Source organism: Saccostrea cucullata, unplaced genomic scaffold (genome assembly GCF_032062105.1).
Source record: "Saccostrea cucullata isolate Sc308-1 unplaced genomic scaffold, CSIRO_AGI_Scuc_v1 ctg1506, whole genome shotgun sequence".
Lineage (NCBI taxonomy): Eukaryota > Metazoa > Mollusca > Bivalvia > Ostreida > Ostreidae > Saccostrea > Saccostrea cuccullata.
Window position 1 is genome coordinate 119158 of NW_026922712.1, and position 72089 is coordinate 191246.

Sequence of the window (72089 nt, forward strand, 5' to 3'; positions counted from 1 at the left end):
ATCTATTAACAGCTATTTTGCCCTACATAACATTGATTTTAAAAATGCCTATAGCTACCTTCTATCCTTTTTCTTCAAAGTTAGTAAATCTGTGAACCATTGCTCGTTCTAAATAAATGACAAAAAGTCTCATTTTTAGGGTCTGGTGAATTTTTACATCACATTTGCAATAACATACAACTCCTGCAAGTATACAAGTGCACTGTAAGGATGATATATTATTTGGGGGTCTAATTTTTGCCATAAATATATATTCATTTATTTTAGGAAAGTTCTTCAGCTAAAATATTTTTCTATCTAAACCGTTTTCATATCTTTAAAACATTAAATTCTATTCCAATTCAGTTCTGAAGGTTCTCATTTATTAAGTATTTCCAAAACCATGGCTAAACATCAAAGATAAAAATAAAAGGCATTTTAAAAATAGGCTTTAACAGATTGGGACCACTTATCCAAATGAGTTATAAATTTACAGTGCAAAAAATGAAAGATTTTATTTTGGCTATTAATATCACACATCCGCATCAAGACACTGATAAAGAAATAACTTTCGGTTGACAAGTTTTTTTCCGTATGCCCATTGTTATGGAGATTGATCCCGTCGAAGGTCCTTAACTTCTTGGGGATCAAACTTACAAACTGTAGGGTTGCAGAAAAAAATGCTTGCCAAAAGTTATTCATGTTCAATCTATTAAATATCTATTAAAGAATGGTATGGTGCAGGGAAAGTCAAATGGACCTAATAAAGGTGTTACTTTTAGAGGACAGCAATGTCTTTAAAAGTACATGTATTCTATTTCTCCTTACCATTCAATTTTGTCAAAAATGTAATTTTCGGAAAGTTTTATCATCATACTAATATCATACTAATAGTCTGTCTTTGCAAGAAGAATTCTGGAATAGCAAATTAGGCACTGTTCTTCATATGGTAGCAGACAATGTTGACACTGTGGAGAATCTTTATAACTATATAGTATTACTGGCATGGACACGTCTTTACAGGTGATGTGAATATGGTTGACAATATGGACCGTAAAATATCTATTTAGAAAGAGCCAGAGACTTAAGGAAAGAACTGCAAACGATAGTATTGTTCTCCCGCCTACCTTCAAGTCAATTTTCAAAAGTTAACATATTCGATGATTTTTTGATATTTTTTATAGATAATTATATGGATTTTCATCAAAAATTACTTATTAGGGAAAACGAAGAGAGATAACGCTAAAAGTTTGGTAAAATGTGTGTTTTTACAACAGAAATCAACGGAAAACGGAAAATATTTTTGACCCCCCCCCCCGACCCAAAAATTCCTTTTTACAGATAATATGGACTGTTATTTCACAAATTCATACCAAAGCTTTTTGTGTTTCATTGAGGGGCATATGTTTATTGACAAAAAACGACAAAATTGCTTATTTTCCACTAATTTCAAAGCGATTTAACAACTTAAACATTATACTGTATTTCATTAATATATTTCTGTTTCATTTATTTTCCTAAAAAATAAGAAAAGATATAAGGAACATTTAATCCAAGACTGTCTCAAAATATGGTGATGCTTGAAACTCCGATTTGAATGGAAAATATCGTCTACCCCCCTTTTTTCAAGAGCTTGAATTATGGATGATTTTCAATTTAGTGCTGGTATTAAGACAATTCATCAATTACCATTGAACTGTTCTTTGTATTAAACAAAGAATTTATGGCCAAATTGCCATTTATATTGAATTTTAAATGGTTGCAAAATGAAGGCGGAAATCGAGTGTTAGCGTGCGTAATTCCTTCTATCTTTCAACTGGCGATAAAAGCTCATAATAATAATAATGAATTCTTTTGAAGATTATTCCAAACAATGGGTCAAAAATGAGGGAGACTGACATTTTGTCAAAATGGATTACTCAAAATATACGATAGATGTTGAATTATCGTGTTAAACAATCGAGACCAAATATGCAAACAATCTATTCTTTGAGATATTCATTTACCCTTCTGATATAAAAAAAATGACAAGTAAATATCACAGACGTTGGGGCTAATTGAATGTGAGGGGGAGGGGGGGGGCTAAACCAACAAAAACAGTAAACCCCAATTTTCAATGCCTATGTAATGTATATATTTGCAAAAAAAGTGGGGGGGGGGGGGGGCTAAGTCCCCCTAGCCCCCCCCCCCCCCCCCCGGTTCCGACGCCTATGAATATTCAGTATACTAGATTACACAAACAAAATGAACTTGTAACAGCTGACAATACAGTTGACATCATAGTATTTGTTTACAAGATTCAATATTACGATAACATTTTATTAGACCTTGAATTTAATAACATTCAAAATCATCAATCCCGTTCGTAAAAGAATTCCTTCAGAAGCATATTAATTAAATATTCCACTATCATTTGCATGTGGGGTTTACATCTCTACGTCTCACAACGTCCTCGATACTCAATTTTTATATCGACAAGACTGACTACTGACAGGCAAAAGGGGAGCTTACTCCTCCTCGGCACCTGATCCAATCTCTGGAATTCCCGGGGTCGGTGCCTTGTTCACAGTTCAGTATTGATTGTAGATTTTTAATTACTACTCGTTATTTTACCATTTTTATGACTGTTTACAAGATAATATAATTCCAAACAACCAAACTGAAATTAAAAACCACACCGAGATCTATATGTACTGGATTCAAAAAAAAGATACGAATCGGGTTCTTGTATTTTAGATACCTAGTTTTCTACTAAACGTCTTTCTTTATTCCTAACAAATACATTAACAGCAGGGAAAGTGATGAAGAAACTTCTGGGGTTCTGTGCAACAATATATTCGAAAAATGGTGTTAATCAGTCATTAGCAGATGTATTTGATATTCATTCTTTAAAAAAAAACATTCTAATTCAAGTAGAATAAGATTGAGGTTTTCATTGACAATATCTATGTAGTTTTACAGATTTAAGAAACCAGTCTTTCAAAAATCTGTTGGAAATATATACACATGTACCATGTTTCAATGCACCTGTTGTTACATTGTAATTGTATTCATAAGAGGCAGAGTTTCTTCAATCTTATACGTAAAAAGAAGAAAACACTCGCTGTGGCCTTCAACTCGACATTTAGATACCTGGTATTTAAACGTGATATGATGATATTGTCATGCAATTAACAATCATATGGTTATTTCCAATCTAATGCCCATACGATATATCCTGGTGAGCTTGAAATCAAAGACAACGCAGAGTCTAGCACATCTGTTTCATAGATAAATATTTTTTACTTGAAAAAGACGTTAATGGTACATGTAATCTAACAATCAAGCTTTATGACAATTAAACGAGATAACTTTAACTTTTCAATCGTCAACTTCCCTTACTCATTGAGCAATATACATTCAAATTGAAATTAAAGACCTAGTACAATTTTTGACGAAAGATATCATATTGCAGAATTTTGTTTGTTTGGTTTTTTTTTTTTTTTTTTTTATGTTGTTGATTTTGGAAATACATGTAGATGTTGAAAATGATATAGTTAGACTACATGTGCGATGCAATTCAAAATTTCTAGTATATTTTTCTTACTTATATATTAAATGTATATCTCACTTATGTATTATGTTTACTTTGCAAAGATTTTCTAGTTCTCCTCTTCTTTTCGTTATGTTAATCTGTGTTGAAATCAATCTTTTATTCGTGACTTCAGTTGTTCAATTGTCAAGATATTTTTTTATCATTTGGTGTTAATATCACAGATTATACAGTAAAAATTAAACAACTGTGACTCGAAGGCGATATAGTGTTAATATATACATTCAAAGACAAATTCTGATATTTTTTTCTTCTGGATGTACTGATTTATATCATGGAGATAACGAGTAGTAATCAATATTAAAAGTAATGATAACAATATAAATCAAACGCAGACCCAACAAAGACCTCTAAGGTTTAAGGTCATACGCAACGTAGTTTGAATTTTAATGCGTTCTTCCCAGGAGTTGAAGAGTTCCACTAATAGAAGGACCTGTGTGCAATACTTTTGGATTTGTACACCTCTTCTAAAACAATTTTTGATGAAAAAAAATCGCTGATCTATGTTTTGTAATTTTTTCTTTGAATAATGCAAAAATTTTCATAATTTGGTATCTTTTCAAAACCCCTGGTAACACATGTTGATTTTTTGTAGAAGAACATGCAGTGGTATTGTAAGTTTAAATTTAGAATATATTGAAAAATTATCAGTAGATAAGGTACCTTGCGTATGTAGTCCACAAGCAGGAAGGGTAACTCATAATATTACTATTAAATTAAAAAATTCACAGCATGAGGCTTGATATTGATCACTTTTCATGCAACAATTTTCATTTTAATTTTTATGCATCTTATTATAAATCAAGGTTCTTTGACGTCTTAGAAAGGTGACATTTGTACCCTAAAAAGAGGAAAAAAATGAATACAGTTTAGAAAAGTGGGATTTTCTTGAATCAAACCTTAGATATCAAGCTTATTAGCATAATATGAAATTACTTAGTGTATAATAATTGAAGGAAATTGAAGACCAGGAATGCCAAAGAAGCTAAGTATTTTAAAAAAAATACAAATTCCTTTAATGCCTGGATACCTAATAGATAGTGTTATAACCTAAAGTATAATTGTTAGTCAATTTTCAATTAGAAAATAGTTGATGTTTCTATTCTCTTTCGTGAATATATATTGAAGATTTCATAATGTTCACAATATAATATGAATAACTATAATTAATAGTAACTTTGAAGAAATATTGTGGGTAAATATACATTACTTTGTGAATTCAGCGATATTTTTGTGAACATTTTCAATTACTTAACTGCTGATTTTATGATCCTAAGGATAGGACTACCTTAAAGCTTATGAATTACGTCTTGAGAAGTCCTACTTATGGAAACGTTACAGTTAATTCACCAGATATTGATACTGGTCAATCAACAGGGCCTGCTCACTCATACATGGCCCCTGATCCTACCTCTGAAGTTTTAGAGGTCTTGGTTGGTTCTGCTCAAGATTTATATTGTTTTTCTTCCTTCAGAAAAAAATCAAAATGTCATTGACTGTATAATACTATCGCCTTGAAGTCGCAATGGTTTAATTTTCTTCCTAATCTGTGAAATTAACACCAAATGAAAAAAAAATATCATGACAATTGAACAATTAAAGTCACGAATAAGAGATTTAAAAAAGTAAGACATATATGAAAATTCTATAAAGTAACAGGTATATTTATACACATCTTTTACAATGTGAAAGAAAATTACAGTTTAGATTTTAAAATCACACTTTCATATGAAAATTCCAATAATTTCGACGCAATGGTTTAAAACGTGCATTAGGCCATATCTTTTAGAGAATTAATGTGTAATGCCATTTCACGAATACATGTACATATATGAAACTAACGTCACTTTCGTTGTATGAAACATGTTTTCTATACAATTTTTCACACGCTTTATTCTGAGGTTCACGTGACATTCTGCTGCCATGAATGGCTCGAGTTTCCAACTAAATTGTATGATTTGCAATAATTTGTATGTTCATTCTCTAAACAGAAACGAGGGTTAAGATTATTTTCCATAACTTTGGTTAGGACACAATTTATACATATTTGCCTGTCAAACAGTTTTTTGCTTCTGAAATATACTTAAAGTGAACCATCGTTCTTTTCTTTCTGAATGTAAACCATAATCTCAATCCATGAGTCTACTCTGCTCTGTTTTTTTTTTTGTTTTGTTTTGTTTTGTTTTTTTTTTTTTGCCAAACATAACATGAATTTTGAATTTTTCAGCTGTTGTAAATGAGCATTTATTTTTATAATATTTCTACCATATTTCTGTTAGATTTCGAAACTTCATTTATTTAGAATCCTTACAAACAAAGATACATAGTGGGTTCAAGTAAATGTTCAACCAAGCCTCTTTCTTTACTCCTCACTAAGATATTAATATTAGTGAATGAGAAACTTCACTTTGCAGCAATATATTCAAGAAGTGGTGTAAATCAAATGTGGATACTAAAAATTCCAAGGAACTTTCGGCCATTTTGAAATCACAAGTTTTTACCAAAATCATCAGCTTAAAATTTACGACTTTTCAACTTAATACACAACCATTCCCCTCAATAAATTAAAGACGAGGTCTTCAAATAATCTATTGGAATCCCCATGGGTACCAATTGCGCCCCGTTATTAGCAGTCCTATTTTTGCATTCATATGAAGCAGAATTTTTGCAAAATATTATGCGTGAAAAGAAGAAAACACTTGCTGTGGCCTTCAACTCGATAATTTCCAATCATATGTCGATACGATATGTTCTGGTTAGCTTGAAATAAAAGATACCACAGAGTCTGACACATCTATTACATATTTGGATATTTTACTTGAAAAAGACGTTAATGGTAATATAAGAACCAAGCTCTATGATAAAAGTGATGCGCAAGAGCATGTTTTTCGTATGAACAATTTCTAAAACGAGTTAAATTATTGACAATCAAGTTGATGAAACAAGAATATCAGCAGTCTCGTTTAAGTCACCGTTTCTTAAGTTCTATGGTCGACACAATAACCTTGTCAGCAAATACAATTTATCATCGAGTCAAATGCTGACTGGCGTTTTTCTTACTAATTCTTAGTCCGTTATTTTATACACTGAATTGACGATGGATTTTTCCGTTATTTCACGACCATGACCGGTTGACAGGGGATTCTCACTCCTCCGTGGCACCTGATCCCACCTCTGATGTTTTGGAGGTCTGTGTTTGCTCTGCTCCTATTTTGTATTGTTTTATGGACTTTTGATACTGAACACTGTACACGTTATAGCCATATGTTTCACTGTTAATAGATACCTCCGATTGATAAATCATTTTAAATTGTCAAATTTTGTTTTAACAAAAATAACAATGCCTAAAATATTATTGCATCTCAATTTTGGTGCGATAACTTCCCATTTCATTGATTCAGTGTAAGACATGTACATGTATGTTTCATGGTTACCACTGGGTTGTGAGCATTGACATACAAAAGTTTGAATCCATTCTAATCAAGTATCTTTTTTAGAGTTTAAGCCTGGACACCATTACTTCAGTTGTACATATTCTAGGTAACATTTTTGTACCAAACTTACAGGCAATAATAACACCACGTAATTTCCTTTAATTTAATTGTAAAGTAGCATATTAAATAAAATGCAGCAAATTTACATATACAAATGCTTTTAGTAAAAGTAAAGTAGGACTTAGTACTATTCGTTAAATGAGTAAAATCTTATCCATAGTAAAACTGAATATTAAACAATATCAAACTGTTATATTGCACTTTGATACAGTAATTAAACTGTGGATTTTTCAGAATAAAAACTATTGAGGCTAAATCACTTTTAACATGAAAGTAAAACAAATAAATATTGGGCCCTTAACAATGCATAAAAATGAAATTATATCATTTCATAATCATAATTATTCTAAAGCAGTAAAAATTTTAACAAGTGCTGGGAACTAAAATCTTTATATAATGAACATCAGAAAATTTATACTACGTCTATTAAATATAAATTATATTGAATAAATTCATATGAGCCTTGTAAAAATGTGAATTTTCTTTTAATTTACATGTACATATGATAATAAACTTTGTAAAAACTGCAGCGTCCTGATAAAAAAAATCAGGGTCTGTTCTTCAGAGGACTATGAGAAAACTTCTAAAAATAGTCATATTGGTATTGCCATGAATTACATCATCAGTAATTTTTAATTAAATATTTGGGTCAACTTTGGAGGGTGGTGTTCCTCAATTCTTCTGAGTCCCAACTCGTCCATGATAGCTTCTCTGGCCTCCATTTTACGATAATGTTGGAGACGCCGCCGCCATTGTGTAGCGAGAATAACGGCACAGACCTCATCCTTTCCACCAGACTCTGGAGTAACTAGGCCCTACAAAAAATGTGTCAACTTTCAATGTCACAAAGACTTTTACAACTATAACATTGATTAACCCAATTTAGATAAATGGTTAGACACGATTTTTGCTTTTTTTTCTTCGTTTGCTAATGCTTTTGGTGAAAAGGGTAGAATAACAATGCGTGTAAAAACGTGAGTATTCTAAATAAATCTCGATCATGTCTGTGAAGTTGCATAAAATCTGTTTATATAAACACAAAAAACTGGTGATAAGACCATTTTGCTGCTACGCTAACATATCTCATAAATAACAGTACATGTACTGAAAAAAAAGCAACACACAACTTAATATACCCGGTAATGTACAATTGAATGAGCCCTTAAATCTTGCCAAACCCAGATGTTTAAACATCTACAATATACAAATATATCCTTACGTATTATTTCACTAAAACTTGTTATTAATCAGGGCATACTATCGAATTTGACGACAACTTAGCGCCGAAGTGTTTGACAAAGAAGAGTAGAAAAGGTCTGGGGTCCGTTTACAAAAAACTTGTGACTAATACCAGAAACTTAAGTTAATTGAAAATTTTTGTACATAAAACTGACAGCGAAAAATATCTTTCTACGTTACTTTTTAAAAAAATATTAAACATTTTTTTTTCAAATTAATCTAAACAAGAAAGTTATAAGCAGAATTAGATTGTTGATTTTTGTCATAAGTTCTTTTGTAATACGGGGTTCCTGAATTTTAAAAATCAAAATTTCAAAAGTCAATATTGCATGTGTTCTCTTCCGACATTTACAGTCGCTGATATCATTATGAGCATAAAATTGATCAGGGAAATAAGGACGCGAAATCTCGCGGATATACATGTATTTCGCACGCGAATAAAAGTTGGTTTTACAGTAGCTGATTCTTCGAATAGGGGTGAATAGTCATCCCTTCATAATGCTTTTCTCTGCTCACTGCTATCATTAAAAATCGAAAATGGAAATCAAATGCATTGATCCTTTTCTCCCGTAATTGTTCAGCTGGAGACAATAATTCAGGATTAAACCGTAACCCTCTCTGTTTCTCCTACAATAGTCAAGAAATTTGTGACAGAAAAGACCCTCCGATTTCTTACACTAAGTTATTTATTTTGTATACCATAGGAAACATCGGAAGAAAAACGCAAAACAAGTGTTTCATACAGAAATACCCAACTTACAATCCGAGGTGAGAAATGTTTGTTCAATGGAACAATTATTTTGAGGGTTTTCCCCTGATTTTTCCTATGTTGTAAATGATAAATATCCTTTGTACCCCGGGCTCGAATACTGGGGGTGGGGTGGGTGGGGGAGGCTTGTCTTCAAGTGTCCGTGTTATTGGGTACATGGAAATCTTTGCATACACTGGCTACAAGCGTTCTTTTTGTCTTTTCGTGTGGTTCATGGCCGTGCCCCCCCCCCCCAATAATTTTGCCGATTATGCCAGTAAAGAATACTATTGAAACTAAGCTACATGTATGTTGGTGCCCCCCCTCCCCCAATAAAAACGCCTGATGACCTTTTTTTTTGCTTGTCAAAGAATTTTTGGAAGTTGATAGTGCCCCAACTGAAAATGTTAGCCTTTAGGTCCCCCCCCCCAACTGAAATTCCTACGGAAAAGGAATGGTCTGCGTGCTTTAAGGCCTGCCCTATATATTGTGTACAGTTGTTGATCTCTCTGATACTGGCATTGCGGGAATGTTTAATATATATTAGCAGTTAACATTTGCAGTGTGAACCTGTTCTGTTAGAAGATTAAAAGGACTTCACTGTCTGAGTCTTCCTTCTGAGTAACCTCAATACACAGGATTGGAACTAATTAAGGAAATTGCTCAACAATTCCATTCTGATTGTGTATTTGCTTTAGTCATGCAATAACCTGTGAGCTCTTAGAAATTCAGTAAGGCGTGACATCCTTACGGTTAAGGTGGAATGCCACACCAATTTTTTATTTCATAGATCTTTGAGTCATCCTTTTTAAACAGTGGTTTCAGTATTGAAAGGCCGATATTAGCTCTTAATTATTTTATATGAATTTTTTTGTATTTTTTCAAAGAAAATGAAAAAAATTATTTACATCCAAATTAGATGCTTTCTTGTAAAAATTTGGCTGTACATGAATGCATCACTTGAATACCTAATAAAATATGCAAAGAAAGTCTGGTTAGACTTTTTAATTTTTTTTAATAAAAAATTATTTATGAAAATAAAACACATTATTTGTGAATATTTTTTAAACTTGTGGTTAAAAACACCATAAAACAAGTCACAACTAAGGACAACATGTTTGTCAATCATATTTTTAAAAGAAATTGAAACAAAATTTAGAAATTTTAGAGAAATTAATTTTTTTAATATTTGGACCTAACCCGATCAAAATTCAACCGATCCCGATCAAAATTTACACAAAATGAATAAAATGCTAATTTATTGCCTCTTCATATATTTACAATGAAGAAATCTATTTTATTGTCAGGTTCTATAATGTTTTAACCTTTATAACACCTAATCAGACTAGTATTTTTAGGAAAATTTTATTTATTTCCAATAATTGTACAATTATGGTCGGGATCGGTTTAATTTTGATCAGGATTGGCCAAAATTAAAAAAAATTAATTTCTCTAAAATTTGGATATTTCGTTTCAATTTCTTTTAAAAATATGATTAATGAACATGTTCTCCCCAGTTGTGACTGGTTTTAAGAAGATTTTAACCACAAGTTTAAAAAATATTCACAAATTATGTGTTTAATTTTCATAAATAATTTTTTATAAAAAAAAATTAAAAAGTCTAACCAGACTTTCTTTACATATTTTATTAGGTATTCATGTGATGCATTCATTTACAGCAAAAATTTTACAAGAAAGCATCTAATTTGGATTTAATTAATTGTTTTCGTTTTCTTTGATAAAATACAAAAAAATTCATATGAAATAATTAAGAGCTAGTGTCGGCCTTTCAATGCTGAAACCATTGTTTAAAAAGGTTGACTCAGAGATCTATAAAATAAAAAGTTGGTGTGGCATTCCTCCTTAAGGTCTCAAATTCTCATCGAATATTTTCAAAAATATCATGATCACTAATGATTGCAAAAATGATTTTAACTTAATATCGAATTTCAGGTGCATGGCTTTCAACACAAATTACCTGGTGCAAACTTCCAGCTATCAAAGATTTTCTTTTGCATATCCAGTATATCCACTGCTGGACATTATTTCAAAATCAGTCAGAATATACATTTTTTTTCTTTTCGGTTTATTTTTTTTTTCTACTTATCACTTTAGATTTTTTTACTACAAATCAGCATTTAAAAATCAGATCGTACGTGTAAATTAAAAACAAGAAAAAAATAATCGTATTTGACGTCTGACGTCTTTTTTTTTTTAAGGGAGCCAACTTGGGTTTTATTGTGTGAAAACTACAACAGGAAACTCTTTAAATTTTATACTTTATGCAACTTTGTACATGCTTTTTATAAGGGACCGTCTCAAAATACAGCTACATGTACATTTACTATTATATTGTTTTTCTAATAGGATTACATAGGAAAGTGCCAATTTTTCGCACTTTAAAACAAATTATACAAATACTACAATAGACCTTTTGCTCAATTCATAATAAATGATGAGAAATACTATACGGTACATTATATGTAAGAAACACAAAATTCTACTGTCTTGTTTCCGGAGGGGGTGCAGGGTTCTCCACATTTGAAAATTTAACCATGGAGGAAGCTGCGCGAAGGCGAAATGTGACCCAAAACACTAATGCATCTTAGACTTCCTAATCTTCATTAATCAATGATTGGTTTTACAATTTTTAAACTTACCCACTGCAACACAAAACAATGAAATAAATAACTTTGCAAAGTTAAAAAAAATAATAATTAATTTGAAAAGGATTTATCGTGTATCTTACTTCACAAATGTACCAAGATTTGACCAAAACTGTTGTAACTTTCTGAAGGAATTTAAAGAAAAAATATTGATACAGGTAGCCAGTAACCATGGCATAAAATTAATAATTAGAAGAATTGTAACCTGTTGTATGAAATGTTTTGTTTCAATATGACTAACACTGATGAATGGGTAGTTGTTTTTTTTTTAATATATTCGATCAGTGCATACTATTTATGCAAGATATATTACTGTATTCAGCGGCGGCTCACACAAATTGGTCCGACCAAAATAGTTCCATCATGATAAGTAGATAAAACATTATTGTTCATTATAAGGGTAAAGTTGTGTATGTCATACGTTGAAGAAATCAAAAATAACGCCAAATTATTATTAGAAAATCACTTTCCCCCCGAAATGCAAATAAAAAATATCAATATTCCTACGCTCGCTCCCTCCTCAGCCTTTTTTTTTTTTTACATGTTTGATAACAGAGAATATTTAGGTCATTCTTCGATTCATATCTTTTCACCGATGAATTGATAAAACTATATCAACAATTGTATTAAGTACATGTTTATAGTCCGTTAATTATCATACAAATTCTTCTTAAAGAAAAAATTAATCATTCTGTATGTGTGTTTTATTAAATGACAGAATTTTCAATCCCTGGCCGGATTCTGCTCGTGTGTACACCAGTCATTCCCATATAATTCATACATTTACCAAGTCCATAATATTGAAAAACGAATTTAAGAGCAATGATATAATTTTGTGTTTGATTGATAAAGTAAACATCCTTCATTAATAAAATGAAATTTTACACGTTAATCTTTCTTCGTTTAGTTTTTATGGCTATTCCAACTCACCACATGCAAGAACTCCGTAACGGAGGTTATAAGTCAGAAAAAGCAGCTGTAAAGTTTTTAAAGTCTTTGTTCATGTTTTAATTTTTATTGAATTTCGAAGCTTTATCAATATACTACTAAATTATGACAGAAGAAATTCTGGACTGCAAACATAAAAAATATTTACTAAATATGTGTAAATCCAGATAACGGAATTTTTGGACAATAAAATAAACACTATTTTCCAGTAGCACCGTATACAACCGGTAACGCGGGGGAGTCGCTAAAAAGTATGGGGGAGTCGTTTTCAACGTATGGGGGAGTAGATTTTCACCGCTTCGGAGTCGGAAGAGATGTGGGTCACGTCTTTTTTCGGTATTTATAAGATGTATTTACAAAAAACAAATATCCCACGGAAGATGGCAATAGTTAAGCTTTATTTTGGTCATTTGTCCGGCTGTCATATACGTCTAGTTTTCTCAAACACTTCGAAACTATTTGACAGTTTTCATATTTACGTTGATCGGATGGTAAAAACATGCATGATTTGTACAATCTACGGCTTGTGTAGGGATTTTCACAGTTAAAACAGCGAGAGAAAACGTTTATCTTTTAAATGCAACAACTTAAACTTGAGTAGACTTTATAAAAATTAATAATTAAGACATTTTCTCCTCAGACAGTGACGGTTACGTAGGGGGGAGTCGTGTATGGGAAAGCACAACGCAGGGGGAGTCGCAAAATAAAGTCAAATGCATACTCGTACTTGGTGTTGTTTTCATCTCTTTTATACTGACAATACCTTTTTATTTACTCGAAGATATCTATAAATCTATGTTTGATTATTTCCTTTATTTTTTGAAGTTACGAAGAGAGATTTTTTTCTGTGGCTTTATCAGTTCTAGAGAAAAATCAGCATTATTGATTACATGAACAATTGGATTACATATCATCGGAGCACATGTGCTTGGGGACAGGACCTTCCCCCTCAATATGTAATTTCCGTACATGAATATCACACAAAATTCAATCCACGAACTCAGGAACCCTAACTCTCCTAAAATAAAAGAACAACCAGATTTATAATTTTAAAATTTCTTGATATCAACCATTTTTTTAATTCGTGAAAGGCAGATCTTTGAAACGGTTGCACGCGCCCCTTGCCTTTTTCTTATGGAAGGGGGTTAAATTTAACTGGTATATTTTCTCGATTAGGTTCACAGATAACATTCATATATTTTTTTAAAATTATTTATCATATAAAATAACACATTTTGAGACACTAACGAATTAGTATGTCAAATTGAGAATATTTTGGATAATCTGAGGTTAATACACATAGGTAAATAAACTAAATATACAGGATGAATGCTGAAGAAGGGACTGAATTGCATATTACCTTAAACGCTGGAAATGTATGTCTATGATAAATAAAACGAGAAGTGTCAATGTAAAAATAATTAATCACAAACTTTGCAGTTGAAAAGAGAAAATACGAAAATATTTCTTTTCTGTATACACTTCATTATTATGATACCCTCTCTTTCCTTGCCCCAGCTATATACAGTTTCTCAGAATATGATACCCCCTTTACCCCTCCCCTATCGCAGTTTCGTGAACACATAGCATGGTGTATTGTTGTAACAGAATCAGTCTGAGGCAACCAGCATTATACATTCATAGACAGGTATCGAGGGCAACATGCATTTTGTCGGACCCAAGAAACAAACTGTTTGCAGGACACTGGTTAGGCCGAATGCAAATAGTTTTGTTCGAGGGGTCGACGAAACACATTTTGCCAGATCTAGAGAACAAATTCGATAAATGTTTTGTTATACAATTTACTGTTTATTATGATATAATCATATGCATGATGAAATTTTCGTTTCACACTTTGACATAAACGGTACTATATCTCATCGAATGGTCCAACATCTCGCTCTCCACGGTCAAACAGCTATTTATTTGAAGAAAACAGTAGAAAGGTTATTCTTTTTAGCATAAATTTATATAAAAATTTTTAAAAGTATAACAAACAAAAATTACATACAACTCACCTGAAAAATTTTGAATTTTGACAAGGAAAAAAAAGGTTGTTGAAAGGAGGTAACATACTTTGACAACCAAATTTTAGCAACACATTAGCAAATAACAGTTACTATCCTGCAACAATAATAATAAAAAAAAATAATTTTAAAGAATGTTTGATATTATTAAGAAATTTTCTAAATTAAAAATCGGGTTGTTCTTTTTTTATGGAGAGACTTTCATTGTCGGAAGTTAGGGTTCCTGAGTTCGTGGATTGAATTTTTGTGATATTCATGTACGGAAATTACATATTAAGGGGGAAGGTCCTGTCCCCAAGCACATGTGCTCCGATGATATGTAATCCAATTGTTCATGTAATCAATAATGCTGATTTTTCTCTAGAACTGATAAAGCCACAGAAAAAAATCTCTTTTCGTAACTTCAAAATATAAAGGAAATAATCAAACATAGATTTATAGATATCTTCGAGTAAACAAGAGGCCCACGGGCCTTATAGGTCACCTGAGCATTATGCAACAACTTTCCAGTTACAGTGTATTGAATTTGATTCATGTTTTAAGCCAGATGCTATATGGCATTCACAATTTTGAAAGGGCACCATTGATCATCATAACAATAAACTTAGCTGTTGCTTAGCTTGGTTACTGAATACCCATACGCAGGGTAGGGGAACAAAAATGCACTCCAACTAATCAGTAATATTCATCAATATTCAGTAGTGTCCCTAACACTCTGACATAAACCCCTGACCCTAGGTTGCACAAATTTTTAAAAGGCACCCTTAAAATTGCCTATCAAAAAGTAAATAAATGTTTTATAAATACAAAGGACCAGATTTCAAACAATTAATTCATTTTCAGTATATAAGTAAAGCCCCCCCCTCCCTGACCCTGGGGCCTTGAAATTCACAATTCTGCAAGATTAGGACCCTTGCTCATCATAAATATATAGGTAGTTCATCTGCTTCATACCCAGAGACAGAGAAATTTTCAAAGATTTAATGTGTTTTCACTATATAATCAATAGAGCCCCACCCTAACACCAGAACCCCGGAAAATGGGGCAATGAAATTCATAATTTTAGAAGAGGCATTCTTGCTCATCATAACTATGCACTTACTTAGTTTATTTAATACCTAGGAGCAGAGAAGAAGATTTTTGAAGAATTCATGTATTTTCACTTTATAATCAATAAAGCCCCCCCCCAGAACCATTGACGCTGGGGCCATAAAATTCACATTTTTTGTAGAGGCACTCTTGCTCATCATAACTATGCACTTAGTTTATTTAATACCTATGAGCAGAGAAGATTTTCAAAAATTCATGTATTTTCACCATATGATCAATAGAGCCCCCCCCCCCCCTCAACACCAGAACCCTTGACCCTGGGGCCATAAAATTCACAATTTTGGTTGAGGCCCCCTTGCTCATCATCACTATGCACTTAGTTAATTTATTTAATACCTAAGGGCAGAGAAGAAGATTTTCAAAGAATTCAGGTAATTTCACAATATATTCAATAGAGCCCCCCCCCCCAACACCAGAACCCTTGATGATAGGGCCATTAAATTCACAATTTTGGTTGAGGCACACTTGCTCATCATAAGTTCATAACTATGCACTTAATTAGTTTATATAATACCTAGGAGCAGAGAAGAAGACTTTCAAGGAATTCACATATTTTCACTATATAATCAATAGAGTCCCCCCCCCCCACACACACACACACCAGAACCCTTGACCCTGAGGCCATAAATTCACAATCTTGGTTGAGGAACACTTGCTTATCATAACTATGTACTTAGTTAGTTTATTTAATACCTAGGAGCAGAGAAGAAGATTTTCAAAGAATTCATGTATTTTCACTTTATAAACAATAAAGCCCCCCCCCCCCCACCAGAACCATTGATGCTGGGGCCATAAAATTCACAATTTTTGTAGAGGCACTCTTGCTCATCATAACTATGCACTTAGTTAGTTTATTTAATACCTAGGAGCAGAGAAGAAGATTTTCAAAGAATTCATGTAATTTCACTATATAATCAATAGAGCCCCCCCCCCACACCAGAACCCTTGACCCTGGGGCCATAAAATTCACAATTTTGGTAGAGGCACTCTTGCTCATCATAACTATTTACTTACTTGGTTTATTTAATACCCAGGGACAGAGAAGAAGATTTTCAAAGAAATCATGTATTTTTACTATATAATCAATAGAGCCCCACCCTAACACCAGAAACCCAGACCCTGGGGCCATAAAATTCACAAATTTGGTAGAGGCACTCTTGCTCATCATAACTATGTATTTAGTTGGTTTATTTAATACCCAGGAGTAGAGAAGAAGATTTTCAAAGAAATAATGCATTTTCACTATATACTTATTTAGCCCCGCCCTAGCACCAGAACCCCTGACCCTGGGGCCATGAATTTCACAATTTTTGTAGAGGACTCAATGCTGATTACAATCATGCAAATAGTTTGACTGCTTGATGTCCAGGAGTAAAGAAGAAGATTTTTAAAGATTGCATTACTTTTAGTGGTTTTTGCCCCACCCCTCAGGCCCCAGGGGGGCAGGGATCATGAAATTCACAATTTTTGTTCCCCTTCACCCATAGATGCTTTGTGGCAAATTTGGTTGAAATTGGTTCAGTGGTTGCAGAGAAGAAGCTGAAAATGTTCAAATGTTAACACACGACACACGACACACGACGGACGAAAACGGATAGCAATAGGTCACCTGAGTTTACTCAGGTGACCTAATAAAAAGGTATTGGCAGTATAAAAGAGATGAAAACAACACCAAGTACGAGTATGCATTTGACTTTATTTTGCGACTCCCCCCTCGATGTGCTTTCCCATACACGACTCCCCCCTACGTAACCGTTACTGTCTGAGGAGAAAATGTCTTAATTATGAATTTTTATAAAGTCTAGTCAAGTTTAAGTTGTTGCATTTAAAAGATAAACGATTTCTTTTGCTGTTTTAACAGTGAGAATCCCTACGCAAGCCGCAGATAGTCCAAATCATGCATGTTTTTACCATCCGATCAACGTAAATATGAAAACTGTCAAATAGTTTCGAAGTGTTTGAGAAAACTAGACGTATATGACAGCCGGACAAATGATCAAAATAAAGCTTAACTATTGCCATCTTCCGTGGGATATTTGTTTTTTGTAAATACATCTTATAAATACCGAAAAAAGACGTGACCCACATCTGTTCCGACTCCGAAGCGGTGAAAATCTACTCCCCCATACGTTGAAAACGACTCCCCCATACTTTTTAGCGACTCCCCCGCGTTACCGGTTGTATACGGTGAGTAGGAATATTGCCAAGCAAACAGATTATTACATTACTTGCACCACTTGATTTGAAAAATAAAAGGATATATCTTGAAAATTAAAGGACTTATCTGATTATAAATTGACCACTTTTTAAAGAAAAGTTGATATACAAATTGCTCAAAAATTGTAACGGAGGTTACACAAACTCGTTTTGAAGATTAAGAGATAAAAATACTTTGTAAAACGTGTCAAACACACTTTAAAAAGAATGTTTTTACACAATTAAGAGAAGAATTAAACAGTTTTCCCCTCTTTTTTAGAGCAATTTACCAAAAAGTGTCTTTCGTTACGGAGGTTATTCTGAATATTTACAAAAAGAGTAAACCGAATTATAGACTTCCTTTTGGCTTTACAAACTAATGTCGCTCAGCATTACTAAGGGTCAATCAACTTAATCAAATATTTATTAATATATTATTGTCTTTTTAACTGCAAATGTGAAAGTAAAGATTTAAACTTCTATAACCTCAGTTACAAAATATACAACCTTCGTTTCGAACAATCGGTGTGAATGCGTTTAACTAATTGTGAATTTAAATAAAAAACAGATAGAAAACAATATTTATTTGTAACAAAAAGGATAAAAAATATTTGTATTAACGTTTTTTAGGCAAATACATTTAAATTTAAAAAAAAACAAAACAAATAATTGTAACCTCCGTTACGAAATACCTTACTGAAACTTGTAATAGTGAAGTGATTTATTGAATCATTGTGGAGTGACTGTCACACATCAACATAACATAATTTTTCATGAAAACTTATTCAATATATCATAATATATGAAAAATTCACTTAAAAACACAAAAATCAATTTTTTGCAGAAAAACCCAACCTCCGTAACATCGTTGGTTTTACGTATAAACGAGTATAATTTTCCTGTACACCGCTGATAGTTCACATAAGGGTAATTTTTTTGTGCCCATACACATTACGGAATATTAGACATTTTCAAAACGAAAAAAAAAACACTATCATTTTTATTTGTAATTTGTAATATAATTTATTTGTAATATGCAAAAAACATCTGAATTAAGGCCATTTTTACCATAATATTTTCAAAAATACCTTTATTTTATGCATTAAACGTGGTATGATTTTTATATTCCAATTTGTTGTCAACTTAAAGAGTAAACTTCCAGCATTATCTGGTAGATTTAATCACCTGAAATGATGCACACGTCAGATTTTGTTGATTTTCCGTTATGTAGGTTAGAGGTTACGGAGGTTAGAACCATTAATAATTTCTTTATTTCTGAATTGTTGTTTAACTTTCCTTACATTTGTTTTTTGTTTACTAGACATACCCATTGGTGTCAATCAACAGCATTGAAATAGTACTTCACATAGCCTCTGTTTCTTCACAATCACCGTCACGTAGGTTAGGTTCTTATATGCGACATTATAAAAAATCCATATTTTTAAAAATTTTGAACACGGTTTTATTGATTTGCCTAAAAAAAGATTCTGTGCTAAAGTTTTAATATATATTAGACACAAAAACACAGTTTTAGCTGTACCAACGATATATTGTATTATCTTAAAAAATATTCAAACACTGTTACGGTAGGTTAGGTGAAATTTGGCGACAGCGATGATCAAAGGTTTGTTTAAAAATCGTTATTCGTTTATCAATGAAAGTTTCGTTTATTTGATTTTGACATATTTCTTCATTAATTAAAACAATTTTTGTTTGTTTAGAACAAAATGCGACCAGGTAATGCACATTCAAACTGCAAGGTATACTATGGCGACATCGCCTTTTACACAATTCCGGGCTTCCTTTTGTGTAAATACTCGGAGAAAAAATATCAAAACAAGAGGCCCATGGGCCACATTGCTCACCTGAGCACTGTGGCTAGGAAAAAGTAGAAATTGGTTTATTATTTAATAATTTAAATCCAAAAGTAGTCCCAATACCAATCCTGGCTTTGCTATTCTTGATAAGATGATTTTTAAAGAATTTTCCTATATATGTCTATGAAAAACTTTGGTCGGCCATTGTGGCCCCGCCCTACCCCCGGGGGTCATGATTTGAAGAAACTTGAATCTACACTACCTGAGGATGCTTTCATATAAATATGACCAATTATGGCTTTGTTATTCTTGAGAAGAAGATTTTTAAAGAAATTTCCTATATATTTCTATGTAAAACTTTGGTCGGCCATTGTGGCCCCGCCCTACCCCCGGGGGTCATGATTTGAACAAACTTGAATCTACACTACCTGAGGATGCTTTCATATAAATATGACCAATTATGGCTTTGTTATTCTTGAGAAGAAGATTTTTAAAGAAATTTCCTATATATTTCTATGTAAAACTTTGGTCGGCCATTGTGGCCCCGCCCTACCCCCGGGGGTCATGATTTGAACAAACTTGAATCTACACTACCTGAGGATGCTTTCATATAAATATGACCAATTATGGCTTTGTTATTCTTGAGAAGAAGATTTTTAAAGAAATTTCCTATATATTTCTATGTAAAACTTTGGTAAGCCATTGTGGCCCCGCCCTACCCCCGGGGGTCATGATTTGAACAAACTTGAATCTACACTATCTGAGGATGCTTGCATATAAATATGATCAATAATGGCTGTGTGATTCTTGAGAAGAAGATTTTTAAAGAATTTTCCTATATATTTCTATGTAAAACTTTGGTCGGCCATTGTGGCCCCGCCCTACCCCCGGGGGTCATGATTTGAACAAACTTGAATCTACACTACCTGAGGATGTTTCCCCATAAGTTTCATCTTTCCTGGCTCAGTGGTTCTTGAGAAGAAGATTTTTAAAACATACCATCAAATTTTCATTAATTCCCAATTATCTCCCCTTGAATGAGGGCCTGGCCCCTCATTTGAACAAACTTGAATCCCCTTCACCCAAGGATGCTTTGTGGCAAGTTTGGTTGAAATCGGCCCAGCGGTTCTTGAGAAGAAGTCGAAAATGTGAAAAGTTTACAACGACGACGACGACAACGACAACAACGACGACGACGACAGACAACGGACAAATTGTGATCAGAAAAGCTCACTTGAGCCTTTGGCTCAGGTGAGCTAAAAATATACCAGCTAATGTTTTTTTGTGTGACAAAATATGTAAACATAAAGGGTCAAGGAATAATTTGAATATCAGTAACCATAGCTTTGAAATGTATTGGCGACATAGCGTTTTTTCATTTGTATGAATTATACGGGAATGACTGACACTTGGTAAACTGTAGGGTATATAAAATGTGTAGCAAAACGAGAACTGGGTCGGAGATTCGGGTTCGTGTTGAAGTCAGCATACCATTTTATAAAGAACTTGAATTATGTAAGTAATTTCTGCGACGATTACATTAGTAATTTCAGTAATTTTCAAAACAAAAACGTTTTCATTTTAGAATTTTCCGACCCGGTCCTGATTTTCCTAACCCGGCCATTTTAAACACAAGTTGTTGCAGATGCAAATGATAGAACAAACTATAGTTCAACAGGGATTGTATAATTTTTATTAATCAGAATTCGTATTCATATGATCTAATTAAGAAAAGTTTTGTCTGCCATCGTAACTTCTCGGCAAAACAAAACGTGTTTCTCCGAGCTCGCCGGATGCGTTTGACTGCTCCATCGCACGTGTGTAGACCAAGGCTAATGTTGGTCTTGCGGACACAGGTATGTGTACTGTTTGTTAGGAGACTGGGTGACCGTAATGCTACGGACTCACGAAATTTACACCAGTTCCATAATTAGACATTGCAGTTTTTTTTTTTATTAAAGTCATTATAAACACTGTTAAACATATTAAATCTAAAAGTCGAATATCTTTGGATATGGGGTAACCCATATCTATTCTTGTTTAAGTTAGCACTCAAAAGAACATTTGGACCAGAGTTTTGTTTACTTCTCCACGTGCCCAGAGCTAAAAATAGCGCCACGCGACGTATCATAACAACGGGAAGTAACTCTAAAACTAAGACGGCGATTGAGACGCGGGCCCTATGCACATTTTATCAAAAAGATAATAAAGTTCAAGCTTAAAAAACAGAGCATGGGAAATTGATTAAATACAGAGGAATATGAAATTTTTTTAGTGTATTTTTTTCTGGCACAGGAACTTGAATCGCAAGCATGACGATTATTGTGCTCGTAATACCGCGTAATACCGTACCGGTATTATAATCTTTTATAAACCGGTTATACATCTAATCATGTAGTGAACATGTTGAAGTTCCCCAAAATTATTTACATGTGTACAGGATAATTAACTCTCAATATATTGATCATCTGATTGACTCTCCATTGATTGTCACACTTCACAGCAAAGTCGCTGATAAGCCGTTGTTAACATAATAACAACGTGTTTGTTTAGCGCAGTCCGCTTTCCTTCGAGGCATGCGAGGTGCACGACAGTCAGAGTATAAACACAATTAACTACTCAAGTCATTAAAAAATTAGGTGTCAGGACTGAAATGCAATAAAATTTAACCATGGAGGCTGCCGATTTTAACCATGGCGCAGCTCGTTTAACCATGGCGCACATAAATTTAACCATGGCGGACCGCCATGGTAAATCCCCTTGTGGAGAACCCTGCGGTGTCTCAAAATGTCAAAATTAATTAAATTTCCCAGTTGTTATGGAGTACTACAAAATACGACAGATACAAATGATTTATACAAAAAAATATAAGAATGATTGATACATGTAGTATCTCAAATTTCTATGTTTTAAATTTCAAAAGCTTATATTAAATACTTTTTCTTATACAACATTTTTATGACCCCTTTAAGAGCTTCAGTTAATCATAACATAAAATTTACGACGTCAAGCTACCTATCAATTAAAAAATCGTTTTAAAAATGAGTTAATATAAAATTGTAATCATTACTATTTTCAACCTGTAATTTATTAATTTTGTTAAATTTAAATATAATTCATTTTACTACGATGCGTGAATTATTACACAATAGCAACACCAGTCGGCCCTCATAATTATTATTACATGTAAAACTCATATGAAAATATGTTTAATGGACATTAAGTGGAAGTATATCATTTAAAGGTGTAAATATTTTGTTTTCAACAAGCAGCTATTACATACGTTACGATGGTAACAAAGTATTCAAAAGTAAAAAAAAATATTCATTGAATTTTATATGTTTTATAGTTACCATGGCAACATGTCTTAAATTTCGAAAAATGGCATTTTTAAATATGCTTAGAGCACCATAATTAACATTTGTGGCAAAGCAAACAATTGGCAATGACTGTTTCCAAAAGTTGAAGGTCAGATGTCTCAAATGCATGATAAACATGTTTGGTAAATCAGCTATTACATACGTTACTATGGTAACAAAGTATTCAAAAGTAAAAAAAAATATTCATTGAATTTTATAAAGTCATACACGTAAAAATAAAAGGCAATTATAGGATGAAATGTTACCAAATAAAAGAAAAAAGAGCCTTGAAACATATACCAAGAAGAAAATATGATATTTCATTTTGGTTGGCAATGGTTGCCAAGGTTTTTATACCACAGAGAGCCTTCAAAGTAACACTCTGTATAATTAAATCTGATCCTATCTTTAAAAAAAGCACATTTCCTCATAACTAATGATCAATTTTATAAGATGTCGGTGTGCTCCAAGTTTTCCCACTTGAAAAAATTCAGATTAGATTCTTTAAATAGAGCGTTGCTATGGAAATAAGCAGAAAATATATGCTTAAAAATAGTGTTGGCAAATCGGACGATTTTTAGTAACCGGTTACTCGCTTCATCTTCCGATCAAGTACCCGGTTACTCGGATGATTTTTGGTAAAAGTATCAATAACTATTATTTATCTTATTTTATACTTATCGGTAGTAGTAATGCAGAAATATAATGTATAGAGACATTATATTTCCAATACACACATACGATATCGTCAAAGATTTACGATTTTAAAATAATGAAAATTAATAGGGAATTCCCACACAAAGACAAATAAATACGTCATCGTCAATCACCAGTTTACACTTTCTTTTTCACCCCCCGAAATATGAAGCAATCAAGGAGAATAATTATTTACATACTCCATAATTAATAGTTAATATGTGGTGTGTCCAGTAAATCGCTGGTTTCAGAATAATTTAAGCTCAGGTGATTTAACAGATTTTGAATCAGCTGTTCTTTTGTTACAACTCCAAGCTTATTGTGTCTGCGGCGGCATCTCGTTAAATTATCAAATGCGGTAATTATAACTCAGGCCTTCAAAATATGTATACCCCAAGCAATCAAAGCTATCAATTATATAAAGTGTGAAAACTAATCAAAACAATTTGATTCACTACAACCATGAACTATATCAAGTCTAACGGAACCTAAAATTAGGGAATTTGGAAGTTCGTATACATTTATAAATTATAAAACATTCATATTACTATGTAGAATTTATTTTATCCGAGTAACCGAATAGCAGTTTTACTAACCGATACTCGCAACGTTCGACGGTTAACCGGTTAACCGGGTACTCGTTGCCAACACTACTTAAAAACCTGAAAAATATTTTCTTTCCTTGGATACGTACCCTTAAATGTAGATTCCCAAAACTTTTATGACTGATATTTATTAACAGCTAACTTGACTTTTAATTTTGACTATCATCCGATCTCTAAGTGGATGCAAGAAGTTGGCAAACAGGGTTTAATATTGATATAAAGTTCACAAAATCGAACATTTTCCCTTCTTGGTAACCATAGCAACAGTGCTGTTTTATTCATCAAATTTTATCAATATATGATATTCAACTTCAGTTCTAACACATAAGTACTATTAAAGCTGAGTCCTTTAATTTGTTTCTTGATTAAATGGCAATTTAATTCTTAATGCAGCGAAAAATAATTCACTTTTAAGCACTGGTACTTTGTTTCCATGGTAACACTGCAAAGTAGCAATTATACCCACTTTTTCTTATGGTTTTGGTGTTGCAAGGTCCTAAGGATGCATATTTACCAGTCTTGAATTTTCATGTTTTTCCTCAGGACAGTAGGATTAACCCAATCTTAGTTACTGGTTTTGCATGGTTACGCTGTGTTACCATGGCAATCATAAAAGTTATTTATAGAATAATATTGCTTATACTTATATACTTAAGGTCAAACATTTTCATTGTTTTTCTTAAGTCGTTGATTGAGTTTGAGCATGTAACACCTACCATTAGTGAATACGGAGTGTTTTTCAGCATATTTCAGCATTTTAAATGTATTCCAAAAGTACCCTTGGTTACCACTTACTTAGAGATATAATCTAAACAGTTTCTTTACAGTATAAGTGACATCAAGGTGTCATGTTTTTGAGAGAATGGTTTGTTTGCTTTTTCTAGTTTTTATTAAGCCACAGTCAAGATTTAAAGTGGCTGAAAATCTCGATTTTTCAAACTTTTCCGGCTGTTGCCATAGCAACCGGGACACATAGCAACGAAATTTTGTTTGGTATTTGTTTCTGGTGTCAAGTACTAAGCATGGGTGAAGTTTCATCAAAATCGGTGACCATGCGTGGCAACGAAGTTTAAGTGGTTACAGAGAATGGCTATTGATTAAAAGACATTGAAGAAAACATAAACATAAAGCAGTAATGTTTATTTTGAGTTGGAAAGTATATACAAGTAATGTTTTCATTTACTTTATCTCAGTCTATTAATATTCGATATAAAGTCAATCTTTTTTCAAAGCACTGGTCATTTACCTGATTTTTTTTAAGAACTACCTGTATTCATAAACTCCCATGGAATTCTTCAATGAGCAAATGTTTGGAACTTCCCTTATCGATAAAATTTTATTTTATTTTAAAACAATGTGTGACTGATGATTGTTTGTGTGCTTGTTTATTTAAATTTTAATGTCCAAATGTCTTGAAATGTGCGCAATGCTACCTCTTTTGGGGTCTGAATCTCCCCCTTTTTCATTGCAGTAGGTTAACATGTAATACATGTATGCAGCATTTCTAGTGCATATATTAAGAAAAGATAAGGAAATGTTCTACCTTCACACAGACAGATTCGGCGGCCGTCATGGCATGCATTACAGCTGTCATAAGATTGTGGGCATTCTGTACCAGTATTCTGTCAGCCTAAAGTCAAATTAAAACAAAAATGGGGTTATATTTATCATATTGCATACAAAATATTATTTAAACTGAATACAAGTTCATATTTCTCATGTAACACAATTTTAATTCATTCATATACATGTATATTGTGAAATTCTTTTCCATTTGAAAGACTTTGATTGTTAAAGATAATGTGCTTTATATTGAAATAAATTATTACAGTGCAAAAAGAATTCACAGAAAAAATAAAAACACTCAGGAATAGAGCATAATGCCAAAACCTCATGATGCTAGAAAGTCAGTCTCATGAATGCTACATGACTTATACAATGAAGTAAAGCCACCATATTCCAAAATCTTGTTTTCTGGAAACTTAGCTTAATGATATCATTATAGGTTTAAACAATATGAAAGTAAAATAGCATCTTCTACACTGGCAATTGGCACAAACATTCAAAAAATGAAATAATTTTTTCAAGTATAAAGTGAGCCAAGAATGTGATTGTGCAGCTTCACTTTATATTAATTATAGAGATCTAGATAATGACAGTGGAAATATGTGCCACACACAAACACACAGTTCTACCTCATCTGGACTCAGCTGAAAATACAGTGGTCAGTCACAAATACAAAACAATAAAGTATACACATACTGATAAGAGTTGTTTTTTTTATAAAAATTTCAAACATGGATACTAAATTACTACCTGTATTTGAAAATGTGGTAGTAATTCACAGTAAAACTTCTACATGTATATTTTAGGCCTTACTATTATATACTTTAATAAGTTCTAAAAATAGAGATTACTGAGATTACTTTTCATACCACTCAGAATACATCAGATGTATAAAGAGATATCTGAGTACACATTTCCAGAAATGTTAAATCTAATAGATATACTATAAAACCTACTCTGTTGTCATCCTGTGAGCTCATCTGGACATTGGCTAAAATTGTCAGCTGTTTACTTAGAGATGGGATCTGATCTGCATAGTACTGTAAATCCTTGCCACACCTGCAATCAAAATTCAGTCAAACTTATATTTCTTCAACTAAATGGGATAAAACATAAACTTCAAGATATCAGGGGCATGCTAGATACTGAGGTTGAATTACACAAGAAAATGGGACTTCGACTAACTTTGAGATATCCATAGTATTCAGTCTTCATTCAGCCAATGAATGAACATGATAGAATTGAAGAAAGGATGGTGCAGAATCTTATATAATGCAAAAAGTAAACACCATAAAGAAATGCATAAGAGAGTTGTTATGTTTTTACTGGATTTTCATTACCTCTGATCAACACAGTGACTAGCGAGCACATCTGTAAATTGTTTCATTTTCTTGCCATTTTCAGCGACTGCCAGAGCAACCTTAACAACATCCTGATGATTCTACAATAAATAATACATGTACAATATAAAGCCTTGATTTACAGTGGAAAAGCTATGAACTGCATAAAAAATTGGGGGTTAAAAATTTTTAAGCTGCAGTAAAAAATTCCTTGCTTTTATATGATGAAACTGAAATTAACCAACAGTTTGTGAGCATGATTTCACATGTAAAATGGGCTATTGGATATACTATGGATTTCATGTACAGTTGACATGTATAAATAGCTACACTGTACTACATGTATATACACACTGCAGCCATACTAAAATTCAGATACTGTAATTCAAGGATAAATCAGGGGAAAAAAGTTATCCAGCCCACAAACCTATACTTTTTAAGCATACAAGTAGAAAACTTACACCGACTGGTCCATCCCCCTTACAGTAATCTGCCATCTGCTGCATCTGTAGTGACATCTCCTTGGCGACTTGAACAATCGGGTTGTTTTCATCTTCCCACTTATCAGCCTCTTTTTGGAGATATTTAGCTGCATTCTAAGAGAATTGTTTGAAAAAGTTATTAATTTAGATTGAAAAACAAGAGGCCCATGGGCCACATCACTCACCTGAGTAACATGGGTGATGCAGTTCTTTACCAGATTCCCCCTCTTGCTATACCTATCATGCACCACTACCCCCTTCCCTTTTATGATTTTAAAACTTTAGAATCTACACTACCCCAGGATGCTTCCATATAAGTTTCAGCTTTCCTGGCCAAGTGGTTCTTGAGAAGATTATTTTTAAAGATTTGTTCTATATATTTCTATGTAAAACTTGGATTCCCCATTGTGGCCCCGCCCTACCCCCAGGGGTCATGATTTTAATAATTTAATATCTACACTACCCAAGGATGCTTACACATAAGTTTCAGCTTTCCTGGCCCAGTGGTTCTTGAGAAGAAGATTTTTAAAGATTTGTTCTATATATTTCTATGTAAAGCTTGGATTCTCTATTGTGGCCCTGCCCTACCCCCAGGGGTCATGCTTTTAACAATTTAATATCTACACTACCCAAGGATGCTTCCATATAAGTTTCAGCTTTCCTGGCCCAGTGGTTCTTGAGAAGAAGATTTTTAAAGATTTGTTCTATATATTATTTCTATGTAAAATTTGGATTCCCTATTGTGGCCCCACCCTACCCCCGGGGGTCATGATTTGAACAAATTAATATCTACACTACCCAAGGATGCTTCCACGTAAGTTTCAGCTTTCCTGGCCCAGTGGTTCTTGAGAAGATTTTTAAAGATTTGTTCTATATATTTCTATGTAAAACTTGGATTCCCTATTGTGGCCCCGCCCTACCCCCGGGGGTCATGATTTTAACAATTTAATATCTACACTACCCAAGGATGCTTCCACATAAATTTCAGCTTTCTTGGCCCAGTGGTTCTTGAGAAGAAGATTTTTTTAGTGACCCCACCCTATTTTTGTCTTTTCTTGATTATCTCCCCTTGTAAGGGGACTTGGCCCTTCATTTTAACAATTTGAACTCCCCTTTACCCAAGGATGCTTTGTACCAAGTTTGCTTAAAATTGGCCCATTGGTTCTTGAGAAGAAGTCGAAAATGTGAAAAGTTTACAGACGGACGGACAGACGACAGACAAAATGTGATCAGAAAAGCTCACTTGAGCCTTCGGCTCAGGTGAGCTAAAAACATATAAACAAATCCTTTTTACAGAAAAAAAAACACTGATTATTTCATAAATGTAGACATGTACCAGAATTGATGCTGAAGACTTGTAAGGGGACTTTGAGTTGCCTTTCTTTCGGTCTCTGTTAAAAGTTCCAACATTAGCTTCCAAGTCTCTTTCCCTGTAAAATTAATCAGACCATTAAATACTAAACACAATTATGCAGCATGTATACCTAATTTTCATCCAACTGGTATCAGATTTTGCTCATGGCATACCTTGTCACTTGCAGAAGTTCCTCATGCACTGACTGAAGTTTAGGGGGCTGGGTTTGAGATCTGGACTTGGGGTTTTCTAGAGATCCCGAGGGGCGATAATTTCCTGCTAAGCTCTCCGTCTCCTTGCCTTCTGTCACTGCTTCAGACACATCCATAACACCCAACAGGTTGTGAAGTTCTACATTATTTAAAGTGGAATAAAAAGAAATTACTAACGAAAAATGCACCTTGGATTCAGGGACCCATTTTACAAAAGATCTGACAACTTAGACTAAAAACATTAAGTTGATTGTAAAATCTTACAAAATTAATGATTCTGGTAAAATTTGTTTGCATAAAATTTTTTTAAAAAGATTAAAACTATTCTCAAAGTAATGCATAAAATGAAAGTTATTTAAAAAATACAAAATGTAATATTTTGATCTTAATTGTACGTTCTTTTGTAAAATGGGGCTCAGAGTTTTTACAATCAAAATCTTCATTCTTGTTAGTTCTTAATCACCTGCAAAAAGACGAACATATACAAGGAGCAATCAGAAATTTAATGAAATGCAAGATAAAGCTGGTTCACAGCAGAAAACCTTACTTATCAGCATTAACTTACCAGACACCAATGTGGGTTTGATGTCTGTCATTTGTCTAAGGTGGACCATTAACCCTTTTATCTGTGAGGTCCATAAAAGTTTCTGTTTATCCACTTCATTCATTGATTCTGTTATGGTGCAATTTTCATCTGAGAAAATAAACCACATCATTACATGTGAATTGTGCTATATACATAATCACAACTTCATACTTTTCACTCCTACAACACATGAATAAAATATTGGTATTTATAAGCCATGCAAAAATAATGTCTTTCCCTGTAATAAAGTCAGACATTTTCCCTGACCCAATAAGCTACATATTTGACCTTGACCTGTTAAGGCCTTGATGACCCGAATCAGTCCGGGTGAGGATTCGGTGACCTGATCCAGGGACCTCCGGACAGCTGCTCGTTTCTCCAGATTGGTGGACAACTGGATACTATTCTGTACTCTCTGTCTCAACTTCACCAACTTCTCACTGAATCGGCTGATCTCTAACTGAAGTTCAGAAATGTAGGCCATTTTCTGCTTTCCTAATTAAATGTAATTAGAACATTTTAATTGGATTTCATCTTCATGTTGAATAAATTATATTTCTCTTTCCTATGGAATAACTTTCATTGTTTTGTTTTTTTTTTCTCGGTTAGTGTATCTCCGACAGATTAATCACACTGCAAGTAAGTTTGCTTAAAGTACATGTACTGCAAGGATATGGACAGCTTTATTTTCTTTAGAGAAAGATTTAAATCTTCTGTACATGTAAATTGATTTCTTTTTATTTAATCCTCTTAGTAAATCTCTGAAAGCTTAATTACTCTGCAAGAGGATTTGTTTACAGTTCATGTACTGTTAGGATAAGCATCATTTTTATGCTTATTGTAGAGAGGGATTACTGTAGTAAACAATGTGCAATTTCCTTTCTTCTTTATATTCTAGAAATCTATAAAAATTTATTTAAAAGACAAAATTGAGAAGTTTGTTTGCAATTTACTCTACTTAAGCCAAAATATATACCTTCAGTAGTGGTTTTGGCCTTGACACCAAGGTCTGTAAGTGCATGGATTGGCTTACAATAAAGGGAGACCTGAGCATGTATCAGGTCCATACAATGCACAGCCTGAAAATAATTACATTTATCATATACCTAATGCGTATCACTCAATTTTACTGTTGATTTTATGCTATCACATGATGTCGTGATCTGACTTTCCGGATCACCACACTGTGGTTTTCTGAATCCATATCACCACTCTCTGAAACTGATGACGTGGTACGCAAAAACATGACGTTATTTTTCTTGCGCGTTAAAAAGTCCCTTGTTATTAAACTTTGTTTTATGGATAAAAGTTATACAATTGATCTCTAAAGTTTTCTTTTGCTATATTTTGCTAGTATGAGGGCCTATATGATAAATAAATTTATCATTATAAAATTTATCGAAGGGTCGTATCACGTTGACAGGCGCGGATCATAAAGCTCGACGCTTTACGTCTCGTTATAGCTGATGATCCGCGCCTGTCAACAAGACGTATACGACCCTGGATGATTTGTTATAATAATATATATGTATCTAAAATTTTCGAAGATCACACAGGACTTTCATGCAATGACAATTTCAATAAAAACTGAATCAAAAAAAATTCACTTTGAGATATGGATAATAACAATAATCATTATTCAAATCATATTCCATCAATCCTAAGCATCCCTTCTGACTGAATATAACATACCTTAACAACCCAGCACATGCTAGCTATTCTGACTCGGAGGGGAACATAAGACTTGGACACAACAAAGGCTCGCTGTGAACTTGTAACTCTCTGAGTCTGCTCCGACTTCAAATTATCTAAGAGTTCACTCATGCGCTGACATAAATCCTGTGCCTCTTTTGCTCTGGTCTCATTCCTGATTGGTAAACAAATGTACAAATATAAATTTATGATAGAATAAACAAGAGACCCAGGGGCCACAGCGCTCACCTGAGCACACCGGCTAGGAAAAAGCACATATCAGATCAGAACTGAAAGTTTACTGAGGAAGGGGGGGGCTTGGATTTTATTCCCCAAGGGGGTCATGATTTGAACAAACTAGAATCTACTTTACCTGAGGATGATTCCATTTAAATAGAAAAATATCACTCATCATGGCTTCGAAGTACTTGAAAAGAAGATTTTAAAAGGTTTCCCTATACATGTATATCCCTATGTAAAACTTTGGTCAGCCATTTTGGCCCCATCCTAGGGTCCTGATTTGAACAAACTTGAATCTACACTACCTGAGGATGATTCCACATGAGTTTCATCTTTCCTGGCCCAGTGGTTCTTGAGAAAAAAGATTTTTAAAGATTTTTCCTATATATTCCTATGTAAAACTTTGGTTGGTCATTTTGGCTCCACCCTAGCCCCGGGGGTCATGATTTGAAAAAACTTGAATCTACACTACCTGAGGATGATTCCACATGATTTTCATCTTTCCTGGCCCAGTGGTTCTTGAGAAGAAGATTTTTAAAGATTTTTCCTATATATTCCTATGTAAAACGGCCATTTTGGCCCCACTATTATTTGAACAAACTTAATTTTCTACCTGAGGATGATTCCACATGAGTTTCATCTTTCCTGGCCCAGTGGTTCTTGAGAAAAAAGATTTTTAAAGATTTTTCCTATATATTCCTATGTAAAACTTTGGTTGGTCATTTTGGCTGAATATAGCCCCGGGGGTCATGATTTGAACAAACCCAGCTACACTACCTGAGGATGATTCCACATGATTTTCATCTTTCCTGGCCCAGTGGTTCTTGAGAAGAAGATTTTTAAAGATTTTTCCTATATATTCCTATGTAAAACTTTGGTCGGCCATTTTGGCCCAACCCTAGCCCTGGGGGTCATGATTTGAACAAACTACACTCTGAGGATGATTCCACATGAGTTTCATCTTTCCTGGCCCAGTGGTTCTTGAGAAGAAGATTTTTTAAAAATGCCATTAATTTTTCTCTAATTCATAATTATCTCCCCTTGTGGCCCTCTTTTGAACAAACTTGAATCCCCTTTACCCAAGGATACTTTGTAGCAAGTTTGGTTGAAATTGGCACAGTGGTTCTTGAGAAGAAGATGAAAATGTGAAAAGTTCACCACAACAACAGACAACGGACAAATTTTGATCAGAAAAGCTCACTTGAGTCTTCGGCTCAGGTGAGCTAAAAATCCCTCAATACATCTCCTCAAGCTAAATATACATGCATCACTATCAGCAATAAATTCAATGTATCATTTTATTATTTACCCAATACATGCTCCATGAAGTATCTCCCTCAACCTTTTATTTTCACATTCCACATGTTTTATGATGTCATCTTGCTCTACTGATGTCATATCCTGTGTAAACCACACCCTCCTTTCCTTTCCTAGCTCACTGATGCCCTCCGCTACACTGTCCAGATCAGAGAGTAGACAAAACATCATCACAGCCCACTCCCTACCTAACTGGTCCAGCTGACTTAGTTCTTCTTCTGTTACTGGTGAAACAACAATATATTTCTTGACTTTTTATACAAGTTCATGTATATATAGATCATTGGTTTATACGTATTTAGAATTTCTGTACATTCTCAGAATTTTACCTTTACTAGTAATTAGAAAAATAATTCCTGTTTGTCTTCTTAAAATAATTATAGTATCTATCCACTGAACCTTTTAGGGAGGATTAGATGAATATAAAACAAAACTGGCTATAAACAAAAGAAAATTTTTCAAACAAAAAAAAAACATTTATGAAAAACATTACATGGAATTATATGTAAAAAACAAACAGAATTCAAGCTTAAAAGTTCATTCAGTAGACTCTCCAAATCAAAAGCAGAGCAAACACAGACCTTTAAAACATCAGAGGTGGGATCAGGTGAATAAGTCTTTATTTTTATTTTAATGTAACACACATTTCACATTGAAAATAAATGAATTTCACCTCAGCAGTACAGTCAGAACTTACATGACTTGGAGCTCATTTCTACAGTAGTGGTGATAGTGACAGTGATATTCTCTAACTCTTCGGTCAGTTCCTGACAGTGTGTCAGGGGGGCTTTATCAGTCACCTCCAACCCCTCCACCATCCTCACGATGTCATTGACACAGTGATAGTGGGTACAAAGGCACTCCAACTGTTTGAAATTAAATTAAGATGGAATTCAATTTTCATAATAGAAATTCTCTGAAACTTGTTCAAGGGATTACATGTGTTTCATGTGTGTAAATGTTGTTACCTCTTCTTTTGCCAGAATTTTGTTTTGCTGATCCAGCGCCTCTATCAATGCATCAGGAACCACCTTATATGTGTCCACTGTGGCATCCACACACACTCGCAGTTTCTCCACCTGTAAAATGGTAATACACAATTTTGTGATAACTCGCTTAATTTTTTTCAAAAGTGACTGGTTATGACACAAATCATGGAACACAGTATTTTAGTGATAGTGTTTAAGTCAGGAAATATCCATGAAGACCAAGCCACTCTGGAAATATTTTCACCAGACTCAAACTGACTTGATAATTAATACATGTATGTAGCACATCATTATAATGTTAGTTACTGTGACCCCAATTTTTTCTACAGGAAACACACCTTGGTCCTCCACTGCAGACAATGGTCAGACACCCCCCTGACTTCTTCTGTGTCCCCCGCAATAGCCAACTTTGTCTGATCAACAATCTCAGAGGCTAAACTGTCTGTCTCATGACACAGGGTCTTAATGCTTCTACAAGAGAACACATAGAAATCACTTTATAAAATATCCTTTCAGTTTAAGCTCACTATAGTATTTTTTTCACCATATGCTGACTGATGTTAAAATTTACTTCTGCTTGGTGCCAGTGCAGTAAGGGACAATGTTTTTGGCCATATCCACCACATGGTTTGTCCAGGCTAACAGCTCTCCACATAAAATGTTTGTTCTGTGTTTGTTGAGTTCCTGAATAGCTGCTATCAGACTTTCAGACACATTCTTGGCAAGGCAGTGTAGAGCTTTGAAAGGAAATTGAATTTACTAAATCAAAATTTATTTAAGTAAATGTATATCACAACCTGAGGCAATTAATGACATATGCAATCTTTTTTATTTTTAAAACTTTTTGAAGCACAACAAAAATTATTTTAATTAAATATACAGCCTTTTTGATTTTTTTTTTGAGTTATCGAACACAATAAAGAATCCAGCAATCCATAAGGGAATATAAATGTTTGTTGAAAACAATACATGTTTAATATATTTCTAATACATTGTACATATGTAGGTAAACTAAGGCAGATCTACTTGACTTACCCTCTTGTCCCTGAGAGGTATGCAGTATATCGCTGTTTCTATAAGCTGAGGTAGATTTTGTAGGACTAGACTGTTGGATGGAAGATGTGGATTTCTGGAACGGTCTCTCCTCTGTATGCTCCTGGAAGACATCGGTGTAGTCAGTGGAAGACATGTGGAAGGACGGTAACCCAAGACTCGTTGCAGATGACTTGTCATGTAGACTTGTTCCGGATGACTTATCATGAAGACTTGTTCTGGATGACTTATCCTGTCTAAGACTTGCAGATGATTGTTCTAGTAAACTTGTTTTTGAGGACTGGAGACTTGATTTAGAAGACTTTTTGTAAATATTTGAATGTGACATAGCTGAAAAAATAATGAAAATCTAAGTTAACATTTACTAAATTATAGGTTTATTTGCTGCAAATACTGTATATAGTATAAAGGGAAAATTTTGCCCCCGTTTTATTTACGCCCCTTTCGCCCAACCCTTATTTGGGCAAATTTAAAACAGGACAAATTTAAAGAATACGGTATAATATCTTGGGCGAAAACTGAGCGAAAAGAACTCTGTATACAGTAATATTTAAAAAATCACTACATAGATGAGTCTGTAGATGACTCTCTTAAACATTTCAGAAAACAATCTGGGAAAATACAATGGCTTGATATCCTTCTTTTTGTAAAGGAATAAAGAAGTTTAAAACTTATTTTTTCTTACAAAAATATCTTATTGATTAACCTGTTTGCCTTAGGTTTTTCCTCTGAGGACTGAGGATATCTGGATGGCTGTCCTCAGACAAACCGGCCATGACCTGTTTTACCCGGTCAAGCACCTGTTCAAGTCGCTTTTGAAATGTTTCTATAAAGGCTCTGTTCTGTCTCTCTGCAACAAGGTTAGTGTTAGCAGCCCTCAAACCAGTCACAGCTGTACAAAAGAATTTGAACATTTATATTTCTTAAAACATAGATCAATATCACACTACAGTTAAACCTTGTTATCTTGAACTTATCTTGAATCTGTACTTTTTACAAACTAAACATCAAAGGCCTGAAGGGCCATAATGGCTTACGTGCTTGACATGGATGCAAAGTGTAAAGGGAATGTAGTATACTGGAATATTACCAGTGTTTCCCCCCAGCAATTTCTTAATGCAAGGGGGGAGTTTCGCTGAACTGACGGCCTGCGGCGTGTCTTAGTTGAGTTAATTGTATCTAAATTCATATTTCAATGAAAAATACAAATTCACTTATAAATTCTTTAAAAAAAAATAAATGCTAAAAACATTTTGAACAAATTGTCAATTTTTACTTAAAATTATTTAACAGTAGAGGTTTTTTTAAATAAAGAGATCTAATCACAAAAATATTGTTCTATTAAAATTTTCTATACAGCCACTGTCTTTTTACAGTTTTATGTATTGTGTTATTTTTGCTTTCTACAAATACGCCCCTAATGACCCACCCTTAACTTTTTTATGTCTATACTTTTGCAGTCATCTTGAAACTTTTTGTTCTCATTATGTAGCACCAATGTAATGCTAACATGTAAACATTGTGACAACTTGGGATCTAATTTTTCCTGCTTCTGAATATATAGCTCACTGTGTATTAAAAGCACATGCGTTTGAACTACCAGTGCTTTCCCATAGCTCATAAAATAAATACGCTAAACATTAATAACGTCGTTTCATTTTCAGTGTATTGATGTAAAAAAAATGTCTTGAATATTATGTTTAAATAATGAATCATTTTTTATGTCTGAGATTCAATGCTAATTATAGAACGACCTGTGAATGTTGGAAAAACTCACATATGTATAAACAAACTGTGTATTGCTGTACCGTGTGTACTATCTGACAGCCATTAATTACATTTTTAAGGTTATTAATAATTTTTATCAACTACAAGCTTGATACTAAGAAGCATACCAGTTAATTGCAATAAACAAACTAAAAATCTGTCCATAGGACATGAATGCCCCGCCAAGGGTATATTAGTAAAGCAACATGAAAATTTGTACCTGTATAAAATTTGATCAGAAAATCTTGAATAGTGATGCAGTTGAATTGCTTACATTAGTATGTATCAGCATATGAAATTTGACACTAATTTCATTAAAGTGAGGTCAAGGTCAAAGGAAATGCCAAGGTCAAAAACTTTTGATTCAGTTGAAAAGCTCTCATCAGTAAGTATCAGCATTTGAAGTTGAAAAAATATTATAAATGGTTTCTAAAACTGACTGAAACACAAATGGATAAAAGTGAGGTCAAGGTCAAATGAAAGTTCAAGGTAAAAAATGACGATACATTTGAAATGCCAACCTCAATATCTATCAGCTTATGACGTTTGACACTAATTTAGGAAAAGTGAGGTCAATGTCAAAGGAAAAGTCAAGGTAAAAATGTTGATGCATTTGCATATCTCTCATTATTATGTCTCAACATATGAAGTTTGATAAAAATATATAGAAATGATGTCTTTCATTAAAACTGACTTAAACACACTTTGATTAAAGTGAGGTCAAGGTCAAATAAAAGGTCAAGGTCAAAATTGTTGATGCAGTTGAATTGCTTACATCAGTATGTATCAGCATATGAAGTTTGACACTGATTTAGGAAAAGTGAGGTCAAAGGAAAGGTCAAGGTCAAAAATGTTGATGCAGTTGCATATCTCTCATCAATATGTATCAACATATGAAGTTTGATAAAAATATCTAGAAATGATGCCTTTAATCAAAACTGACTTAAACACAATTTGATTAAAGTGAGGTCAAGGTCAAATAAAAAGTCAAAGTCAAAAGTTGTTGATGCAGTTGAATTGCTTACATCAGTATGTATCAGCATATGAAGTTTGACACTCATTTAGGAAAAGTGAAGTCAAGGTCAAACGAAAGGTTAATGTCAAAAGTGTTGATGCAGCTGCATAGCTCTCATCAATATCTATCAACATATGAAGTTTGATAAAAATATCTTGAATGGTATCTTTAAAACTAAATGAAACACTAATTAAAGATAAGTGAGGTCAAGGTCAAAGGAAAGGTCAAGGTCAAAAATGGTGATGCAGTTGAATAGCTCTCGTCAGTATGTATCAACATGTGCAGTTTGATAACACCATCTTGAATGGTATGATTAAAACTAAGCTAAACACTAATTTAAGAAAAGTGAGGTCAAGGTCAAAGGAAAGGTCAAGGTCAAAAAATGTTGCTGCAGTTGCATAACTCTCATCAATATCTATCAGCATATGAAGTTTGATGAAAATATCTTCGATAGTTTCTTTGAAACTTAGCTTTGAACAGAGCTAAACGCAAAGTGTGTTGGAAGGACGGAAGGACAGAAGGACGGAAGACGGACATGACAAACACTATATGCCCCGGCCATATTCATGGCGGGGCATAAAAATTGACAGCTATTGCATCACACCCCGTGCCGTGATTCACACTGACTTCAATCACAACATTGAGTTGGCGGGAGATCATGAATGCATGGCGTTAATTACCGCCATGCAAAAAACGGTTGGGGAAAACACTGCTATTACCCTTTTAACAGCTGTTTAAACAGTCTGTAAGGTAAAATACATTTATTCTGTTATTCCTACGAACTATAATAATCTGGCCCGAAAACTTACTCCCGACAGCTTTTACACCTACAAGGTGTCGCTGTTGACACGAAATAAAAAATTCTTCCGCATCCTCACAAGAGTTTATTCAATTTAGTTTTTTTTTAATTTGGTTTATCTTGTCTTCAGTTGCGAAAATTAAATAAAAATAACAAGGTATGTAATTAAGAACTTCCTGAGTAATTTTCATAACAAAACAACAAAAGTAGAATAGAATTGAAGAAGTGACGAGAACTATTTTATCTTGCTCATGTTTACTAAAAGACATAGTGAACTCTTTGCCGTAAAGATACCGAGAGCTATATGGCTTCGTAAGCCACAAAAAACTGCTTTTAGCATACTGTGCAATCATCAAATTTCATGTAGGTTAATTTTTCTTCTTTTAGAGGTATGGAAAGGCCAATGAATTCATGACCATCACAAAAATGAAAAATTTTACTTCTCAACACTTCTCTAACCATGAAATCAAATCCCCACAAATCAAGATTTTTTTCTTTAACCTTGAAAATTTGCCTCCAGTAAAATATGTAATTTAACAGTACTGTAAGTTATATTACCTTTCTGCAGTTGCTTGACAAACACCAACAATCCATTCCTGTACAGTGGGTCCTTATGTCCACTAATGATTCTTTCTGCCATCTGACACACCCTTCTGGCTCGACCAATCAGAGACTTCACTGCCAACCCCAGACCAAGGTCATCTTCCTCAGTCAGAAACCCACGGCAGAGGGAAATATCCTCCTTTATTCTAGACTCTGTAAGTAATGTCAGATCATTCAGAAGTTGAAAAATTTAAAAGTTAGATTTAATCAAATGAATGTAAAAGGAAGAACTTAAACATTTTTACATCTTGCAAAATACTGGAGCTTTTTAAAGATTTTTTTTCTAAATTTCATTCATTGGTTGCCTGTCATCAGTGAAATTGCAAATCAGGCATTTAGTTAAATATTCCTCTAAACAAACATGTTCAGATTTAAATACATTTTCCCCCAAATTATGTGTATATTAAAAAAAACTTGATAAAATGTACCTGAGACTTGCATAAATATACTTGGGTCAGTCATTTCATCCAGAACCTGCATCAGGGATGTCAGTTCAAATGTCCATTCTTTCATCAATAATTTGACATGTCGTACGGCCATCTTGTCCTGAGATTTCTTTGCCATGGCAACAACTGCTGGCACAATATCTGGGTCAAGTCTCTCTAGGTGACACACACATCGGCGAATGGTTCTAACACCTGATGAAACAAAAAAATTCCAATAATTTTTTTTTTCAATTCTGATAATTCATCAAAAGTACAATTATTCTCATTCTAAAAGCATACGCTGTGCATCTGTAGAGCTGGCAGCAGCAAATGTGGCTATCTGTCCCATTTTATCTGCATGTGTCTGGAATTCTGTTACCAATTCTTTCATATGCTGCTCAAATCCCTTTTCCTGGAAAAGAAATCTTTCAATGCATTCAGATGCACATGTACTTAATACATGTACATGTATTTATATCAATTGAAAATATAAAGATGGGGCAGTATTAAAACTTTCTGCTCCTAGAAGCATTTAAAAATTCAAAGATTCGTCTCTAAAATATATTCTAGAATTAAACTCCACGCCTCAGTACTGTAAATCACTTTTTATTCGCGAGAACTTTATTTTCACGTAATTACGCAAGGCATTGTGCTCGCAAAAATTTAATTCTGCGTATAATACATGTAGTATTCCTTAAGATTATACAGAGCAATAACCACAATTCGTGAAAATTTTGTCTCGCTAATCAAGATATAACTATCTCACGAAAATAAGGTGTCCGAAAATTTAGTGATCTACAGTAATCAAACAAGCTTGACCTGTGTAGAATACATGGCAGTTTTGACCAGTCTCTCCAGGGGTTCTGTGGTCTCTTTGAAGATGTCTACCACCAGGTTCAGTAGGGCCAGGTTCACATCCTTCTCCAGTTCACAGAATTCATCAATGTAGTTCTCACAGCATTCATCATAGTCCTCCCTGTAAACAGAGCACAGACTAAAACAGGAACACTGATTTTATTAAACTGGTTTTATGACTAATTTTATGCTTCATACGAAATAATTTGAAATGCCTGTAATTTCTTAAGTTTGAAAATAAGCATCTTCATCGATTCTGCAAAGCAGAAGCATAGCACAAGCCCTATGTCTCTGCATGTAAGTACATTTACAAGATTTACAAGTATCTCATTAATTATACGTCATTAACATTTTCCAGATTTACTACACATACATGTAGCTAACTGCATTGCAACTGATTATCTGTACAAAATTTAGATCTGAAATTTCCATCATACATCATACTTTATGGGACGTGTTATATTTATGGAAGAAATAGAACATTTTAGTATTTTAAGTTTAAATTAAAGATTAGTACAATTCTGATCCATCTGATCCTTCAAATTTCCTACCCAATTGCAGGCAGCTCAGGATTATTTTTCATTGCATTGTGAAGCTGAAGAACTCTGCTTTTCAACTGCAAGACCTTGAAATATCAATATTTCTATTAAGCATCTACAAATATACATACTGATTTAACTAATATAAAATTTATTCAAGCAAAGCATCTCCATGCAACTAGTACAAACTACACACTCTTTCTATTTAAAGCACTCATTCATACCCATTAATTTATTACATAGGCATCACATTTGATTTACAATTTCATATTCAAATCAATACATCACCGTTTTCATATCTACATTCAAGAAAAAAACTTACTGATTGCAATAAAAATTCTTTGCACCCCTGATTTATATTGTCCATGTGAATAACATGCAAATAATTTAAATAAAAATTATCTTATCCTTTAGTAAGCTTGAACATTTATCCCCTAACCCTTTGACAGGTCTTGACGATGATATTCCTGTAGTGGTCCAGACACAGGTGAGCCACCAGCATGCTGTGGCGGACCAGGTTCTCTGTCCAGGTCTCCAGATCATCATCCAGATCACCGCGCTTCTCCACAGACAGCGCCTCTAACACCTAGGGGCAAAAAGTAAAGCAAAAACTGAACAAGGGGACTGCAGAGTGGAGCATCCTCTCACTAAAAGCATTAATCTAGAAATCAAAGAAGCATTTAACATGGATCCCAATGCAAAATAGGTTACTTCCATTTTGCTCCAGGACAAACTAACACACACAGTTGTGTTACTATATTCCCTCCAACTCAAGTGCTAGGGGATTCATAGTACACTGTATATAGCTTAAAACTATCTTCAAATCTATTGTTAAGACACCTGTACTACTTTACAAGCTACTTTCAGATGTTCATCTAATACATTACAGGTATTCATAAACTGTGTTCTTGAAGATATTCCCTAGTGACAAAACACTCCATTAATAAAAATTAACAGGGGAGGTAACTCTACAAAACATTAGACAGACCTGGTCAATCTTGGTGACAAAGTAGCCTGGTTCCTCTACGTCCAGGAAATCCTCGTCAGTGAATTTGTTTTCTACAGCCTCCATAATGTCTGACACAGCTGACTGAGTCTGGTTAATCACAAAGGATTTACTCATCTGTAAAACAAAGTATTCATAGCATGTATTAGCAAAACAATGTAAAAAGTATTTGGAAGTTATACAGGATGACTCTGAGCCACACTGTTAACTTTCAAATTTCTATCTCTCAGACATAAGAAAATTTTTCAATGAATTCTTGATTCACTACAGCCAAAATTAAAATTTTCTGCAGCAGATTTTACATGAATTTTTCACCTGTGCTTGTTGATTTTTGGGGTACTTGATATAACTCTGAAGTGCCACACTCATTGAAGGAATAGATTTTTTCAGTAGATTGAGAGCTGTGATTATTCTCTCCCTTTGATGATTCTGACATAATTCCATCTGACGTTTCTGGGCCAGCGAGCACAGCAGTGTTGTTCCATCAGTGAAGCTCTGTAGATCAAGATTACAGAGGAAATTAGAAAAATTGGAGTAATTATAAAATATCTGCAGATATGATGAACAAGGGGTAGTTCATACCTTGAAATTAGACAGTAAATCAGGCATGCGACTAATTGTACTAAGTCTGGTGAGGCAATCAACGACCAAGCGACCAGCACTGACAATTTTTCTGACCTCTGCATCATCAGACACAAGCAAGACCTTCAACAGAAATACAATAAATACATGTAACTTATGAAGATCTTTGTAATAATGAAATCTTGGTTAAATAGTACACAACGATCTACATGTACAGGGGGTACAATTTTTTTGTATATGGGTGTATAGATTCTTGAATTTGAGGTCCCAGAGTTTTACAATACTTTGTACATACATTGCTCAAACTTCCCAAATTACCAACTGAACACAGGAACGTACATTCTTAAATTAAAATATTTTCATATTGTTACCTTCATTGTTCCTTGTAAAACATCTTTAGCTGCACTAATGACTTTTGTACGAATTTCTTTAGATGAATCATCCCCAAGCCTCTGGGAGGCTATGTATAAACCACTACTGGCTAAATCCAAAATCTCACAAGCACTCATCATCTGTCTCTGGTAATCCTAAAATTTATAGGTTAACTTATTAGTAAAAGATGCATGGTTATATCGTTTCAATGCTTAAGTGACAAATTTATTGTCCTTGATGATACATCACATATTCATACATGTTATAAATGAATAAAACAATAATCTGAATGTATATATCATACTGTAGAAGTACTTTTTTCCATGTGGTATTAATTTACGCTATTTACGCACTCACAAATTTTCTGTGGAAGTTTGTCCAAGAATACTTATAAATGTAAGGCATATAGTAATAGTCTGAGAAATCCGTGTAATTTTCAACCCGTGGATTAAACGGAAATTGAGATTCCAGGAATTATGACCCCGTGGAAAAATGTATGTCTACAGTAATTAATATATTACATTATGATTATGCATATTATTCACTTATAAGTTAAGATTATCTTTTACAAAAGCAAATCTTTACAAAATTTCTATTACACTCCCCCTTATCCATCATGCTTCACAGCTTAAGCTTCATACTTGCTTTTAACTTTGAATACCTGGTCAGGAGAGTTGTTTGCTCTCTCTTTTCCAATTTTAATGAGGTGTTCTGCAGCTTTCATAACGGCCTGAGCACAGGGACCCATGAGATCTGGCTTTCCCACACCATTCTCTGACTCGTCCAGTATAATTAACAAGGAAACCTGTTATCAATGTTAAAAATTTGTACACAGGATTTTGATAATCTGTGCAAAAAAATCAGTTGTGAATCAGTAATTAACAGTCCAGTCCAACACGAAAAATCGTAATATTACTAAAATTGTAATATAAGCAACACAGAGTTATTTTGATACAACCTCCTTGTTATGTTTCATCAGAGATTATACTGGTATCATGGATATGCATGTATTTTCTTTGTTTTGATTTTACCAAGTGCATGTGAGCCTCGTGAAAGTTGTACAAGTTATAGTACAAACGACTGATTTTTATGGTATTGTATTATAGACCATTGTGGCAAGATTGAGGATACACCACTGTCTGCATTTAGATTGTCACTGACCGAAAGACCCGTGATACTTATTGGGGCAATGCTTTAACACCATTCAGTATGCATTATAAAATATGAATCAGAAATAAACACATTCAGAAAATGATTAAATATAAATTCTGATGGGGTGTGTCGCAAGCTATCAACTTAATTTACTTATCAGAAAATATGAAAAAAAAATATCAAATTGTTCCATGTACCTGTGAAGCTATTGGCGCCAATACTCTCTCAATTGATTTGGTCTGTACTAAGTTAGATAGAAGTCCATTTGTGACCTCCATGGTTCCTTGACAAAGATTCTAAAATTCAGAAAATGCATAAAACTTTTTTTAAAAATATTGATTATACTTGCTAAGGATAAATGCGCCTCCAAACGCTCGAGAGCTTTAAAGGGAGATTACTCTTACTTCAGTTTTTGTTTCGAGACTAATACTTATCCAGTTTCTTGGAATATTTTTTTGTAGTAAAGGAACTTTTAATGATGCAAAATCACATTTGGTTCAACAAGCCAGAAAAGCTATGAATATTGTTCTTAGAAAATCTAGGAAATTGATATGCAACTGCAAGTTTTTGGCACTATTGTTGTACAGCTATTTTGTTGTATGGTCTAGAAGTTATGGAATGCCATATACGACAGCCAACTGCTTACTGCCAACTGCTGACTGCTTACTGCCAACTGTCAGCTGCTTACTGCCAACTGCCACACATATTTGAATAAATTTTATATTTGTATTGATAATTATATGAATTTTCACAAAAAAGGAAAAAAAGGCACGGATCCAGGACATTTTTTTTCCAAGGGGGTCACCCTGGTAAAATTGAATCGAATGAAATGACCAATATGTTTTATCTTATGTAATATTCAATATATGCGGTTGATAAAGTACATTGTTTATTTTTTTTTATTTGTTTTCCGATTTGAAATAGGTAATAAAATGACTATTTTCTGCTTAATCTTTAAAGAAGCCCCCCCCCTCCCCCGGAGACAACAAAACCTTTGAAGAGAGAATAATAATAATAAAAAAGATTTGTCGTTTTGCAGAGAAAAATGTTTTGAAAATAAATTTCCGTTTTCCATTATATTCTATAGTTAAAAATTTCCTCAAATTAAAGATGTATATCTCTGTGTGTTATAATGCAGGCACGTAGCAACGTTTTTGAAAGTGGGGGGCCAACCAGAGAAAATTTTTTTTTTACTTACCAGAAAAAGTTGACAAGCAAAAAAAAAAGGAAATAGCCCAAACTCGAAAATCCTATTTCGGGGGGGGGGGGGGGGGGGGGGGGGGGGGGGGGGGGGGGGGTAGGTGGCTAATTTTTTTTTAAGGCCAACTACCTTTCACTTACATTTTTTTTCACACAATACTACATATCCTTGATATCATTATGCTGTAATGTATCACATGCATAGATCGGGGGGGGGGGGGGGGGGCATTTAAAATTTGTACAGTAATACGTTAAATAAACTAAACGAACTACCGGTATAACTGACCTTGGACCCTCCACTTAGAAAACGCCGATCAAACATTTATATCTCTTTGTTTGTACAAATAAAATATGTTTTACGTGCATGGATCTAGAGAGAGGGGTCCGGAACACCCCTCTGAAATTTGTAAAGTTATTTAATGCACAAACTAAACCAACTAAAAGTTATTTAATGTATAAAATAAATCAACTAAAAGGGACCTTAGAACACCCCCCCCCCCTCCCCAACCGAAAATGTGGATTCGTGTTAAGTTGGTATGAAAAATGTCATACACATGAAGGTATGACGCATAAGAACCCCCTCTCCCCGGCCGAAATAAATTTTCACATTTAGGAAAGGACTTTACGTATTTTTTTCTTGTCAAGAAATTTCTGGGTTGGATTTTTTTTTTAACAGAGTGACCCTCTTGGAAAAAATGTCCTAAAGATCCGCGCCTTTTTTTTTTAAATTTACATATTAAATATCAATATAAAAATAAAATTTATTCAGATATGTGTGGCAGTTGGCAGCAAGCAGCTGACAGTTGGCAGTAAGCAGTCAGCAGTTGGCAGTAAGCAGTTGGCTGTCGTATATATATGGCATTCCATAAGAATTATGGGGTTTTGAAAACTGTAGCATTATTTAGAATCCTTTGTAAAAAAAAAAAAAAAAAAAAAGACTACTCCTCATTGTATTGTTTATGGAGAACTGGGTAGAATACCACTTAGTATATTAGTAAAGTCTAGAATGGCTAGTTTCTGTAAAAATGAGAATTTTTCCTTCACATTGTACTCAATTTTGTATCAATTTAGTTTGAAAGGTTTACTTGTTCAGTTGTTAAACATACCCCATGTGGGGGCTTTAGTGAAATAAAAAGTTTCAAAGTTTCCTTTTTCCCCAATAGGCAATATTTCATTAAAAAAAAACTCTAAATGGCATACATGTATGTGTAGTGTACGATTACTTGAAATCGGTTAATTCATTTGAAAATGATGGAATAGTTACACCGTTCAGGCACGTAGCATCGATTTTGAAAGTGGGGGGGGGGGGGGCAGCCACTGAAATTTTTTTTTTTACTTACCTGAAAAAGTTGACAAGCAAAAAAAAAAAAAAAAAGGAAAATGCCCAAAGTCGAAAATCCTATTTCGTGGGGGGTGGGGGGGGGGTGGGGGTGAGGCAAACTTTTTCACTATTTTCACTAACAATTCCTTCATATTACTTTACTTTAGTATAAAGTGGGGGGAGGGCCAACCAGCCTTTTAATGAACATTTTCAATAGTAAAAGTATTGTTGGTAAAAAAATGGGGGGGGGGGCAGCCCCCCCCCCCCTGGCCCCCCTTTTGCTACGTGCCTGCCGTTATTTGAAGTACGTAGATTATTATAGCATACAGTGTATGTGCAAAGATAAAATCGTTTGATCTAAACTCACGTTACGGTTAGTATGCTATACATGTATAAAATTTACGATATAAGCTTAAATATAAAGTAAGATGCTGATTAAAAAAAAAAGATAATTACATGTATACTTCAATTCTTTTGAAAACATCTTTACAAGGAGTAAGATTTTTTTTTTCAATTTGATTCATTTAACATTTTTAAAGTTTCACTTAAAACTGGTCTAGAGATACAATGGTTTTACTAAGAACCTACAAGACTAGGTTTGTAGTCATATATATAACTCCTTTTATTTCTATCTCATAGGATGAACGACAAGTTGTATTTTGAACATAGCTATCTTAACAACTTGACAACCTTTCTTAGATACAAATTTACTTCAATTAAACCTGTCAAACTTTTAAAAACTTCATTCTCACTAACTCAGACACGTAGCAACAGTATCAATTTAGTGATGTGGTAAATGTATTTGTAGAAAATTTGATACTGAAAGAACTCTGTGTTGAAAAAAGCTGGCTTTTACATCCCCTCCCCCATCTCCCACCCCCACGGAATAGTGATTTTTTTTTTTTTTTTTTTTTTTTTTGCTTGTCAACTCTTTTCAGGTAAGTAATTTTTTTTCTCTGGCTGCTCCCCCCTTTCAAAAACGATGCTACGTCACTGTAACTTTCTTTCTGACTTTACATATAAACTGAATATGCATTTCTGAAGGGGAAGTGTGTGTGTATGTGGGGGGGGGGGGGTTAATCGTTTGAAAGAGGGCAGGGGTCTTTGTTATACATAGGATTCGGAATCTGGGGGGAGGGGGTCTTAGCTTAAGTAAACGCTAAGAGGTCCATGGTTATTAACTCTATATTTGTTATGTATAGCATGGGGAAATGTACGATTTTCTATCTCAGCACATTTTTTTCCTTCTCTTTTATCCACTGTGGCAACGCACTTTGAAAAAATTACGCACTTTGAAAAAATTTTTCAAAGTGCGTTAAATTTTGGGACCAGGTTAACGCACTTTGAAAAAATAATTTTTTTTTCAAAGTGCGTTAATATCGACCATATTAACGCACTTTGAAAAAAAAATTCTGCATGGCTTAGTCAATATTCCTACAAATTTTAGGTATGATAAATTATCATTTGAACCGGATATGATACTTTTTGTCCCCCGCTTGAAAAGTGGGAGATATTAATTTGGGTCTATCTGTCAGTCCGTCCGTCTAGCTGTCCGTCCATCCGTCTTTCCGTAACGCTTTCGTTTCCACACGATATCTCGCCAACCCTTTGAACATTTGCAATGAAATTTAACATAACAGAATCCCTGTGGCCTTAGGAAGACCCCTTTTGAATTTCGGGTCAAAAGGTCAACATTCAATGTCGTAAAGAACTACGAACGATAGTATTGTTCTTCCGCCTATCTCTTAGTCAATTCTCAAAAGTTAACATATTGGAATGATTCTAAAAAAAATTATAGATATTTATATGAATTTTCATAAAACCTTACTTATTTAGGATACCAAAGAGAAATAACTCTATAATTTTGGCAAAACTTGTGTTTTAAATACATGGAGTTTAACAGAGAGATTATCAGATATGGTATCAAATTAACAACGAAAAGCAGACAGGTATTGTAGATTCCTTAATATAAGCGAGGAATTAATTTCTGCGTAATTTTGCGAGAAGTATCACTCGCGAAAAAAATATTACTCGCTTTTATTTTTCTGGTGCTTAAATCTATGTAAAATCTGTTCATTAACCGTTCATTCGCGAATTACAGTTCTAGCGATTTGACGTTTGAGAGCCAGTTCGCGATAAAAAAAAAAAACACTCGCGAAAAATAAGGAATTTACAGCTAGTAATTAATATTCTGATTTTCCTGAAAATGAACATAAATAGACTTTGAGATTTAAAGGAACAAAATTTCGATTTACTACAGACTTCCTTGTACAGTGCTTAAACTGTATTTAGAATGCTCTTTTTTTTCAAATATCATTGACACTTAAGGTAACGAGTTATAGAAATAGATATATCTGGGTGGGAATGATAAAGAGTTGAGCTGATAGACCTTAATTCAGCCAGTCTTTTCTTCGTTTTCCGTTTCTTGGTTTTCTTCAATCCATCAGTTTTTAGAATGAAACACATCAAAGTAAGGGCACCGCAAAGCGGAGCATTCCTTCCCTAAAAAGCATGTTCAGTAAATCATTTGACATCGATCCCGATACAAATTACGTCAATTCCACACAGAAAAAACTAACATACACATAAAGTAATAACACACATAATCGCATCACTATATCCCATCATACGTTGCGAAGGGATAATACTGTTGTCTATTTCTAAAATATAAGTCTAATTCCTTTTGTTTCATGAAATTTTTTTCAAAGTGCGTTAAATGTTTACATGGTGTAAAATTATGATGTACAGTTTTAACGCACTTTGAAAATTTTTTTTAAAAGTGCGTTGATTTGGTCCCAAATTCAACGCACTTTGAAAAAATTTTTCAAAGTGCGTTAACCTGGTCCCAAAACTTAACGCACTTTGAAAAAATTTTTCAAAGTGCGTAATTTTTCAAAGTGCGTTGTAACAATCCACTTCTCTCCTTATCATCATTAAAATATCTTAAAATTCTAAATGTCAAGTATCTCATTACTCCCTAAACTTAATTACCAAACTGGACTGCTATAAGATCTATTTTTGCAATCGACTATCAGTGTATCAGTGATATATTAGTGATAACATTTCGCCATCAACAAAGCTGCAGACGATAACTGTTAACTTATCGGCTGTCAACATTTAAGGTCACACACAATGTAGTTTGAACTTTATTGAGTTCTTCCCTGGTGTTGAAGAGTTCCATTGTATGAAGGACCTGTGTGGAATACTTTTAATGTTTATTTATGGATTTGTACACTTCTTCTAAACAAATTTTGATAGAAAAAATATCTGGAATTTATGTTTTATAATTTTTGTACATTTTTTCTTTGTTTAATGCAAAACTGTTCATAATATGATATCTTTTCAAAACCCCTGGTAACGCATGCTGATTTTTTGTGTAAGAACATGTAATTGTATAATAAGTTTAAATTTAGAATATCTTGAAAAATTATCAGTAGGTAAGGTACCTTGCATATGTTCTTTAATTACAATCAGAAATGTAAAGGAACAGTCCTGGCCCAGGTCTGATTTCAGCTTACACGTATATAGAGCAGGCACGTAACAACATGATAACTTTTTACTATTAGAAAATGTTTATTGAATGGTCCCCACTTTTTTGTAAGAGTAACCTGGGTAAAATAAGGGCAATGTAGTATATCAGAAGAAAACTGATTTGGTACTTAAAGAAGTATATGTAGAATCTAACCTCCCACCCCACCCAACCCCAACCAAACCCACGCCAAAACTCGAAATATGATTTTCGAGTTTGGGCAATATTTTTTTGCTTGTCATGTTTTTTTATTCAGGTAGGTTGAAATTTTTTCTCTGGTTGTCCCCCTTTTCAAAAATGATGCTACGTCACTGTAGAAGTCTGGAGGAAATACCAGAGGAAAGGGCAAGATTAACTGACAGGAAGTCTTCTTGCTATCTGTAATCTACACTGATATGAATGCATTTAAAGTTCATGTTCATAAAATTATTTTCACTTTTTCTTTCCTTTCTCATGTAGGAAAGATCTGTAATAAATGGATTTACATTCCTATTAATCCTTAAAAGACTTTACTTCAAATGGATGAGTAGTTTGCGAGATCACTCGCGGACTTAGAAGAAAAGTAACTAGAGCAAAGCTCGTTGCAAAGCAACGAGTAGGTCTTCCGTCCGTCTTCAGAAGCACTGCTTCAAAGATAGGTAAATAAAAGTTGTGTTTTCGTTCAAAAGAAAGCCTCCAGACCAAAATTGATGTCCATCTGTATTTAGTATTTTATATGATTGAAATCTATGTTGATTTTGGTGAAAAATTTAAAGCGGTTTAAGACAACTTCCGGTTTGACCGAAATTGACTCCAATCGCTAGAAAAAGGATTAAGCATCCTTTCGATTGTTCACACCCGTTGTAGACCTTTCGTATGTATTGATTGTAAACAGACTAAACCATGCCATATTAAGTATTTTAAAAATATCCTCGTAAATGGTATGAACTAAATCGGATAAAATACAATTTAAAGATGTGATAGGTCTAAAGATGTGATAGGTTGTATAAAATTTATATTTAAAGAAGTCATATTACAGCGATTGCTAAACTTGCAAAAAGCCTTCTTTAAATGAGATACTTAGAATCCTTGTAACATGAAATCATTTGTCATTTAATATTCATAATTAAAATCATCAGAGGAAAAAATAAAATAGTTTGTGAATCGCTCTTAATTCTGAAAACTTTACTGAAATAAATATCATCCATATAAATAATCATAAATTATATCATAACAAAATACAATTTTAAAATATACAGAGTATAATCTGATTTGATTACTATAATATACAGTAAATTAATCAAGCTTTGCTTATATAGATGTACATGTATAACAAATAATTCACTATAAAAACTATATATTTGAAGGGGAAAAAAAACATCTTTGGTGAAATGCAATACTATAATTTTGATTGTTCTTCGCTATAGGGCTTTCCATGCACATCAGCAGAGACGGAGACTTTTTCATTGTCACTATGATTAGAGTCGTTATTCTTAAGAATCCCCTTTTGAGGGGTCTTTGTATATTTCACCAATCCGTCGTCATCGTCTAGTGCAGCACTATTACTACTAAGTCCTTGTGAAATTTTCCTCTCTAGCTGTTTGATTTCTTTGGTGAAGGTAGCTTTCTCTGTTTTCACCTCGTCCTCATAGGAGAAAATACTCTTTTCCCCATACCAGTTTGGTTCACTTTGTTGGTGCTTCATTCCTGGAATATCCTCCACTGATTCGGAAACCATCATAGTCTTCAAATCCGGACTAGAACCAGGATGACTACCTAGTTTCATCACTGGTTTTCCTTGCTTGTATCTCCTCTTTGCCCTTACCACAAATGGAATTCCCAGCGCTAGCAGAACTATAATTAAAACTAAAACCCCTGCAAAAATGGCAGAATGCATGGGGTAGTCCACTGATTCTTCAGTTTTATTTTCAATACGGACAATAAATGGAAGAGGATTTGAGACAGCCTGACCATGTTCGTTAATAAGTACAACCTGGAACGAAAAAAGAAAAATGCTTAGTGTTTGGACTGTAATAATATAACAAATTGCTAGTATTTAATACACTTATAATTTCATTTCTACAATTCACATGTTTTTGCAAATCCAAAAGTCAGCTGAGTTACATCTTCGCTAGCCAAAGTTTTTCGGTCCACTCAGCTCCCCATAAACGAAGTGGACCGAAAACCATTGGCTAGCAAAGATGGCTGAGTTATAATTATTTTAAAATGTTAGTACATTACAACTAGTTAATGATGTCACGATGCATTTCAATCAGACCCATTAACGTGCGTAATTTAAAACTTACATAAAACCTAAGCTCCCTTTTCTCTTGTAACTCGTCAGTATGATTAGTGTCCACCACAATATAGTTGTTTTTGTCGACTGAGAAGTATTCCGAGTCGAACACACGGAAAGGGGGAGCGCTCTATAAAAAAAAAACATGGCATGAAAAAAAAACATCATTCAAAAAGACAGATGAACTTATTGATGGTAATATTTCAAACAGTGATTTCATTTTAAGTAATATTTTTTATTTTCATGACATAAAAAAAAATTGCAAAAATTATTTTTACGTACATGAAATTTACAACATACCGAATTATTTTTTGACTTGAGAATTTTCAGGCGGATGTATTTCACATCCCTGGCATTCTCCGTGAGTGATTCGCCCTCAGCTAAGTTCACTTGCACTTTGTCCCCTGAGTGAAGATCTGGAAATAAGTACCCCTCCATTGCATGGCCTTCACTGTCAATCTCAAAGTCATATACTTGATGGATTTCTTCTGAAAACACAAAAATATGCCATGTATTCGAAAAGAGTATAACTTTCTAAAGGGCTGATACTCGAAATTTTCAGGATTATATGAAGAAAATAGTATTTAAATGTTTTAAAAAGGATTATGTTTATAAGATATGGTTGTTACAATTTTTAATTCTATTTTTTTTGTACATGACAAATATACATAAGATATAAGTGATTAAAACGTTCTTTGATAAGTCAAGAAGGCAACCCTGAGGTTAAAACTCATTTTCAGACAAATCAATAATTTTCACGCCTGTGTAAATAAATATCTTGTCTGACAACAAACTATATCTCTTTATCAACGCTTTTCTTAAAAGGTCATCAACTGTACTAAACTAAATATTTTCGTCAATAATTGGTTTATCTAGGTATACATTTCTTATCAAAATTTAAACAATTCGTACTATATTTGATTATTATTAAACGTAAATAAATGTAACCTCACCTGATGCGACATCTCCAAATAGAAGACACGTGCACGTGACAACTAAAAGCAACCATTTTGTCATTTTTCAAACACGATCCTAAATTTAAAACAATAAAAATATTTTCAGTATATATATTTCCCAAATTAAACTTAATCGCCACAATTATAAATTTACGTATTTTAAGTCACATTTTTAAAATTTTTTGGTTTGATTCACATGATGCGTTTCGACAGACACACTTCCTATTAATGGCAGTCAATGAACAAGAAGTCAAGGATAGTAGTAAAAACTTGTGAACGGAAAACGGAAGGTGACTCAAATATTACATTCTGTTTGTATCTTGTGACGTAAAGCTACCCCCGGGGGAACATCTTTCCGTGTATTAGGGAGACATACCGACTGTTACGCAGACCCGGGTGCGAGTAGATGCACATAACTGCCTAATCGTGGCCCACCCTGTTTCTAATTATTTTGTATCTTCAGGGTAATTACAAGAATAATCCAAATGGACATCTCTATCACCGTTACGGAAAGAAGGCAAGACAGTTAACATTATAATACATGTATTCTCATTAATGATTTTTATTTCTTAGTTTATTCTCTTCATCATTTGCATTATAAAAGTTTTAGATTTTTGGAAAAGCAATTATATTTTGCTTGTTCAATTCAATTAATTAAATCAAATGTAATGATTCTAAATTTTTTTTGTTTTTTTCGTAAAAACTAACTACATTTATTTCTATTTCTTCATGCTTACTCAGAACTGATTTCTTATCAATTATTAATAATTACTACATTAGTATTTTAGTTTAATTTCTTTCCTTTTATCTTTCTAAGGAAGGTCAATCATTCAATGCAATTTGATAGCATATTATATAATGTACCGAAAAGGAAGACAAAGGAACTTAATTGATTGTACATAGAATCATTCATATTCAACCGAATTGTCCATATATTCATGAGATATCAAAATTAAATTTAAAATAACTTTGTTTCCAGTAGTTCTCAGATTTCAGCAAAATAGTTTTGTTAAAGTTATAGAAATGCAATCAATTAAATAATCTGAAAATATCCAATTTGTTTTTGTTATTCATTTTATCGCAAAAACATTATTATATATATTTTTAAAAAAATTATTTTTGAGATATTTAAAAAAAAATCATTTCAAGTACAAATTGTGTATTTAATCTGCATTCTTTAAAACTCTTTTTTTTTTTAGATTCAAAGTTCATAAAAGCAGTTTCGACATATTTTATGTATAATGTTACATAAAGTATGTAGAAAAAATCAAAATGTTAAAAAGATATGTACTCTAAAGAAAGATTTAAATTACCAAAACAAAAGATAATATATGTTAAAACACTTACAAAACTTCCCAAAACTGTCAAATTAAGGCGACGATGACAGATTTGTGTATTCGCTGCTCATCACTAGACGGCGTATGACGAACCACAAATACCCTAGTATCCAAGCATTTGACGAACGTGTATAATATGAATTAAGAAAACCACGGCTAGAAATCCTTTATCTTTGATAAATAAACCTTCAAGCGGGTTTCCACCAAGTGTGTACTTTAAAATGTACCACAACACAGTCTCGCGATTGTACGGAATGCTGAGTGACAAATATATATATGTATATATAAGTAATCATATATTATCTCTAATATAAAGGTCAATTCCAGCAGTGTGTCAAGTGGATTTATCCTTATTTTAAACCACTATATAATTTTAAGTCGTTTACAAATACATTTTTAATTATTTCCCATTATTTTTTAAAACTTGTGTCATAATCAAATGCCAGTTCTAATTTTTTTTCATATTCCCAATCATAATGAAGTCTTATTACCATATCAATAATACTGGATTAAAACAAAATCACGAAAATCCTTACTACATGTATATAATATAAACTTCAAGGGTTTTCGTAAATTTTCTACAAAGTTTTCTTTTCATCTCACGAAAATATTAACAACAGTTCGATACATGGTGTTTATCAATGATGGATACTCAAAAGCTGCAAGAAAGATTAGTTTTGGAAAATTCGCAACTAAAGAGTTATCATAAACAAAAATATCAGATAACACGAATCTTCAACACTTCATAATATCATATCCTGTAATAAGTAGAGTTTTCTTAACATCATAGACAAATTTAAATGCCTTTTTAATAAAAATGGTTTTCATAAATTTGCTTACTTTGTCACGGGTCATCTGCAGATTTAAGTTTTTTGTTAAAACATTCTGATTCTGCATATCAAGAATGGCATTGCAAAAGATGCTCTAGTTTCCAACTGATAATATATATGTAATCTTTGGAGACCTGTTCTTCCATCAATTTGTTAAAATTTACTGGGAAACCATTATATCTATTAGTAATAAGCACAATTTATTCAAAATTTCTACATTAAAAGAGTATCTTGCAGTGGTCTTTAATTCGACATTCTGATATGTCGATGACAATGTATCAAATGATATTTATGTCCATTTCCAACGTTGTTTCGATATCCCATTGAAAAGAGAGCATATATAGTGTTATTTAGAGTTGAAAATGAAACATATCGAGATATATTTTAAGATCTATTTTATATTTGGATAGCTTCCCAGAAAACAATATTAATGGCAAATTAATTACTTAAACCCTTATAGTCAATTATCTTACAGCAATGTATTACCTGCATATGTTGTTTATGTCTTCATGTTAAGAATGATCTGCATTATACAAAACCTTTGTAGATAGAAATAAGCTACTGAAAAACAAGTTGATGAAATTTACGGAGATAATGAACAGTATTCAAGCTCGGAAGTCCATTTAAACAATACAAATCACGAGCAGCGCTAACGCGGACCTTTAAAACATCGTGTGGGATAAGGTGACATGGAGGTGTGAGATTCTCCTGCCAACCGGTCAGACCCACCGTATGCTCTTTGTCATGATCGGGATAAAACAAACCAAAAAAAAAAAACGTAGACGATTAATTTTGTAATTTATGGTCTTTAAGTAAGTATGAAAACGTCAGTCAGCATTTTTGACTCGATGATATGTTGTACATGCTGAAAAGGTCGCTGTATCGACCAAACACTTGTGTTAACAACTTCTATTACAGTCAATTTTGCTAAATCCATGCATGGTTGAAACAGTGATATTTTTTGGTAAAGTCGCATATTGAGTGGCATCTTAGGGCATTATCATTAACATTAAAGCTGACATGAACTCTTAAAAAGGCATCAGTTTTCATCTTTGTACGACTTACTACATTCCTGTACGCCCTTGTCCGCCATATTTCTTCGATTCCGCCATATTTAATCGAAGATTTTTGGCCACCTGTACCTGCTATATATAGCCTTGTAGAATTGTTTCACTTGAGTGATTTTCTAGCCTGGCTGTCGACATGTACACATCTCCGATAGCATAGTTTTTAGAAGTCCATAAACTGAATAAACTGACCAAATACATGTTTGAAAAGTAAGAATTCGACAAAAAAAAAATAGAACTATACCGAGAATTAAATTATTTTTAAATGCATTTCCTGCAATATAGAAAATACATTCATGTACAGCAAAAATCCATGAAGGTCGAGAAAACGCGTCAAACGCAGTGCTAAAACATTTACCTGAATATACTGCTATCGTTACAGGGATGTGCACATGTCGAAAGAATTATCCTATTTTACTTTTATTGAAAAATGCATCCCAGAAGTCATGTAATCCATTACTAACTCAACAGTAAAAGATGCTTGGACACACGTGGCCCATGCCGATCATTTTATTTCGTCAGGGAAAATATCAAAGGTTGAAAGCTCAGTGGGGTTGATTGAAAAAAATGCAAGTAATTTTTTTCAAAACTAAACATTACTCTTGTCTGTAAATGTTGCAAATAGAATTTATGGTTACATGGATTAAATTCATTAAATTTATAATAAAGCATGCATTATTACGAATCATTCACCTTTTGAAGATATTTTCCTGTGATAGGAGGGGGGGGGGGTGTAATAAAACATGCATATTAACACTCTCATAAAAATAATTTAAGAAAAACGTCGGAAACAGATTGCATTTCTTTATGATCAATTATTATCAAATGAATACTGTGTATTGGCTTTATTAGACCTAATATAATTTGATTTAAAGTTATTTATAATTTTATGCACAGTGAATGAAAACATATCCCACGCACACCCAAAAGTCGAAGTGCTGAAATTCGAAATTCCCAGAAGAAAATTAAGGAATCGTAATTTCCTTGTTATATGCACATCTATGAACATTGTGTCCTAAATATCTGCAAAGTTTGGCGAAATTGTGTGTAGCGGTTTATGAAGAATTTCGCTGACAAACTGCTCATCTTTATATTCAAGATATGGCCAAAATCTATATGTAAAAGTGCGGAAATTCCCGAAAAAATAAAGATTTCGGAATTTCCTGGTGATGTGCAAATCCAGACACATTGACTCCTATAAATATCTGGAAAGTTCGACAAAACTCTGTGCATTAGTTTATAAGAAGTTGCGCTGACCAATTAAAAAAAAGGGCTGACTGATGGGTCCAAAACATTATACCTCACGCAACTTGTTGCGAGGGGTATAATAAACGAGTTTGATTCTGTGGTACAATGATAATGAAAATAGAATTTAATGTGAATTAAATTTCTAGACATAAATAATTAATGATTACTAGAAAAAGCAGATAAAAAGAGAGAGGACCCCCCCCCCCCCCGTGAGGATTTCTGCATTCTACCTACAATTACCTTTATAAAAATTCCATTGTCTGTTGTCCAGGTTCAGCATATAAGTGTCGGAACCGGCCCGGGGGTGGCTTTTTTACAAATATATACTTAGTATAGACATTGAATATTGCTGCGTAGGTTTAGCCCCCCCCCCCACCGCTTTTCACAGACAAGTCGCAGTATAGGTTAAAAAAGAGGAAAGTAATGAAAAAGTAGTGGAGTTTGGAAAAAAATTTCGGTACTGAATATCGAACCTACCTCCCCCCCCCCCCCCACGAAATAGGATTTTCGTCTTTGGGAAAAGGAAATTTCCTTTTTTTTTTTTTTTTTTTTTTTTTTTTTTTTTTTTTTTTTTTGCTTGTCAAGTTTTATGGAAGGTATAAAAAAATTTTTTTATACACTTAGCCCCCCCACTTTCAATTTGCTTCCGACGCCAATGTCTGTTATCTAATTAGGCCTTTGAGCATGATTGCTTTTCGTTAGCTTTACATTTCATTAGTGTGACTATCAGTGTGTAAAAGAAGAACAGCTTAAATTATTTTGAATAGATTTTAAAAGGTAAAGAAAACTTTGATCAAGGTAAAAAAAAAATCAATAAACAATACCTGAATATGGCACAAGGCACGTATACCCCTAAAAATCTAGAGGTGGGGTCAGATGCCTAGGAGGAATAAGCCTCTTATGTTGACCACTCACACACTCACACTCGTTTAAAGCTTGTGTATTGATATGCTAGAGTGAACATTCTGTTGAAATATACCAATCTCATTCACTTTATACAAGTACTTTATAACAGACCTTTTCTTGTATTCATATGAAGTAGAATTTGTTTAAAATCTTTTTGTGGCCTTCAACTTGAAATTTAGATATATCTACGACGTACAAATGTATTGCTAACTGCATGTAACAGTGTTTATTTCCATTCTTATGTCGATAAGATTTATCCATGTGAGATTGAAACAAAAGATGCCACAGACACATGACAGAGTCGGAAACATCTGTCTCATGTTTAGATATTTTTCTTTAAAAAGATACTTGAGGTAATCTAACAACCGAGCTCTATGATAAACCTGATGACTTTAACTTTTCAATAGTCAACTTCCCTTACTCGGTACTCAGTACCTTCATCTCCTGTATACGGGGATTATATCTGTCAGTTGATTCGATACGTAGGATCATGCTCTACATATTATGAACAATTTCTAAAACGAGTTAAATTATTGATATTTCAAGTTGCTGAAGCAAGAATATCAGCAGCCTCGTTTAAAGACATCATTTCGTTAGTTCTATGGTCAGTACAATGACCTTGTAAGCAAATACAATATATCTGCCGACTCATTTTTATACTAATTGTTAGATCATTTTATACACACTGAATTGTCGACGGATTTTCACTTATTTCCCGATCATGACAAGGAGTACACGGCGGGCGTGACCGATCGGCAGGGGATGCTCATTCCTCCATGGCACCTAATCCTACCTCTGATGTTTAGGAGGTCCGTGTTTGCTCTGCTCAAATTTTGTATTGTTTAATGGACTTCTAAGCTTGAATACTCCTCTTTATATCCATATATTTCATTCAAATGAGGAGACTATTTAACTTCTTTGTACTATAAGTCATGCTATGCATGACTTGCGTATGACCCCTTCCTAGATTTGTATTTCAATAATTTAAAATGGAGTTTTATGAAGAGATTTACTTTTACATTCGATAGCTGACTTTTACATTTTAGTAATTTTAGTTGGTCTCTGTTTAACTTGATTGTAGAAGTCAGTCGTCAATTGTAAAAGTAAGTTTCTTCATAAAACTCAAATATTCCTATATCGTGACTTTGAAATGAATTACCAAGATAACGAATAGCAATCAAGCTCAAAAAAAGCTCAAAGCAAACAAGGACCACTAGGAATAACAGAGTTGGGATCAGCTGACTAAGAGAGGTAAGCATCCCTTGCCATGGTCACGTGGGTCCAACCCGCCGTATGCTTCTTGTCTTGATCAATCAACCTGAAAATTATCATTTCAGGGTGAAGTTATGGCTCAACAATTTATATGAAAAACATCAGTCAACGATCAACTAAATGCTGTATTGCATTGGCTATCTAGGTCTTTATTACTTTCAAATAATATGAGGGATATTGTTGGCATACATTAATTATAGATTGCTAGATCCTAAAAGGACTGAGCACAATCTTTTAAGCAATGCACAAAAGTACAACGCCTCAGAAGCTGCCATGGTGATCTCACAAACTGTCAGTATTTTGAAAAAGTCAGTATTAGGTCCCATTTCAGAGAGGTTCAAAAATATGACGTTGCGAAATCAGAGACTGAAGTACTTTTGTCGACAGCAATGTTGTCAACACAAACAAATGTGCAATTGAGAGGCACTATCATTTGCGCCTCCTAAACTAATTTCATAATTCTTTTTTTCATCTATTCATGTGTATCTGATCTCGCATGAACAATCTTTAACATTTCAGCATTTAAAAAAAACAAATATTGAAGATTTTTTCGGAAAAATCAATGTTCAAATATTCAAGGATGTCAAAATTCATTTCTTTATTTACACAGTGTTGAGTTTCAGTACTAACAGACGAAGAATAAATTCGTATTAACTTAGAATTGGCTAGTAAGAAACTTCTGTTTCATCACTCCTGTTCAATATTTTATATAATATTTATTTTGCAAGATGCCGGGTTTTTTTTTCTGAAAATATGATTAAGTATAAGGAGGAGAAATAAACCCAGCCCATCAGTGTATTTTTTTTAAATCTTTGTCGGATACAAATATATTAATTTGAACATATTTTATTATGTAATATAAATATATTACGCAGCAGGCATTATAAGCCTAAACCCTCTCCACACAAATATTTAATGTCATGTGGACCAAAAACATCTCAATATTTTAACATAAATGATGTAATTTTTATGATGTAGTTGTTTGAGTTCGTAGATAAAAGTTAAAGAATTTTTTACCATATCTAATATACTGAACGAATTAACATATTAACAGAATGAAATCAATTCGTATGTACATGTATACATGTTGCAATTCTAGCCATTTGGGAAAGATTTCTACTACAATTGTTCAAAAAATGCTGACGTGAATAGATTTTCAGGATTTTGATTCAATGAAAGATATCTCTGATTATTTGCAGATATCATCAAATATTTAAAGAGATTCCTGGTTTGATCGGGTGTATGTAGATGCGATATTCAATCTGGTTATTTAACTATATGTGCTATTATATTTAGATATTTCAAGAATCATAATCCGAAATGGGTGTGAACAAATGAAGAAATATTCTTTATATGCTCAATGGCTCAACAAGTATATTACCTTTAATAATGAATGTGTCATTGTTGACATATCACCCCAATACACTCTAAGCCCATCCTAGCTTATGAAGTTAATTATTTTTGTAAATATACCTATAGTCTATCCCACCCACAACTGTCTGGGAAGATTTTAGTATACCATCGCCACAAAAGACATATTTCCGAAATATGTATTCCCATACATGTTTTTTTTTTATATGATGTTTAGCAAATGTAAATTATTTTTCACACAGACTGTTTTGTTCAATACTTGCATGATTTATCAACTGCTTTAGAAACCCGGGTTTCTTTTTCTTCTTTTTTTCTTGTCACATAACCACGATATATTTTTTTTAAATAAAAAAAACTTAATAGACAGATACTTGAAGTGAAGAAGTGCACTGACTGGTTCTTAAAGTTCAGTAAATTTACTTCATTTCAATAATTTAAACACGAATTTCTGCGAAACTTGCAGAAGTACTTTTCTAAAAAAAAAATTCACGGCCAGAATTCAGAACATGTAAAAGTTTCTGACTTGTTGAGGGAAAATAACACAAATCATTTCTTCCACTGAAATGAGCAACATATGTCATAAATTAACATTCATGTGGTAACCTGAAGAATGTTTGTTATAGTAAGTTTGGAAATTTTGTTGTAATAGTGTTTTTAAAAAAGTGCAAAATTTCACATATAGATTTATGATGGATGGTCAGAAAGTTCCCGAACTACCTACCACAATTGAGATCAGAATGACATTTGAAAACATGATCTATAAATAACATTGGAACATAGTTTTTTACCCTGTGTATTATTAAATGACATCCAATGTGAAAATGCAGTCAATATGTTCACTGTAAATGACAGAAAAGGTCTCTTAATCATACTTCAGCAAAAAATTTCTCTTAAGATTTTAATAAATATTGGTTATCTTTTCCAGTAATATATAATATTTATATCCCCCGCTAAAAAAGCGGGAGGGTATATGGTAATCGGGATGTCCGTCTGTTACACTTTGGGGTACCCATCTCTTATCCACCACTCCTCTTATACAGTGTACCACTGAATTACATATGATGAGACTTTCAAAGAATCTTTATTACACATTGCCATTGTGCACCTCCTATTTTACTTTTTGATCTGACACATATTTTGGGTTTCCCATAGCAAAACATGGGAGGCGGGGGGGGGGGGGGGTATCATTTAGTTAGCTCATTGCTCACAGTACCTCTAATTTGTTCTAGCTTTATGAAGACAATGGACTTACCAAAAGTTTTAAGGAAGGGAGATTGTTTTTGATTATGTTTGTTATATGTTCGCTTTGGAGTATGTCACATGACCGCGCCTGGACCATGCGTTTCTTACATGAACTCCTTTTTTTAATTTCTTTCATGGTAGAAATTCAATTAGTTCGGGAATCTTTTTATCATCCCGTCGTACACAGAAAACTATACAAAATCTTATATATTTCGTCACCAAAGATTTCTTTATAATTTAGATATTATTCATTGAAATTCTTCAAAATCATATTTCAATTTTAAATATTTTAAATATTCCTTACAACCAAATTGTATTCGAATCATCATACCTATATTGGATTCCAAAACTTCAAGCCTCTCTCTTTACTCCTCATTAAAGTATCAACACTAGTGAAAGAGAAACTTCAGGAGTAGTATGCAACAATATATTTGAGAATTAGTGCAAATCAGATGTGGATGCTAAAAGATTCCAAGGAACTTTTGAAAAATTGAAAACACAAATTGTTACCAAAATCAACAGTATACTTTCGACACTTCAACGTTATAAACAACCATTATGTGCTCTTAAATACTAAAACTGATGAACAATTCGGTTCATTTGAACTCGTATTTAGATCACATAAATTCCTTTATATACATACTGTAAAAGCACAAATATTCGTGGGGGATTAAATTTCGTTAATTTCGTTGTTAACAATTATCAACGAAATTAAATCCCACACGAAATTTTATATGACTATACATTGAATAGGGGTACTTTCAAAACAACGAAATTAAATCCCCACGAAACTATTCTAGATGACAAAACAACGAAATTTTATTCCCACGAAAATTTGTGCTTCTACAGTAAATACACATATCCCACGATAAATTAAGATCCAGACTTTTTGATATAATTGACATGATTGAAAACACGAAATTTTACCAAAATCAACATTAAATTTTTCAACGTTATATACAACCATAATCCGACGAAAATTTTAAATCCAGGATTTATGCTTTGACAGCTGCTCTTTTTTTCAATAAAAATGGAACTCAAAAAGTTACTCACCTTGTCATTAGTCATTTACAAAATTATTTTGTTAAAAATTCTTATTGTACAAACAAGTACTTTGAAGTTAATCTTAAAAAGATGCTTGAGTTTCTGATTGACAATATATTTGTGGTTTTTGGAGACAAAGCCTTCCAACAATTAATCGGAATTATCCTGGTACCAACTGTGCCCCGTTATAAATATACCTATTTTTGCATGCATATGAGACAAAATTTGTCCAAAATCTAATACATGACAAGAAGAAAACACTTGCTGTGGCCTTCAACTCGACATTTAGCTATATCGACGACGTATTGTCAATTAAAAATGGTTATTTTAATTTTTATGTCAATACGATATATCCCAGTGAGCTTGGGATAAAAGATACTATAGAGTCTGACACATCTGTTTCATATTTAGGTATTTTACTTGAAAAAGACGCTAATGGTAACCTAACAATCAAGCTTCATAACAAACTAGATGATATAAATTTTCAATCGACAACTTCTCTTACTTATGCAGCAATGTACCTTCATCACCTGGCTATGAAAAAAATCAGTCCAATACGACCCAATAAGTAGTAGTTTTATTTACTTTCACAGTCATTATAACAACCATAGAATTTAGGAAATATTGACGCTGAACGAGGTCGTTGATATCTCTGTTTCATCAACATATCAGTGAGTAGCACGCTTCGCATTACAAATTGATCGTATTCGAAACATGCTCTTAAGTAGAGAATAAGTTTAGAGACTTAAACACCATAAACATTTGAAAGTGGAATATTACTATAGAAATAAGGTAAGTTGTTAATGCAAAACTCAAGTCATCGTTTGTCAGGCAATTTAATAATTGTAAATTTGTTTCATCGTCTATAGTCAGTAAAACATATAAATATGTAAAAGATGTGATAGGCTCTGTAGTTTCTTTTATTTCAGGTACACCAGAGTATATTGGGTCGAAAATTAAATTATCTATTGTTGTCTGATAAACCATCGTAGATATGACGAAATAAAATTAAAACCCTACACAAGTACATGTAATTATAAAAATGATTTTTGCAAAGTAGACCACTAGAGTTATCTTTCTCAGCAAGGTAGCATGCTCTCTCTCTCTCTCTCTCTCTCTCTCACACACACACACACACACCTCACACACACACACCCCCTCTCACACACACTCACCCTGAATTGTGCGAGCCTGATATGGTTAGGTCAAGGACTAGAAAGAAGGTACTTACAGTTGAAGTCAGCAAGTAAAATTTAACTTTTATATTTTTGCTGGATTCCAATTGCAAAGTTTATAGACAATAATATATGTTCAAACCACAGGCACTTAATTCTGTATTTGTTTTTTTTTAAATAAGTGTAATAATGATATTATAATACTACGGGTTTAAAAAATTATCACAAAATCAAGTGCCTGTGGCTCAATCAAACAAAGTAAGAGTTTCGTGTCAAGGAGAGGGAGCTTTGATATTCGAGTGTTGATATCACGGTAAGTGTTGAGTTGACTACCGAATGCAATAGAAATTGAATATAATTAACATATACAAGTCATGTATTTGGTGCTGACGTATTTTAAAATAAATAACCAAATTGGACTATGCCTTTGTAGCTCATCAAAACCATGATGGAACTTTTTATACCTAATTTAGTTTTTCCTCGAATTCAGTGTTACTTGTCCTCATCATTTATACAGCTATTATCTCTAATCCTCTTTCTCACACTATTCTATCACACTTTGGATTTAAATGGCAAACGATTGAATAATGGCGCTAGTCTTCATTCTCGCCATTGTGGTCTGCATCCAATCGGTCTCATTAGGTATGACTGGTATTGTATCTGTGTTACCTACAGTAGAAATAATAACTATAAAGGAAGATATTTTTATAGCTATTTAATTTTGCCATATTTTTGCTGGAAGACAAACTTTTTTGTAATTTTTTTAAGGTTGCGTAGCATTATGTAATTACATTGAATTTATTCCAGATGACACTGGAGTTCTTGATACTAGTGTCGCTGTATCAGAACGTACGGGTACTCTACCTGCAGTAAGTTACATGTACGCTCAAATGTCTGTTACCATCACTGATATGTTTTGCAGTGTGTGTAGAAGAATTCATCCTGTGCAAAGACGAATTTTGTGCGAACGGAAATTTTGCTTAAGATTCAGTATTTGACTGGACTTTTCGGATGTTTCATATGAAAAAAGACAATGAACAAAAGGTCTTGAAAGTAAACCATAGGAGGCAAACAAAAATATGAAAAATGATAATATTTAATTTGAAAACTGTGCGCACTTTTTATTGAGAACAGCTTTTGAAGAATGAGATATTAGTCGGAGTGAATTTACGATATACCTTGAAATCCCAAGACCGACATTCTCTGACTTTCTTAAAATACATTAATGTATATTTTAGTAATGGAAATGTACTGTATTTGCTCTTTATTTATTTATTTACATGTATTTGTTTAAAATTCTAATTTATAGAAGTTTTACGAAAATGTATGGTATGATTATATTGTTAGGCGATTAACCGGGTACACATTGACATGACTAGAAATGTTATACATAAAAACTAGTGGTTTGTAGTACTTGGGTAGAAGAATTATTGTAAACTCACCGTTCATATTTATTCTGATGACTTTAAAGTAGTGGTAATTACTGTTTGTATTTCCAAGGATTTTTTATGTTGACTAGTTTGAGCATTGATCTGGTTTAAGCATTGATCTTTTTTACATCTTGTGAAAAATGAAAAATGCCAAGGAAGATTTTTTTCCATTATATTTTTTTAAAATGTAAGTAAACAGAACTACTCAAAAAGATGAGTTTCCTTGAAAAACTGTCAAAGAAGATATTGCACTTTATTGCAGATTGTATTAAGATCTGCGTTTAAGGAATGTGTTACCAGCTCTGATTATTTTTTTTCAATTGCACACATTTCAAGCACTATGAAACAACTTATATGAATTTTTATGTAGTAAATCGGGAAAAAATGTTTTCCTTTACCACGTGCAGAAACTGTCGAATCGATACTGTGTTAAAAAAAGTTAAAGATCTGCTAGTTAATCATCGATAGAAATAAAACAGGGTATGTTTGTAAAACATGGATGCCCCAGTATTGAAACTAAAGGCCAATATTTAACTTTTTGATCGTATTTAAGTCAAGAACAAGTTCAGAAATGTTGAAATCCAAATGAAAGGTCCTGTCATAAGGTCATAAGGAATAGGCACTTATACCGATTTTTCAGAAAATACTGTATGACAAAGGTCAAACTCAAAGACCAATGTCATGAAGTCAAAACTACCTAAAGGGGAGGTCTTGTTACAAGGAATGCATAGATTTGAGTTTTTGCAAAAGTAGATCAAACTCTAAGGTCAACGTAAAAAAATTTTGGTACTCGAAGACTGGTATTATCACAAGAAATAAACTGTTGAAATATAAAAGCCATATACATATATTATCAACTATTCAAAAGTCTTGGACAATTTTTATCAATTTGCGGACGAACAGAATACATGTAACTGACAAATACAAAAGCACGGATATAGCAATAAGATTATATGTTTTCGATTACGGGCATATAAAGAGCAAGCAAACAGTCTTATATGATTAGTCAATCTGCTTAGGGATACTTAACTCCGGAAAAACCCTTTTGGAACTATAGTATAAATCGTAGCATTTCAACATAATTTACGTCATAAATAACATAACTGTAGTAAATATTTTCCATTTATTTACATTGTTCAAATTAAAGTGTGCAGTAGTTCTAAAATACAAATGGCATTATTTGTGGTTTTCGCAATGATGATGATGATGACATGTTTTGTACCTGGCGAAACAGACAAAGTTACACTTCTTGAGGACATTTTAATTAAAGAAGAGATTCTTATAGGTGAGTTATCAACATATACATGAGTACTTTTTTTCTTACACAAAATAGTTTTGAATTTGTAGCATCAGCTAATTGACATTTTTAGCGTCACCATTTTAGATTTCAACACTCAACCCGCAAGATCGCCAAATCCTATTATTATGCCAGCTGGATTACCAATGTCTGCTGCTATTACTGACATGTTTTGTAGGTCATGCAAATCTATGCAGAGAAAATGGCGCATTACATGTGAGCGGAAATTTTGTTTAAAGGATAATACAGGATGACAATTTTAAAATACCTATACTAGTAGTCTATATGGATTTACATTGTGCCAAGTATTAAGAGAAATAATGCTACATTTCTATACCTTTTATTTTATAAAAGCTTGATGTTTATACAGAGAAATAAATACTGGATGAATATGTATATTCTTTGTGATCGTGTTGAAGAATCATTTGTTCATAACATGAATTTGCCATCATGTGACAAGCCCTCATTTACTTTAAATTGTTTATCGTGAAATGAATGGATACATTCAGATATTTTTATCAGGTATGAGAGCGCAGAGTGTTTTCACCTGTTAGAGGTCCTGCACCGAGATAACTTTGTAATCAATGAAAATTGAACAAAATAAAATTTATAATTATAAAATATTTTATCTAGAAACGTTTTATAAAACAACATATTTCAAAAGTAATCATTTCAATACTATCTTCACGAAAACTTTTGAAGTATTTTCGACATGTTAACAACTTCAGATTATACTACATGTACGTAAGTAAATACTTATATCAATTGTGCTGAAGTACTTTATTGTTAATGATATACAATGTTGTGTTATTCACAATGCTTATATGATAGCGCATACATACTATACTCATTAGCACATCAAACGCTCTATATAAATTTGAAATAGAAATTTATTTTTGACATAAATTTAAATTATCATCTTTGATAGAAAATCTAGATCAATCTTTGATACTGCATATAAAAGTTCACATTCCCTTAAACAATTACTATTTTTCGTATTAAGCTTCTAGTCTTCCCGGTACACCTAAAACTTCAGGGCCTAGCATTTCAGTTGTAACCTACAATGTCCGTTGTGATTAATGGCAAACATTGTACCGTAGATCATGCAAATTAGTGCAAAGTAAATGGATGATGAAGAGTGAGAGGAGATGTTGTTTAATGGCCAATAAATAATCTCGTTAAGTCCGTAAAAGTATTATTAGGTTTGGTCTATTATGATTGAAGCGGAAGCTTGGGCTTTTTGTTAACTTGCTAAAAGCATCATGAGGATTTTTTGCAAATACCGCTTACATGTATATGATCTAATTAAATTGTAATTACTATATACTATTACCTCATATCCTTTTCATCCTTTCATCTTTCCATAGTGTAGATGACTGAATAATGGCGTTCAGCTTCATCTGCACCGTACAGGTCTGCTTAAATTATGTCTACTTATGTATGTCTGATGTTGCTAATGGGTAGCCGGTAGGAGATAAAGAAGACATGTCTGTCGTATTCACTGATATGGTTTGTAATATATAGAAAAATTCCTTCAGAACTAAGGCGTCTTTTGTGTGTTAAGAATTTTTGCATTCAATTAGTTCATAGGTTTTACTGTGATTTTTATGGTTTTAGTTAAAACATACAACGTGTTTCTTGCATGTTTTTTTTTAAAGAAAAAAATGTTTGAAAATTGTGGTATAACTGACAATTTAAAAGGATAATTTAAATATTAAATCATTACTTTCAAATTGTTATAAACCCAAGATTTTAAAACATTTTTTTCTTTTTAAAATATGCAGGAACACGTTATGTATGTGTACTAAGTAAAAGGAAAAGCAATATCACATTCACTCTAAGCTGCAAACAATGAAATTATAACAGAAAAGTAAAACTTTAAGAATTGTTCATTTAATTTTAACATATAAATATTTTAAAATGAAAAGTCCTTCATTATCTTCGTTTAAGTTTTCAGGTCCATCAATTTTGCAACTTTGAAGCATCCGTAAAGATTACGCTCATCTCTCAAAAACCTAGGTATCTATTCGCAAAAAAACCAAGGCGCACGCGGACGCTAAACAAAAAACTTTGAAATGGCCTAAGTGTTATTTACAAAAGTAACGGATTGATCATTTTCCAAGAAAAAAATCAAATCTCATTTGACTCATTAGCGATGTGAATAGTGAAAATATCAAATGAACAAACAAATATGTATATGTTAAGGCCTACATGTAAACGGTGTCTGTATTATTCAATCCACTTTATAGTACTTAACTCCGGAAAACCAGTTCGAAATAACTACACAATGATATGTGGTATTTCGACGTGTTTACAACATAATTTTAGTGAAACATTCTCCATGTAGTTTCATTGCTTTGAATCTCCAGTATAAATGGCATTCTCTGTGGTTCTTGCTATTTGTGTGATCACATATTACGTACCTGTCAGCACCAACAACGTTATATTGCTTGAGGAAACACCAATTAAAGAAGAGATTCTTTTAGGTGAGTTGTCAACATAACGCTATATATTCAGTTACAAAATACAACCAAAATTACTCTCTCCTTCAACAGGATCAAAACATGATTATGAACAATCATTTTGTAAAGAAATTATTAAATTCCTTTATATAATTTATTGTTTTAGGTTCATATAAAGTAGCAGCTCCACCAGGAACATCTACTCCTATTCCTCTAGGAGAAGCATTCCAGTTGTCCGTTGTACTGACTGACATGTTTTGTAGATCGTGTAAATCAATGGAAAAGAACTGGCGGATCAAGTGTGAGCGGAGATTTTGTTTATAAATCAATAAATGATGGTACTTTAACTTTTATAGTTTATATGAGAATTTGTTCTGTGTCAAATATTTGAGGAATGGTATCTTACGATGATTCTGACAGTTACTAGCATTAACTTTATATGATACCTTGTATATGGCATGTCAAACGTTGCAATATTCGATCTTTTCCATTTGTATTGAATGATTCTTATTTGTATTCTATGATTTTTTTTTATTTGTACTGTATACTTTTATATGCATTCTGTAATTTTTTTTCCGTTTGTATTGTATGATCTTTTATTTGTATTGTATTATTTTTTTATTTGTATTGTATATTTTTCCATTTGTTTTGCATAATTTTCCATTTGAATTATATATCCTTTTATTTGTACAAATGTATATTTGTATTCCCTATTTTACATTTGCATTGTAAAAAAAAAAACATTTGAATTGTATAATATTTTATTTGCATTCCATATTTTCCGTTTGCATTGTATTATATTTTATTTTGTATAAATTCTTATTTGTATTGTATAATTTCTTATTTGTATTCGACAGTTTCTTATTTGTATTTAACAATTTCTTATTTTTATTCGACAAATTTATCATTTGTAGAGTGTCCGAGCGGAGGATTGTTTCATACAATTTTTTCATTCCGAAGGATTACATTGGTCAAATCCAATATAGCCTTTATCGTCTGTTAATGAGATCTTCTGGGTGCTTTCGAAAAGCCACTGGATTCCTTTATTTGTGCACATGTTAGAGGACAGTCATTCAGATGTAAAGGGAGCGCTGGCAGATGACAAATGAAAAGTCTTTTTAAATGTCCGAGAAAAATGGAGAGTTCACGTTTAAGCAGAATTTCTTCTTTCTCTCCCCCTCCCCCTAAAAGTACCTTAGCATCCACGTAAATATATGTAAAGGGGCCCACTTTACCCGAAACATATTTAGCTTGTTTGAACATTTTGCTACAAAAAGACAAATTTGAGCTGACCAATGAAATCCTTCTTAACGAAAAAAACCCCAATTCCTCGGATACAATACAAATAAAAAAATATCAGATTAAATAAAGATAATAAATGTAAGAAAGTATATGACACAAATAAGAAATAATACGATGCAAATGGAAAATATATAATATAAATTAAAATTAATACAAATGAGTTTTTTCACAACACAGTTGGAAAATATAGAATGCACACAAATGTTATACAATCCAAATGGAAGATTATAAAATCCAAATGGAAAATTACGCAATCCAAATTGAAAATTATACAATACTGATGGATAATTGTGCAATTCAAATAGAAAATTATAGAATATGAATTAAAATTAAAAATTAAAAT

At 33.1% G+C, this 72089-nt stretch overlaps 2 protein-coding genes across 2 annotated transcripts; both read right to left on the reverse strand.

Annotated features, from left to right (window-relative positions):
• Positions 1-7522: 7522 nt before the first annotated feature.
• Positions 7523-44760, reverse strand: LOC134262280 (catenin alpha-2-like). The gene is made up of 31 exons (XM_062744658.1): positions 44680-44760; positions 43992-44135; positions 43330-43485; positions 42959-43081; positions 42692-42871; positions 42359-42493; positions 41810-41956; positions 41383-41456; positions 40796-40952; positions 40277-40388; positions 39980-40189; positions 39507-39704; positions 36074-36259; positions 35350-35697; positions 34886-35051; positions 34653-34785; positions 34294-34404; positions 34023-34191; positions 33318-33549; positions 31769-31943; positions 31053-31155; positions 30371-30571; positions 30056-30184; positions 29452-29629; positions 29261-29354; positions 27904-28038; positions 27443-27543; positions 27059-27161; positions 26732-26746; positions 26080-26166; positions 7523-7940 (listed from the first exon to the last, which is right to left on the reverse strand). Exons 1-31 carry the CDS (start codon positions 44758-44760, stop codon positions 7758-7760), a joined length of 4566 nt encoding a protein of 1521 aa, XP_062600642.1. The 3' UTR covers positions 7523-7757.
• A 7128-nt stretch (positions 44761-51888) lies between these two features.
• Positions 51889-55338, reverse strand: LOC134262277 (uncharacterized). Its single transcript, XM_062744655.1, has 5 exons — positions 55111-55338; positions 53761-53839; positions 53108-53295; positions 52818-52937; positions 51889-52504 (listed from the first exon to the last, which is right to left on the reverse strand). The coding sequence occupies exons 2-5, from the start codon at positions 53822-53824 to the stop codon at positions 51911-51913; spliced, it is 966 nt and encodes a 321-aa protein (XP_062600639.1). The 5' UTR covers positions 53825-53839; positions 55111-55338; the 3' UTR covers positions 51889-51910.
• Positions 55339-72089: the final 16751 nt, after the last annotated feature.

What these genes read in the sequence shown, in the direction of transcription:
- LOC134262280 (XM_062744658.1), bottom strand. Translation starts at nt 44,760, where the DNA reads ATGGAGGTCACAAATGGACTTCTATCTAACTTAGTACAGACCAAATCA. An exon ending in GGTCATCAAGGCCTTAACAG is followed by an intron (nt 30,185 to 30,370) that starts GTCAAGGTCAAA and finishes TTATTTTCTCAG; the next exon opens with ATGAAAATTGCACCATAACA. An exon ending in AGTCACTGTGTTGATCAGAG is followed by an intron (nt 27,162 to 27,442) that starts GTAATGAAAATC and finishes TTTTGATTGCAG; the next exon opens with GTGTGGCAAGGATTTACAGT.
- LOC134262277 (XM_062744655.1), bottom strand. Translation starts at nt 53,824, where the DNA reads ATGACAAAATGGTTGCTTTTAGTTGTCACGTGCACGTGTCTTCTATTT. An exon ending in ATTTGGAGATGTCGCATCAG is followed by an intron (nt 53,296 to 53,760) that starts GTGAGGTTACAT and finishes TTGTGTTTTCAG; the next exon opens with AAGAAATCCATCAAGTATAT. An exon ending in TCAAGTCAAAAAATAATTCG is followed by an intron (nt 52,938 to 53,107) that starts GTATGTTGTAAA and finishes TTTTTTTTATAG; the next exon opens with AGCGCTCCCCCTTTCCGTGT.